At 38.9% G+C, this 71009-nt stretch overlaps 6 protein-coding genes and 3 long non-coding RNA genes across 9 annotated transcripts in view; 6 read left to right on the top strand and 3 right to left on the bottom strand.

Annotated features, from left to right (window-relative positions):
• Positions 1 to 87: 87 nt before the first annotated feature.
• On the bottom strand, positions 88 to 1864 carry LOC133728744 (uncharacterized). Its single transcript, XR_009855981.1, has 2 exons — positions 367 to 1864; positions 88 to 117 (listed from the first exon to the last, which is right to left on the bottom strand). It is a non-coding gene; the product is annotated as an uncharacterized LOC133728744 (long non-coding RNA).
• A 24282-nt stretch (positions 1865 to 26146) lies between these two features.
• LOC133727914 (uncharacterized) lies at positions 26147 to 28846 on the top strand. Its single transcript, XR_009855432.1, has 3 exons — positions 26147 to 26922; positions 27650 to 27724; positions 28627 to 28846. It is a non-coding gene; the product is annotated as an uncharacterized LOC133727914 (long non-coding RNA).
• Positions 28847 to 31688: 2842 nt separating this feature from the next.
• Positions 31689 to 34255, bottom strand: LOC133728740 (uncharacterized). The gene is made up of 4 exons (XM_062156172.1): positions 33457 to 34255; positions 33277 to 33334; positions 32930 to 33149; positions 31689 to 32547 (listed from the first exon to the last, which is right to left on the bottom strand). Exons 1-4 carry the CDS (start codon positions 34124 to 34126, stop codon positions 32251 to 32253), a joined length of 1245 nt encoding a protein of 414 aa, XP_062012156.1. The 5' UTR covers positions 34127 to 34255; the 3' UTR covers positions 31689 to 32250.
• Positions 34256 to 37759: 3504 nt separating this feature from the next.
• Positions 37760 to 39482, top strand: LOC133728104 (uncharacterized). The gene is made up of 2 exons (XR_009855612.1): positions 37760 to 37996; positions 39020 to 39482. It is a non-coding gene; the product is annotated as an uncharacterized LOC133728104 (long non-coding RNA).
• A 1912-nt stretch (positions 39483 to 41394) lies between these two features.
• Positions 41395 to 42370, top strand: LOC133728739 (18.1 kDa class I heat shock protein-like). Its single transcript, XM_062156171.1, has one exon. The coding sequence runs from the start codon at positions 41496 to 41498 to the stop codon at positions 41949 to 41951; it is 456 nt and encodes a 151-aa protein (XP_062012155.1). The 5' UTR covers positions 41395 to 41495; the 3' UTR covers positions 41952 to 42370.
• A 1286-nt stretch (positions 42371 to 43656) lies between these two features.
• LOC133734741 (peroxidase 7-like) lies at positions 43657 to 45301 on the top strand. The gene is made up of 2 exons (XM_062162362.1): positions 43657 to 43939; positions 44245 to 45301. Exons 1-2 carry the CDS (start codon positions 43679 to 43681, stop codon positions 44995 to 44997), a joined length of 1014 nt encoding a protein of 337 aa, XP_062018346.1. The 5' UTR covers positions 43657 to 43678; the 3' UTR covers positions 44998 to 45301.
• A 16992-nt stretch (positions 45302 to 62293) lies between these two features.
• Positions 62294 to 63959, top strand: LOC133733597 (metacaspase-6-like). The gene is made up of 2 exons (XM_062161237.1): positions 62294 to 62701; positions 62973 to 63959. Exons 1-2 carry the CDS (start codon positions 62356 to 62358, stop codon positions 63746 to 63748), a joined length of 1122 nt encoding a protein of 373 aa, XP_062017221.1. The 5' UTR covers positions 62294 to 62355; the 3' UTR covers positions 63749 to 63959.
• A 1264-nt stretch (positions 63960 to 65223) lies between these two features.
• LOC133728738 (metacaspase-4) lies at positions 65224 to 67212 on the top strand. The gene is made up of 2 exons (XM_062156170.1): positions 65224 to 65689; positions 66106 to 67212. The coding sequence occupies exons 1-2, from the start codon at positions 65344 to 65346 to the stop codon at positions 66999 to 67001; spliced, it is 1242 nt and encodes a 413-aa protein (XP_062012154.1). The 5' UTR covers positions 65224 to 65343; the 3' UTR covers positions 67002 to 67212.
• LOC133728736 (protein FORGETTER 1) overlaps positions 67180 to 71009 on the bottom strand; it is a 14866-nt gene continuing 11036 nt past the window's right edge. Inside the window, exons 24-32 of the mRNA XM_062156168.1 lie at positions 70741 to 70846; positions 70538 to 70661; positions 70218 to 70295; positions 70008 to 70126; positions 68839 to 68892; positions 68654 to 68756; positions 68152 to 68280; positions 67842 to 67953; positions 67180 to 67568 (exon numbers count right to left, since the gene is read on the bottom strand). Of these exons, the coding sequence (XP_062012152.1) occupies positions 67531 to 67568; positions 67842 to 67953; positions 68152 to 68280; positions 68654 to 68756; positions 68839 to 68892; positions 70008 to 70126; positions 70218 to 70295; positions 70538 to 70661; positions 70741 to 70846 (863 nt within the window). The 3' untranslated portion in view covers positions 67180 to 67530. The remainder of the gene's footprint in view (positions 67569 to 67841; positions 67954 to 68151; positions 68281 to 68653; positions 68757 to 68838; positions 68893 to 70007; positions 70127 to 70217; positions 70296 to 70537; positions 70662 to 70740; positions 70847 to 71009) is intronic.

Below are 71009 nucleotides of genomic sequence, written 5' to 3'. Positions count from 1 at the left end.
AGTTTAAGCTTAAAGAATCACATAATTTTGCCCAATCGCACCTCTCTCCGATGAAAACTAGCATGAGTTCCCAAGGATAAACCAGGATGAGAGCTAAACTTTCACCTCCGATGAAAACTAGCAAATACAATAAACATATTCGTACATCCGATATAACTGCTATGAGTGATAAATGTTAATTGATAGAGATAAAGGACATGAGGTGTTCTCTGTTAATGGGGTGACGAAGTTCAAAATCTTCCTCTTCCACATTGAAAGAAATTTTAGCTATATATGCATTGAATCCCCAATGTAATGAGCTCTCCTCTGGCCCGTAATGTTACGGGAGCCATCGTCAAGGATGAGACAGAGATAAAAGATGAGTACCTGTACGCATATATGCGTAATCAGAAAATAGCTGGAGGTGCCTATCGAGCTTCATCTACCATGGAACAAAAGGAAGAACAAGCAAACAAGCCCAAAAGAACGATCGAGCTTCATCTACCACGGAACAAAAGGAAGAACAAGCAATGAAGGGAAAGAGAAAGATTAGTTCTTTTGGGCTCGTTTGCTTGTTCCTGACAGACTACCAGCTTCTTTGGTTCCCTGCCTTCTTACTTTGGTCCTGAATATGCATGTATAATATATAATGGATCTGCTAGCTAGCTGGATAACTGCAGAGACTATTTCAATGCCAGCATTTGCACGTCAGATCCTGTTTGCCTATGCCCACGGGTAAGATACGCATTTCTGTTTTGGTCAAACTTCTCTATTAAGTTCACTGAGATCGACCAAACTCATATATATATTTTTCTTCAGACCAACCGGGTCCAAATTAAAGTAATCAATAATCGAAGAGGAGAGGACATTTCCTAGCAATTGGTTTCTGTTGACGAGTTCTTACCAATCGTTTTAAACGTCAGCTGGCAGGTCTAAGAATACAGGACGGTGACCAGTTTCAGATTTAAGACGTCGCTATTATCCAGGAAAGAACACCTGTATTGGATGCTGATGTGGTTGGAAATTGTCGTAAAAGACGGCGTTAAGTTTTCCATGCTTAAGTGACAAATTTGGCCGCTAATAATTGGTGTACGCGCCTTCTTTTCCTTCGAACGGTGTCAATATTCTTGAGTCTTGACCGCGTTAGGTCTAGCTTTTTTGAGAGATTGATTGGGTTGTTGAAATTCCAGCCAACATTAAAGTGCTTGAAATCAGGTCAAATTAATCCCATAAACCTCTTCAACAGTACTTCTGGCAATCTTAGGCAAATATCTTCTTTTTGCTCAGGAACACAAAATGCAAACGGTTTGGTTCCGAATCTAATTGGCCTGCATTCAGATTTGAACACGCTGATTAAATACATTCGTAGATTACTCAAATTATTCAATTTAACTTATCAATCCATATCAAAATCGATTTTGGACTATGTAGCTGAGGGTGGTGCTGCCTGGTTGAGGGTTGCGAATTAATGGTCGAGCTTTGTTGTTCGTCTTGAGCAGTAGTGCTCTCGGGCTAATAAAGTGTTATCACTTGAGTGCTGGGCAATGGGCATAATGGACCGAGAAAACGGTTACTGACCGAACCGACCCGGGAAAAAGGGGTTGGTAAGCGCACTGAGAGTAAAACGACGTCGTTTTGACGGCACACAGCATCGACCCGCTTTATTTTACGGATCGATCTACCAGACCCCATCTTGTTCTCTTCTTGGCCAGAGCCTCATCTCGTGCGGGTTAGATTTTTCCCTTCTTCTCTTCTCTCTAGTCTCTTCTCAGTTCTCACTCATGTATGTTTTGCTGGTTTGGAGCTTCTCTCTTCTCTCTACGGATCAATCTACCAGACCGCATCAATCAATCTACCCCGAAACCGCACCGATAAAAACGGTGAATCCAGAAATCCGTCCCAAATATTATTTACAGCGGTGTGGTTGCTGTTTCAGGCCCAAACCGGCCCGATCCGCATCGAGTCCACCCCTAAATTTTATTAATAATGGTAACTACTAATTAGGATAATCATTTTGGGATAATGACCATTTACACAATTTTGGCCTAAAAATTGCCCACTTACTCCACTAAGAGTTTTTTACTCTCATTTACCCAATCTAACATCTATTGACAGTATTGCCCTCATTTTAATTAATAAATTACACTCATCTCTCTCTCTCTCTCCCCCTCCCCTCTTCAATCTATTCTCTCTCTCCTCCCCCCTTACCGATTTCTTCTCTCACTGGAGACCGAATCCGGCAACGCCGTCGCCTTCTGACTCCTCTCAGACTCTCTCTCTCTCTCCCCTCCCCTCTTCGATTTCTTCTCTCTCTCCTCCCCCCTCACTGATTTCTTCTCTCACCGGAGACCGAATTCGACAACGTCTGTGGGCTTCGTCATTATATGCGAGGAGGTAGGATTCGGGTCGGGCCTGGACGGCGAGGCAGGAGTTGTTAGTGGTGTCAGCGTCGAACTAGAGGATGGGGACTTGTGGCAGAGGTGGCAGTTGGCAGTTGGAAGGATTGGTAGAGAGGAAGTCCCGGCCGGGGGCAGTTTGCTCCAATCTGGTGCCCAGAGCATTTTCTAGGTGGCCAATTTTTATTTTTTTTGGGTAAACTGTGAGCTCCGAGAATGGGGAAGGAAAAAAAAAATAAACATGTAGAATTGAACATATAAATTGATCAATTGTGTCTGTAGTGTATTCATTTTGGTTTTGGGAGTTTATGCAATTCACTGGAGGGCAATAATATGATTATTGGAGGGTAATAATATGATTATTAGGAGGCAATAATATGATTATTGAGAGGCAATAAAAAAGAGTATTGGGGGGCAATAATATGATTATTGGGTATTACTAGAGGGCAATAAAATCGGACGCCGAAATCCAGTTACAGGTTAGATGGCCGGATTCCGGTCACCGGAGTTCGGCAAGGTCTCCGATGACTTTTCTCTCTAAGTGACAAAGAAGGAGAGGGCAAAATTGTCCTAAAAATAAATAAAAAGTAATAAAAAATTACTTAATTGGGTATTAGGGCAAAATATATATAAAATATTGTGTAAGTGGGCAATCTCTTAGAGTATTTGGGTAAGTGGGGTTAATTAACCCCAAAATTGTGTAAATGGTCATTTTCCCAATCATTTTACTGTAAAAAAGTGGAAGAAATCAAATTTTAGGAGTTCCATTCAACCATTCCAAAGCCGGAATATCTCAATTTCTAATTTTCTATAATCGATTTTCAATTACTAGTGTGATTGTTCATATGAAGTATTAATCTCTATTAATAAAGCGATCGAGGTTGGTTTTTTAGTTCATCTTTAGTGTCTTTTTTATACTTTCGAAATTGTCCATGGTCATTGGTTTGACTGAACTGGAAGATTTCAAGAAGGGTTATGAACATGAGTGGTTCTATTCAAACCTCCTATAATAGTATTTGGACCTCCAACCACCATTTTTAACACCAAACTTCCCATTTTGTCCATTATTTTTCTATTTAAACCTCCTATTCTTCAAACCTCTGTAACTCCTGTGCCTTTCTCTAGCAACATTAATTTTCCTCTCTATTGATTATCCATTTGACAAACTGTTCGTTTAAGTGGATCAATTTAGATGTTGCTCCTTGATGGAACGAAGAATATAGAGGAAATAATGAGGTTGAGTTTAATTAATTTATAGATTTGTTAGCAGCCAAAAGTCATGGAGGAATGATAGAAATTGATGGAGTGGTAAAAACTCGCACTTATCTTGTATAGGAGGAATTTAGTATAAACTTGACTGATTAAGAATAAAATAGCAACATATACCGTACATGTCTGCATATATATATATACAACCAAATTGAAGCACTTTTTCATTCAACCAAATACTGATGAAACACGACCATTGGAGGGGTTTAAGAAATTGAGGACTGAAAGTTAGAAAACATGGAAAATTAGAAGAGTTGGAGAGAGGATTATAGAGGAATTAGGGAAGAGAATAAGAAATGGAGGTGAAAAGGAAGAGGAGAGACAGTAAAACGGAACCACAAAGAGGAACTAGGACGATGAGAGCGACATAAAAGCATAAACAAGAATATATTTTTATATATTTTTTTTTCAGTTTAAAAGAGGGCAGTATTGAATTTTAAAATGTTCAAAAATGAGAGGAGGTATACATACCAATATACATACCAATAAAGGAGGTATGAATAGAAGCACTCTATGAACATAAAATGCTGAATGCATGGAGAGAAAAAGAGAGGAGGCGAAGATTTGGCGTGGCGTTGCGTCTTTGCTCCTCGGAAAACCAGAAAGAGTAGAGAGAGCAAAAGGAAATGGGGAATTGGAGAGGAGGAAGGGAGAACGCCATCAAAGCCAATAAAGATAATACTTCTTCTTGCTCTGTGCCTTTTCTCATTTTTGTGTTGCTTGATTCGTGGTTATTTTGTATTAAGTTATTAATAAACCATCTAATAAATTCATGTTTTGCAGATATGCTTAGTGCATGTGTTGTTTGGAATTACCTCAATTCATGTTTTCCCATAGGTTTAGTGTTACATTGGAGTGAATTGCACCATAACTTTGTCTAATTTTAACTCAAATTTACCTCTCTCATTACTTGAGCTAATCCAAAAGACTTTTCCATATCACACTTATATCAATTTGGTTATGTGTTGTTATTGAATACCAGATTTCAAGTTTGTAATGATTTTGAACTGTGATATGATCTAGTTTCGAGGGAAGTGTGTTCGTTTGAAGTCAAGGAGACTATGGTTATCGAGGACAATAATATATGGCAACAAACACAAGACCATGGATAGGGACGTCGGAACATAACACCAGCTCAATGTAGCTGATTGTTATCTTGGTTCTTTAATCTGCAATTTAACGTTAATTTTTTATTTTTGGGGTTCTCGCCCAATTAGAAATTATTTTTTTGAAATGGCCCAATTAGAATATTTAAGCATGACAACGTTGATCAAGTTCAGTATACCTTTCAAATATATGTTGTAATATATTCATGTGTGCTAAACAACTTATGTTCAATCTCTCAAAGAAAAGACAATATTAGTGATAGGGTCCTAAACGTACGGAACGAGGTGTTAGTTACAAGACAAGTTAGTGTAGTGGTGAGTATCTCATACACTCATTTCCAACTATTTGAACAAAAATTTACAAGTATTTGAACCAAAATTACAATATTGAGAACAAAAGTTACCATATTCATTTACACTATTTACATATAGTTAAATATTGCTGATTGTATTCTTTCAACATCAGAGTGCTTCAATCTACTTGATAATAAGTGTTATGGTGGTAATGTGGCCATTAAGGTGGATATACAAAAAGCTTTTGACACTCTCTCTTGGGATTTCTTATTTAAGGTTCTGGAAGCTTTTGGTTTCAGTCAGATTTTTATTGGGTGGGTGAGAGTTCTGCTTAATTCTGCAAGGCTCTCAATTTCAATCAATGGAAAGTCTTGCGGTTTTTTCTCTTGTGGTAGAGGTGTTCGCCAGGGTGATCCGCTTTCACCAATTCTCTTTTGTCTGGCAGAGGAAGCACTTAGTAGAGGTATTTCTGGTATGGTCTCATCTGGTCTTTTGAATCTTATCTCATCCCCAAGAGGCAATTGTGCTCCTTCTCACGTGTTGTTTGTCGATGATGTGATTATTTTTTGTCGTGGAGATAAAAGAAATTTGGCTAGGGTCTTGCATTTTCTTGAGGAGTATGGTCTCAATTCAGGTCAGATGATTAATAAAGCCAAGTCCCAAGTTTTTATTAGCCGTCACCTTGAAAGAAGGAAGCATTCTATTATTTCTACTCTAGGAATTTCTCTGGGTACTGCTCCATTTTCTTACTTGGGTGTGCCCATTTTCCGTGGTAAGCCGCGGGCGGTTTATTTTCGTGCCATCATGGACAGAATTCGAATGAAATTTTCTAGTTGGCAGGGATCTCTATTGTCAATGGCAGGGCGTCTACAATTAATTAAATCAGTCGTATCTAGCATGCTTGTGTATAGCTTTCAAGTTTATGAGTGGCCGGCAAGTTTACTACAAAAATTGGAGACTTGGTTGTAAAACCATAGTTACATGCTCACAACATATGCACAACAATCATAAAAAGATCAAGGCTTACCTTCTGCAATTACTGTCATGGATTCCATCTTATGCAGCTGCTAAACACGATCACTGAATATGGTCTTCTGTTACTTACCAACTTGCTTCTCAATAGACAGAACAATATGCAATAGTCGTGGTAGTAATCAGGGACCAATTCATCTGTATATATATGAGACTTAAACCTCAAGAAGCTTCCCATTAAAGCATTCCTTGTCGGTTTAGGTTTCACTATTAGATTCCTAATGTATCACAACTTATAGCCTTTCTTGTCGACTAAGCAATGGATTACTCTCCTTAATGAATTGATACACTACTTCATTAAGTCACTAGTATTGATTTACTATTTGTATCCATGTTAAACTAGGATTGATATTAAGCTAATCATCAATTACTTTATGATGATATGTGTTATGTCCATATTTGATCTTACAATCTCCCCCTTGGACTCACACATATCATGCTCGATGATTTGCACCAGAGAACATCAAAACCTACTTAACTTACTGAAGTGCGCGCCAGATAACAAACTCAAATCGAAAATCCATTCCAACATGGTCAGATCACAGTTACTTATGTAGAGCAAGAAACAGTATACATTTTAACAAAAATGCAGAGTTTCAAAACCACTAACACAAGCTTCTGAAATCCACATATGTTCAACCAGAAGTGATACAATATATGTTAATGTGTATCAACAAGTAAACATATATTAGGTCCTACTTTATGTTTCTAAAACTAGAAACTCAAGCAAATTTACTGAACACTGATGGCTTAACAATATTGCTTGAACCTTATCATCATGTTTCACATGATTTAAGCCATCTGATAGCAAGTATAACTTTAAACACAAAATCGATAATTTTCAGAACATTCAACAAAAAACTGCAGCAATAACCAAAATCTGAAAATACCTCAAAATTTATTAATAATAAAATCTGTTATTACAAACAAGTTGTGATAAATAAAGTCAAAAGATCACAACTAAAAATACAAGAACTCAAAAACCTTAGAAATTTAAATTGCTCCAACTGGATTAACTCTCTACTGAACCTAAGCATCTAGATTAGCTAAAACTCCAATGTTGGCTGTATGCTTCTGGAATGCTGCTACTGACAATGCCTTGGTGAAGGGGTCTGCTAGCTGCGAATTCGTGTCAATGCTCAAAACAGCTATCTCACCATGCTTAACCCTTTCTCTAACACTGTAATACTTTAAATCAATGTGTTTAGAATTATTTGACCTTTTACTGTTCTTACTGAAGAAAACAGCTGCTTCATTATCACAATAAATCACAAGTGTGCCTGCCACAATGTGACTTAACACTTTGGTCTGCATCAAGAAATTCCTGATCCAAAGTCCTTCACACACAGTTTCATATACTGCAATAAATTCAGCTTGCATGGTGGAGGTTGAAACTAGTGTTTGCTTCATGGTTTTCCAAGCAACTGCACCTCCTGCTAGCATGTACACATATCCACAAGTTGACTTCTTGGAGTCTGGATAGTTCCCTGCGAAATCAGAATCTGAAAATCCAACGAGTTTCAGATCCTCCACTTGCCTATAAACTAGCATGTGATTCTTTGTTTTCTGCAGGTATCTCAACACTTTCTTCCCAGCTACCCAATGTTCATGGCCTGGATTAGACTGAAATCTTGATAAAATCCCTACTGCAAAAGACAAGTCTGGCCTAGTGCAGACTTGTGCATACATGAGACTTCCTACAAGTCTAGCATAAGGCTTTGACTCCATATTTTCTTTCACAACATCACTTTTGGAACTTTGCTTCTTGGTTAGTTTATCTCCTTTGGACATGGGCACTTCTCCAGCTGCGCACTTCTCCATACCAAATCTCTTCAAAACTTTGGTGATATAATTCTGTTGAGACAAACCAAGTAGTCTCTGTGCTCTATCTCTTTTAATCTCAATGCCTAGTACATAGGATGCTTCTCCTAAGTCTTTCATGTCAAAATTCTTTGACAGAAAGCTCTTGGTGTCTTTAAGCAGTTTAAAATTACTGCTAGCCAAAAGTATATCATCGACATAGAGTACTAGGAAAATAAAATTGTTCCCAATTGTCTTCAAGTAAACACACTCATCAACAAGATTCTCTGTAAATCCAAAAGTAGAAATCACAGAATCAAATTTCTTGTACCACTGTCTAGAAGCTTGTTTTAGGCCATAAATTGATTTTCTTAACCTGCATACTAAGTTTTCACTTCCAGCTTGCACAAAACCTTCTGGCTGCCTCATATAAATCACTTCATCTAGTTCACCATTCAAGAAGGCTGTTTTAACATCCATTTGGTGCAGCTCCATATCAAAATGAGCTACTAAAGCCATGATTATCCTAAACGAGTCTTTTGTAGAAACTGGAGAAAAAGTCTCAGTAAAATCAATGCCCTCCTTCTGTGTAAAACCCTTGGCAACTAATCTTGCTTTATGTCTCTCTACATTGCCATTTGCATCTCTTTTGGTTTTGAAAACCCATTTACAACCTATAGGTTTCTGTTTAGGGTCAGGTTCAACTAATTCCCAAACTGCATTTTGGCTCATGGAATCAATTTCTGCTTCCATTGCTAGCTGCCATTGGTGAGATTCATTACTTTCAATAGCCTGGTTAAATGTAGTTGGATCATTGTCTTCTGCACAGTTCATTTCAATTTCTGCTTCTTGCAGATAAACAATGTAGTCACTCTCTTCCCCCCCATAAGTTGGTTTTCTTGCTCTCTGTGATCTTCTAGGCTGAGGGTTGACAGGGACTTGATCAGTTACTGGGTCAGTTACATGACCAGTGACAGTTACTTGGTTAGGTACTTGACCAAAGACATGGTCAGTTACTTGTCCAGCGACAGTTACTTGGTCAGTGACTTGACCAGTTACATGGTCAGTTACAAGACCAGGTACAGTTACTTGGGCAGTTACATGGTCAGTGACATGACCAGTTACTTGATCAGGGACAGTTACGTGGTCAGTTACTCGACCAGTGACTCGATCAGTTACATCTTGTTCTAAAGGCAATACAACACTTATATTCTCATCCGACACAATTTCCTCAAAATCTGAGGTTAAATCCTCAAGGTTTGTATTGTGAACTTTTTCACTTAGAAACTTTACTTGATGTGTTTCAAAAATTCTAGGTGAATGATGAGCAGAATATAATTTATAGCCTTTAGATTTATCTGGATAACCTATAAAATAGCAACTAACTGTCTTAGGATCAAGTTTATTCAAGCTTGGATTATAAATCCTAGCTTCTGAATGACATCCCCAAACATGGCAGTGGTGAAGACTAGGTTTCCTGCCACACCGAAGCTCAAAAGCATTCTTTTCTATAGCTTTGCTAGGTGTTCTGTTGCAAATATAATTTGCAGTTTTTAAAGCCTCACCCCACAAAAATTTTGGCAAACCAGTTGTACACATCATGCATCTAACCATATTCAAAAGAGTCCTATTCTTTCTCTCTGCAACACCATTCTGTTGTGGGTTATAGGGTGTTGTATATTGAGCTTTAATTCCATTGTCTTGCAAAAACAAGGCAAATGGACCCTTTTGTTGGCCGGATTCAGTGTACTTGCCATAGAACTCACCCCCTCTATCTGATCTTACTGTTTTGATTTTCCTTTCTAGTTGATTTTCTACCTCAGACTTAAAGATTTGAAAGGCTTTCAATGCTTGTGCCTTTTCTGAAAGTAGATAAATATAACTGTATCTAGAAAAGTCATCAATGAATGTGATAAAATACACATTCCCACAGATAGTTTGATGCCTAAATGGCCCACATATATCAGTGTGTATGAGTTCTAATAAATTTTGGCTTCTATATGCAGTCTTCTTTCTAGTATTAGTTATTTTTCCCTTAAAGCATTCAACACAGTCTGTTAGATCAGAAAAATCAAGTTCATTTAGGATGTTGTTTTTTTTTACCAAAATTTTCAGTCTCTCTTTTGAAACATGGCCGAGTCTTCTATGCCATAAAAATGCAGACTTTTCATTTAGTTTGGTTCTTTTAACACCTGTTAAAGTGTTAGTACTGTTGGTGTTATTTTCAACAAGTAAAATTTCTTGTTGAGCCATGGAACAATTTAACTGTAAATAATCATTCATAATAACACCAGAACCAATTTGAACAGAATTTTTAGAAATAAGAATTCCATTACTATCCATAACAAGTCTACAACCAGATTTTACTAAAAGAGAAACTGAAACCAAATTCCTTCTCATGGAAGGTACATAAAAAACATTGTCCAGAACTAACAATTTTCCTAATCCTAAATCGAGCTTTAAGGTTCCAATAGCCTTGACTGCCACTCTCATGCCATTGCCTACACACAGGTTCACTTCATCACTTTTTGGGATTCTCCTCCTTATGAATCCCTGCAAAGAATTAGTAATATGAATAGGTGAGCCTGAATCTATCCACCAAGACTGTGGTTCAACATTTATAAGATTAATTTCTAAGGAAAAAACTGTATTAGAAAAAATCTTACCCTTTTTGGCTAACCAGTTCTTATAGCCAGTGCAGTCCTTTTTCATGTGTCCTATTCTTTTGCAAAAGTAGCACTTGAACCTGAATGGCCTGTTTTCCTTGGCCACTGCAGCTGTTGAACTCTTAGTTATGGCTTTGGTAGGCTTGAGCTTATTCTGGGGCTTTTTCCTTTTAGGCTTCTCAATGAGGTTAATGGTTGTAGCAGGTTCCTTTTCTTCCTTGATCCTAGATTCCTCATCCACACAGATGGATATAAGTTCATCTAGAGTCCAGTTTCCCTTTTGAGAGTTGTAACTGGTCCTAAGATGACTAAAACTGTTAGGCAAGGAATGTAGTGCATAATGCACTACCTGCTCATCCCTAACCCCCATCAAGAGCTCTCTGAGTCTGCCATTTATATTGATCATCTTCATAATATGCTCTCTAACTCCCCCTGAACCCATGTACTTCAAATCATGAAACTCCTTAGTCAGCCTAGCTGCTTCTGCTTTTTCACTTTCTTTAAACTTAGCACCTATGAGTTCCAGAAAATCTGATGCTAGCTCAGGCTCTTCTATACTTCCCCTGACAGTCTTAGACATAGATGTTCTGATGAGGTTCTTAGCCATTCTATTGGATCTATGCCACTTCTTGTAAAGGTCAGTATCTTTCTTGGTGCTCTTTTCATTTAACTCTTCAGGCTTATTCTCAGTAAAGCAGTAGTCTATGTTCTCATGCATTCCCATATAATTTTCCACAGAGTCTAGCCAAGCTCTATAGTTGGTTCCAGTTAACATCAAGACACTGTTCAAGTTCATGTAAGAGTTACCTAAGGAGCAAAACAAAAATTCGAGTGAGTTCTCAGTTTGTAAAGAAAATATGTTTAAGTTTTTTGTGTTTTATTTAGCTTTAAGTAACCAAAACAAGAACATACAAAAAACCTAAACAACCATACTTGCATTCATGTCAGTCCATAACAAAAACAATATTAAGCATCACTTTTGAGCAGAAACTTAATATCCTGGAGTTCTTTATCAATATGCCATGTTCAATGAAAACAAGTTATCCAAAGAAATTTATCCACATCTTTAGACAGAAGAAAAATTTCTAAGTATCCGTATTTATTTTCATCAAGCATGCATACTGCTGTTTTGTATTCTAAAACCATACTTAACCACTTCTTTGGAAGATAAAACTGAAGCATAGTTTTAAAACACAAAACACAATTTCAGTTTTGTTACTCGATCAGGTACAGTTACTTGGTCAGTTGCTTGGTCAGTTACTTGACCAGTTACACGTACCTGATCAATGTTTTCTGCCAACATCAATGAAGGATGCTTTGTGCATCATAATCACTTATGCCAACAGAAAACCACAAAACATATGAGCTCTTTTACTTTACATTCTATCCAGATTCATCCTTGTAAGAAAATTAAGCTCTTGTATCTGTCAACTTTAACGTGTAAACAAAATCTGGGAGATTTCTGTTCTTCATACAATTTTACACAATCACAGATACAATACCATATCATCAATAAATTCAACATGCATATTCAAGCATAACCAAAATTGATTCGATTCCAAGAAACCACAGAACAATCAAGAAATTGTAAATTTCATCCAGTCACCATCTACTCTAGCCTAACGCACGCCGGGAATGCAACTAGGGTTCTTGGGCACAATCAAAACTTAATTATCATGCTATGAATCGAAAACAATTTTCACAGAAAAACCTGTTTTTGCTTTTTCCCCAATTTGCTGCTAAAAAATCATAGCGGAAGCGTGAATTTTATAATTAACCAGATGCAGCAGTCGACTTAAGTAACTTACCTTGATCAGGTACCTGACCAGTTATTTGGTTAGTTACCTGGTCAGTTACTTACTTGGTCAGGTACCTGATCAGTTACATGACCAGTGACTCGGTCAGTAACCTGATCAGTTACTTGACCCGTAAAGCAAAAAACCCTTAAAAATTTTATGTTCGTTTTGCAAAACCCTAAAATGATTTTTCATATTTGTGAGCCTATGCTCTGATACCAATTGTAAAACCATAGTTACATGCTCACAACATATGCACAACAATCATAAAAAGATCAAGGCTTACCTTCTGCAATTACTGTCATGGATTCCATCTTATGCAGCTGCTAAACACGATCACTAAATATGGTCTTCTGTTACTTACCAACTTGCTTCTCAATGGACAGAACAATATGCAATAGTCGTGGTAGTAATCAGGGACCAATTCATCTGTATATATATGAGACTTAAACCTCAAGAAGCTTCCCATTAAAGCATTCCTTGTCGGTTTAGGTTTCACTATTAGATTCCTAATGTATCACAACTTATAGCCTTTCTTGTCGACTAAGCAATGGATTACTATTCTTAATGAATTGATACACTACTTCATTAAGTCACTAGTATTGATTTACTGTTTGTATCCATGTTAAACTAGGATTGATATTAAGCTAATCATCAATTACTTTATGATGATATGTGTTATGTCCATATTTGATCTTACATTGGTCACGCAATTTTTTGTGGTCAGGTTCAGTTGATAAGAGGGGTGTGCCTCTAATTGCATGGAAGACTTGTTGCACTTCCTTGGAGGAGGGTGGCTTGGGGCTAAAGCGTTTGACCGTATTGAATCAATCCTTTCTTCTTAAAAAGTGTTGGGAAGTTCTTTCTTCCTCTTCGGAAGGCTGTAAATTTCTTCGTGGACGATTTATTCGGCATGGTAGGCCTCGGAGTTCTTATGCCATCTCATCTATTTGGCCTGGCTTGAAAAAATTTTGGCCTAAAGTTATATCACAAGGTAGGTGGCTCATTGGTTCTGGTTCCCAAATTTCTTTTTGGAATGACAATTTTATTGGTGTTCCTCTAAAGAACTTTTTTGGAGCTTATGAAGGGGTGGTGGAGCAGATGGATGGATTTGTTAATGATTATATTCCTGATGGCCACTGGGATCTCCCTCCTCTTCTCCAATTGCATTTTCCGGATCTTTGTGATATTATTACCAGTATTCCAATTGCATTTAATCCACAGGAAGAAGACAAATTAAATTGGTCAGCCTCTTCTTCTGGCACACTCACGGCAAGAGAGGCTTTTCATTTTGTAAGGCCTTCTTTACCTACGGTGGATTGGGGGCGATTGGTTTGGTGTAAATATGTGGCACCTCGTATGTCAATTTTAGTTTGGAAAGTATTGAGGGGAAGGGTGCTAACTGAGGATTTTTTACAACGACGTGGTGTCTCATTGTGTTCAATGTGTCTATTATGTCGGCAACAGACGGAGTCCAAAGAACATGTATTTCTTCACTGCCCATATGCAAGGTCTATATGGTCTTTTATGTTGGAAAAATTTGAGTTGGGTTTCATTCCTAATTCATTACATGACCTATTTGCATTGGGTTTAATGGTTGGTCGCAGCCCCCAATTGAGAGAATTATGGGTTGCTTGTTTCTGTGCCTCTCTTTGGTTTATTTGGCAAACAAGGAATAAGGTGAGATATGAGGGCATGACTCCAGATGTTGCTATGGCTTGCAGGTTAATTAATGGCCATGTTTATGCTTCTAGTCGCATAGCTACTGGACATATGTTTAACAACATACAGGAGCTTTGTGTCTTGAAGAGGTTTGGTGCTACTTGTAGGCCGCGTTGTGCCCCAAAAATTTACGAGGTGAATTGGCATCCACCCATTATTGGTTGGTTCAAAGTTAACACGGATAGTGCTTGGAAGCGAGGGGAGGATCGTTCAGGTTATGGTGGTGTTTTTCGTGATTATCATGGGGAGGTTGTCGATGCCTTTTCATCATCCCTTGACATTCCTAGTTCCATTGCTGCGGAGGTTATGGCAGTGATCAAGGCAATCGAGCTTGCATGGGTTCGAGATTGGAAGCATATTTGGCTTGAAGTTGACTCGTCCCTAATTCTAAATTTTCTCCAGTCCCCCCAGATGGTACCTTGGCAATTACAGGTAGCATGGAAGAATTGTGTGCATCACATTTCAATGATGCAATTTCGTTGCTCACATATATTTCGTGAAGGTAACCAGGTGGCTGATGCATTGGCCAATTTTGGCGCTTCTGGTACGGGCTTTACTTGGTTTGATTCATCTCCTAGTTTCGTTAATCAATTTTGTTTAAGAGATAAGTTGGGTCTCCCTAATTTTCGTTTTAGATGATTTCTTTTGTTTTGGAAGGCAGGATGATGTCTGTCATTCCTCATCAGTAGTACTTTACTTCTGGATGGTGCAGGATATGTCCTCTCCTCTTACTTGTATTTTCCTTTACTTTTAATAAATATTTTTCCTCGCATTTGCGAGGTTTGATTAAAAAAAAAAAAAAAAAAATTACAACATTGACAATGAATTTGTTCAAAAGCTTGTAAAAATATCGTAAGAGGTGTAATTGTCATTATTAGAACTAAGATTACACAAAATAGGACTCAAATTACAACTTTGACAACAAATTTGTTCTCACTTTTGTAAATGTGGGTATGAGATACCCACCACTACACCAGAATTTTCCGTTAGTTACATAGAGAATGATTGTTTTTGTCGTGATTTTAAACTTGTCTGTCAAACTTCTATGATTACACTTATTCTTAACATTTTTGCCTCGTCTTTCTAGACAACCTATGATATGATTTTCATAACACATTAAAGTCTCGCTCCTCTGGTGCATTGTGACCATGCTCACGACATTCTGAAAAAACCTCGAGAAGATTTCATATTGGTGAGGTATTGTGGACGATCATGATGTGCTTATTAGTTGGGAAGAATATGAGAGGGTGGCGACCGGTGAAGGAGAACAAGAGGGAAATTGAGTATCATTTCCCCGTACTACATATTGGAAGAGAACGATCCATCCCAATATTAACACCAAATGAACATTGAAAGAATTTACCTCCATTATTTTTAGACCTTTTCTATGACATGTCAGTAGTTTCTTAAGGTAAATATAGACTACTCCGATGGCCAAAATCCACCATGACGGGAGTGTCAGTGCATGCACCGAAGACTTTATTCTGTACACCTTTTTTTTTAATCAAGGCAAACTCTGTACACCCCTATTCTAACAAAAGCATCGGAATGCGTAGAGATGCAGCAGGAGCAATCCATCTTGGAAAGCCTCCCGAGATCGCTAATTTGATAGTAGAGGAGAGACAAGCCGATGAGAACTGTGATTTTTGGTTCCAAAGCTTCAAGGTTGCAGATCATAATCAGATTCGAGCAAAGAAAAAAGAAGGAAAGGGAAACACGGACACCACCGCCGAAGAGGCAAGCAAAGCCGATAGGAGGACGGTCGGTGCCACTGACTCTGAACGGTGGCCTCCCCTTCTAGAACTTATCTGAAAGTCTTGAGAGCCATCTTCTTTCAGACTACAATATGTTCAAGGTACTCTCACATACTTTGATCTTCAAAAAGTTGAATTATTTTCTATTACAAAGGAGTGTCATATACTCTTATTACAAGTTGGATGCTGTATTCCCGAAAACACTCAAGTAATTTTCTACGATGTATTTAGTCAAAGTCTAAGATAAATTAAAGGTCAATATTTACTAGCATTTGTCATTTGATATTCAATCGTCGAGGAATTTCATAGTTATGGAATTGTATTTTAAGTGAAGGGGCACTTGTATGGTGGTCGTCCCAATTTTATCAATTTTGAAAGAATAGCATCACTCAATTAAGAAATTTAGTGTTGGATATACATAATCACCCACCCCTCAAGGGCTCGGCAGAAAAAAAACACACCGCCCAAATAATCACACATTTTCTATGCATTAAACTCTGAACATGTAACTGCTAGATTATGAGTTTCCAACTAAAATATCAAAACCTCAAACTCAAAAACCAACTTATTCACTTGCAACGCCACTCTCTACACTTTAAAAATAGGGAAAATGATCATTTACTCAAGTTTGAGGTTAATTAATCCCACTTACCCAAACACTCTAAGAGATTGCCCACTTACCCAAACACTTTAAGAGATCATTTTCCTAATACCCAATTAAGTATTTTTTTTATTCATTTTTATTTATTTTTGGGACAATTTTGCCATCTCCTTCTTTGTCACTTAGAGAGAGAAGTCATCGGAGACCTAGCCGGACTCCGGTAACCAGTGGCCGACCGCGGACTCCTGTGACTGACTCCGGTGACCGGTGACCGGAATCCGGCGACCGGTCACCGGAATCCCTAATCCGGCTACCGGACTAGTGACCGGATTCCGGCGTCTGAATTTATTACCCCCTAATAATACCCAATAACCATATTATTGCCTCCCAATAAATATATTATTGCCCCCCAATAACAAGTTTATTAGGGATCAATAATTAGTGAAAAATGAAGATGTTTTTAATTTTGAAAGGTTTAGTAGGTTTATCCAAATAAATAATCTTATTATTGCCTCTCAATAATCTTATTATTGCCCCGTAATAATCTTATTATTGCCCAATAAATATTATATTGCCCCCCAATAATCTTATTATTATATTTCAATAATCGTTTTATTGCCCACTAATGATCTTATTATTGCCCAATCAAATCATAATAAACAAAATAAAAACTTCTAGCAACATTCCATATTGAAATCGGCCAATTTTTTGGAGAAACAAACCACCGCAACAACATGGACGACGTTAGAGGCCTCATACGCATTTTACCAGAAAGAGGAGGAAAAAAGAAGAAGAAGAAGAAGAGAAGCCTGAACGACGGCGTCAGAGCCCTGACCCGAAGTAAAGCCCGAACCTGAACTCCGACTGGCGCGTGGAGCTTCGGAGGTCTGATGACTACCCTGGCATGGCGGTAGAGCATTGGAGGTTTCTTCTCGTGGTAGGCGTGCTCACAATCGGAGATGCAGTCGAGGTTGACCGTCAACTCTCCTATCTCACAATTCCGGCAAACGTCAGCCTCGCTGAGTTTTCTGTATCGGAACCGTCGACACGAAGCTTGATGAGCTCCGATTCATCGCCGATTCAGTCAGACCCAACCTCGCCGACTCAGTCCGGTCAAATTTCTCCGACAGTCTGATACACATCCGACGACGAAGCCGCATATGATGACGAAGCCCGCAGACGTTGTCAATTTCGGTCTCCGGTGAGAGAAGAAATCGGTGAGGGGGAGGAGAGAAAGAAGAGATCGAAGAGGGGAGGGGAGAGAGAGAGAGAGTCTAAGAGGGAGAGAGAGAGATGAGTGTAATTTATTAATTAAAATAAGGGCAATACTGTTAATAGATGTTAGATTGGGTAAATGAGAGTAAAAAACTCTTAGTGGAGTAAGTGGGCAATTTTTAGGCTAAAATTGGGTAAGTGGTTACAGACCCTTAAAAATAAGGACTACTTGCTCATTGTACTTTGCTCCTTCAAACAAACTGAACAATTATGTCCATCACTTTTTAAATTCAGCAGATTACTTATTGTTCTCTTAATTTCTCATCCAATATATCCAAAATGTCTATTATACCCGTCCCCTCTCTCCCCCCTTCCATAGCGACATTCATCGGCCTCAAGCTCAAGAATTAGTGAATTACTCTCCACCAAGCTCTAGTTGAAGTTTTCGGATATTTCCCCCCAATATTGCCTCCTTCGTAATCAATTACCAACTCCCCTAATTTTCTCTTCCCCAAAACTTAATCCACATTCCTCCCAAACTCTTCACTCTTTTTCTCCCAAAACCCCACTCCCCACAAACTCCTTCTTCCAAAACCTAGCTTTCAAAAACGGCGACTAGCCAGAATACCTCCACCCATACCTCCTTAAATCCGCCTCTGCCTCCACCACCCCAAACCCTACATCATCTCCGCCTTCGATGACCTCAACCTCATCCTCAACTTCCCTTCTTCAAATCTCAGATTTCATCTTGTCCAGGGAAGCCCACAGTGGCGGAACCTAAAACTTCTCTTTAGAGGGCCAAAATTATATATATATATATATATATATATATATATATATATATATATATATATATATATATATATATATATATATATATACAGTCCGGCTACACTAAGGATGTCCTTAGTTTTTCTTAGGTACGAATTTCCGGTTTTCACCCACTTTCCGATCAAATTTTCACATCTTAACCGTTCAGTTTTTAGGTCCTAATGTATAGATCACCTCTGCAAAATTTCAGCCAAATTGGTGATCATTAAGGCATCCAAAACTGCAAATTACAACAATGTAAACGAACGGTTCCGGTTCGACAGATTCGGTTCGTTCGTGTAAATTGCAGTTTTGGACGCCTTAACGATCACCAAATTGGCTGAAATTTTGCAGAGGTGATCCATACAATAGGACCTAAAAACTGAACGGTTAAGATGTGAAAATGTGATCGGAAAGTGGGTGAAAACAGTAAATCCGTTCCATAAGAAAAACTAAGGACATCCTTACCAGAGAAAAATCCTATATATATATATATATATATATATATATATATATATTTAATTGAAATTTACTATAAAATTCAAATACAAACAAATATTGAATAAAAAAAATAAAACTATTTTTTCTTCATTTTCGAAGCCATATATGATGTAATAAACCCTTTTTTTTAAGTGGAGATTTCTTTTAATAGAAATGGTGCGGCATGTTCCGTGTTTTGAGCAACAAAGGGACGGCTGCATTGCTTTGCTTTGCTTCTTTTGTATATTGAATTAGAATTGGTGGAAGGGGTAGGCAGCACGCAGAAAAGAAAGAAAAAAAAAATAAACCTCTCTCTCTCTGCCGAAACTAGCAACCAAAACAGAGCATTCCTTCTCCAAGCTTGTTCTCGCTCCACAGGCCTTCGATCGACCCCAGACCACGTTCCACAGCTTCACCTTGATCTTGCGCAGCTGCAGGAGGCAGCCTTACGCCGCAGAACGGTCCGAAACGGCGGCGGAAGTCCGGTTAGTTTTAAGCCCGTTTTAGTTCCAAGCTCGATAACTCGTGCTTCCGGCCACCGATCCTTGGCAAACTGCATCCTCGTGCTTCCCTCAACCTCCTGAAGCCCCCAGAAGCAGCCTTGCATGGCGGCGCATCCCGTAGCAGCAACTACAAGTCAACCCAGCCAAGAACGAGACCGGAACTATCGATCCAAATATCTTGAGCTACAGGACGTCGTTTTGAGTGATTCTTGAACCAGTGAGTTCTTATTGAGTTTCTTAACAACTCTTCAGAAGGAATCGAAGCCTTAAATTGAAGTTTTGACGTCGAAATCGAGCCTTGCCGGATTCTGCAAAATTCTGGAATTTTTCCGACCACCGAAGCTTTCGATCGGTATATCTCGAGCTACAGACCATATTTTTCTGTGATTCTTGAACCAGTGAGTTCTTCTTGAGTTTCTTAACAACTCTTCAGAAGGAATCGAAGCCTTAAATTGACGTTTTTACGTCGAATTGGAGCTCGCCGTTTTCTGCAGTTTCTCGCCGGATTCTGGAAATTTTCCAGTCACCTCGACTGTTCTAGGTAATTTCCGACCACTTCCTTTCGTTTTAAGACTTCATGCTAGTTATGAAAGTGGATCAGCTCGTCATTTGGAACAAGTTTGTAGTTGACGACTTTTGCATCGGAGGTGGTTGACCGCCGCGTTGACCGCCCACTGACCGCCCCTTGTGGCGGCGCATTCGACCATTTTTTGAATTTTTTTTATCTAGGCTATGTTCTACGCATCCATACGAGCGTTTTGATATATTACAAGGTTATGTTAGAAAAAGTTGATAAATAGTGGATTTACGTTTTTACGTTACTATTTAACGTTTTTACGTTTTATCTTAAGTTTACGATCTGCGAAGATCTGACCATCGGTTTTACTTCAAATTTAGATATGTTGATCGTATGACTGTCCCGATGACTTTGTGTGGTCACGGGCGAAGATCCGACCGTTGGATCTTCGTATAAATGTGAAATAGTGATTTGGAGGGCGATTCGTGAGAATCTGACCGTCGGATTATAGTATAAATTTGTGGAGATGTTTGTAAGGACGATTCAGGAAGATCCGACCGTTGGATCTTCGTGATAATCTTGGAGGATGATCCTAAGGGCAATCCGTGAGGATCTGACCGTTAGATCATCGCGTAATTTCGATCCGACCGTTGGATCATCATTAATTTAGAATCTGACCGTTGGATTGTTGTATATGTGTGGTTTATGAATGATTGCTAAGTTAAGATCGTATCTGACTAGGTGATTGACGGTTTAAGTTGGTGGACGATTGTGGATCGTATTTTGAGCTGTTAAGAAGACGCAGCTGGATTAGAGGTGAGTAAACCTCACATGGTTCATATTACGAACCGAATATAATTAATTGATTTTTTTTGTCGTAATTGTGTGGAAATTGTTTATGAAATAAAGATTTGTTTTGAAATAATATGAACTTGATCAACTACGGTTCATAGGGCTGCGGCTCACAGGTAAGAAAATGAATTTAAGTATAAAATGAATTTATATTTTTAATGCGTGTGAACTATAGTTGGTATTAATAGGCATTCCTGTGCGAATGTCTATGTATATATATTATTTACGTGAAATAATATGTATTGTTGGAGTTGTGAAATATTATGTATTGTTGGAGTTGTGTTGAGTTTATTGTTAAGAAACAATATATTGTGAGGGGTATTGAGTTTATTGTTGAGAAACAATATATTGAGAGAGATGTTGAGTTTTATTGTTGAGGAACAATAAATTGTTGTGATCTGTGGAGATCAATAGGTCACGGGGTGACCATGGCATACTATCAGCGACCCACGCTCTCGCGTCGGGTAGGTGGAACTGATAGTATTAAATCGTGAACCACGCTCTCGCGCCGGGTAGGTGGAAACGATCAGTTAGAGCTCTAGTCTGTCTGCCAATTGTTGAGTGGTGTTGTGAGAGAAATGTTGAGGTTACTTGAGACTGTGAGTGGTCATGTATGAGTGATGTTGAGGTTACTTAAGACTGTGAGGGGTCTTATGTGAGAAGTGTTGAGGATACTTGAGTCTTTTAAGAATGAGTTCTTAAAAGAGAGCCTCAAGAGTATCCTTCCTTTTATGGTGATTGTGTTGAGTTATATTAATTGTAAAGAAATAAATCAACAATTCTTTCTTGTTTACTCATACTGGCTGTAAAAAGCTTACCGGGTTTTGTGTTGTTGCAACTCCCGGTACACTATTCAAATTGTGTAGCGGGTAATCCTACAGGACAGGAGAACCAGGACGGTGATCGTGCGGTTAGAGCAATTGTTAGAGTTTTACAGCAATTGTACGTTGTGAGGTGTGTTATGCTCATTTGAGCTTTACAATATTGCTTGTGAGAGTGAATTGTAATAATGAACTCGAAGTTTCGAGATTTGGATTTTGTAATTGTAATTATTCATGTTTCGGATTTGAATTTATTATTCAAAATTCGGGGCGTGACAGTTTGGTATCAGAGCGTAAGGTACATATTTGGTGATAATCAATACTTCCCGAGTGATGGCCCGTCTGCAGCGGATCCCCATCATATACTCTTCGGTATTGGTATAATCATTGGGTATGTCTTAGTATGGGGTCTAGACAGCGTGTATGTCCGTAGGACGGTAGAGTTGCCTTCTAAGTTCGTATTAGAATAAGTTTAGTTTCCGCGAGTTGTGATCTTCGAGGAATGGAAACCTCCGGATTTAACTCTGATGAGTCAGTGAGGATTGTTTATGGAAATGAGTTTCCGTTTGTATGTAGAAGTGTTTGGTTGAAGGCATGGTGTGAACCTATGCTTGTATCTGATGTGGATACGAGTATTAATTGATAGTAATTTTGCCTTCTTAAGTTGGACATACAGATGCATTTGAATAGATTCTAGACTCATGTGGAGTTGTGAGTAGTGTTGCGGTTAGGGAAGAAATTATTGTGGTTAATTCTTCCATGTGCTTGTAAGTTGTTGAGCAGAGTTTGAGATGCGAGAACGGAGTTTGATCTCGTGTTTGAGTGATTGAGACGAACGACTATATATTTGAGTTATCTCCGAGTACCTACAATCTTAAGGGCTATTTGAAGTGGGACTAGTGGTAGTTTTGGTATTTCTAAATTTAAATCGAGATCCGAGGAACATGTTTTGTATACGTGGTTGATATTGCGAGCATCATTTTTGATTGATATTTTGCGTTTCACAAAGACAACTGGATTGGAAATTCTCCGTTTGGACACCTTGGTCTGTTGACCTGACTATGACTTGTGGACATAGTTTTATTTAAGTGAAGGAAATTGATTTTGTGAACTAGTTTTCTTAAGTTTTGGATCGTAGTATGGAGTTGGACTGAAGTGAATTTGAGGTTGTTGTGTTTTAAGTTTAAGTAGGCGGGACACTTAAAGTTTTGAAATGGAATTTGATCTTGGTCGGTAATTAATGGGGAGATTTAGAGTCAACTCTCTGTAAATGTTATTAGATGAGGGTGTGTTTCTGTGGTGATGGATTTTAGGAGAAATGGTTAAGTGCAATTTTGGGTATTGATTGTAGTGACATTGTTGGGTATCCATAGTGGTTCAAGTGAATTACTATGCGATATGGAGTTTGATTCGGTTTCTAAATCGTAAATTCATAGGGTATGAATTGTGGTAAGTTTAATGGAGAAATTAATAGAGGAAATGGTTGAGATTTTATAAGATTTGTATGAGTAACTCTAAGGATGTGGGTTTTTCCTAGCTAACTCAAGATGTGTTTAGCTTTATTAAACCCTAATTCTAACGACAAAATTGTTGTGTTTGGTTTGACTCTAAGGATGCTAGCAAGACCTCTGTGCAACTTAATTGATTGTTTGTGATAAATCATTATGATTGATGTGTGCAGCAGAGTTGTCAATGGTTTTGAAAATAGTATTAGGTGACCAAGGTTGATCCTTGGTGTTGTTGTTGGTTTAACAAAAAAGAAGAAACGACATGCATGCAATCTTATTGATTTTATATTACAAAAAGGAAAACGAGGACTATGCTATGCTAAGCCTAGTCAGCAGCTCCGGATGGATTGAGGCTGAGCTCAAGAGAAACGTTAGAGCCACTGTTGTAACCGCCTGAGCCACCAGAATAGTAACCAAATGCGCTACCTTCCTCAGAAGTAGTCTTCGGGTTACCAAAGACGTCCTCGCCGTGCACGGGGAACAGAGGAAGAGTTTCAACCTCCTGGTGATCTCCTCCTCGTTGTTGCAGGGATGTTTGTCCTCCTGTTGTGCCAAAAGAGTTGTACTGGTATTAGTGTTGAAGTGTGAGGAAGAATATGAAACAAAATTTAAATCAAGAAATCCTTCATTACCAGTAGAATCGGTGGAACCAAAATTGAGATTAATGGATTTACCATCATCAGTAGAACTAGTGGACCCAAAATTGATGTCAATGGATCCACCAGCTGGCCCAAAATTGATGTCGATGGATCCACCAGCACCAGTAGAACCAGTGGACCCAAAATTGAGATCAATGGATCCACCAGTACCAGGAGAACTAGTTCCCATGGGCACTTGAGCAGCCTGATTGCACCTCTTCATCTGCTTCTCTCGAGCCCTGACATTCTGGAACCAAAAATAAATGTTCTTGCCCTCAACCTGTCCATACTGTTGCAGCTGGAGACAGATCTCGTGAATCTGCTCTGTAGTTGGGGTCTTAACTCCCTTGTCGTAGTAAAGATCCCTGAGGATCCTTATTTGATCTGGAGTAGGAACCCACCTGGCACGGCTTCGCCAGAAATCTGTGTTGGCACTACTCCCGGCTGCTTGGTTGTTTCCTCCATCCTCGATTTGTTGCTGGGTTTGTAGCTCCATTAGTTGCAGAGTTCGTGGTTCCATGGTGATGAGTTGAGAGGAAGTGTAAATTGAAGAACGAAGTTGTTGAGTGTTTGTGGGAGATTGACCTTAGAAGGATTAAGGTCGATGAAGGGGTATTGGAGATCTGAAAGTTCAGAGGAAAGAAGAGATCGAATCTTCAAATGGAAGAAAAGATCTGAGAGAGAAGGATTGAAGATTTGAGAGTGAAAAACTGGGGATTTGAGAAGAGAAAGGCTGAAGAGTTGAGAGAGAAAGGCTTGAGCTCGGAAGAAAATTTCTTTTCCTTTGGAGTGAACAGTCGCGTCTCCAGAATGCACCTATTTATAGAACAAGGTGAGCAGATCTCCACCGTTGGATGAACGATCTCAGAATTTGAATCCACGCGTTGGATTAAAGTCGCCCCGAAACCCGGAAAAGCTGTTGGCGCGTGTTGAGCGTGTAAGGGGACATGCCGAATCTCGAGACGCTGTGGCAGACAGCTTTCGCCGAAAGGGATCTGCTTTCCGTAAATCACGGAAGCGACGTGTCGTGGCACGTGGAGTGTACCGACAGTTTGTTTTATTCTATCGCTTATGATAGAATAAATAAAAGGAGTTGCATGGAGAATAACGAGTGCAGCTGGTGCTCTAGTGGCTGAAGAGCAAAGCTCTTGTACAAGAGGTCAGAGGTTCGAACCTTGCCTCTCGTTTATTTTTATTATGTTCGCTTATGACATAATAAGTATAACATTTGTACACGTTATATTAAGCACAGCTTGTGCTCCAGTGGTTGGGGACAAAACTTTCGTGCAGCAGGTTAAGGTTTCGAACCTTGCCTCCCCCGTTATTTTATTTATGTCGCTTATGACATAATAAATATAACACGTGAGCATATATTAATGAAGGCAGCTCTTGCTTCAGTGGTTGGGAGCAAAACCTTTGTGTTCGAGGTCGGGAGTTCGAACCTTACCTCTTACAAATATTTTTGGATCTCGTATATGCTTGATATACGGACGTATATACGGTATGTACGGTATACATACGTATATATAGTCTGTACGGTATGCATACGTATATACAGTTGTACGATATGCATACGTATATACGGTCTGTACGGTATGCATACATATATACGGTATACCTACGGTATGTACAATTTCATACCGTAGCCGAGCTGGAAGTCGGTGGGCCGATTGGTAGGCCCAAATAGTAAGCCCAAATAGTAAGCCCAATTGTTCGGCCCGAATGGTAGGCCCAAATGTTAAGCCCAATTGTTCGGCCCGAATGGTAGGCCCAAATGTTAAACCCAAATTGGTTCGGGCCGGTTCGAAATGTGAATGGTTCGGTTCCTTCGGCCCAAATGGCCAGCCCTAGTGCTTAGCCCAAGGATTGAGTAAGCCCAAGTCATCATCACTGGGTGACATAATTTATTGGCGTGCTTTTTGGAATGAATTGTTTTGAGTGATGCTAATTGAGTGGCGAAACGCTTTGTGGGAATGTTACTGTGCTTGTATGCCAGTACAGGGTGATGATCTATGAGATGATCTATGTGAAGATCTATGTGAGGATCCATGTGAGGATGTTGTGTGAGTTTACGTTTGTGATGAAAGGATTTAGTGGCCATAGGAATGTATTTTTATACAAAGGGCTGTGGCTTTGTAGATTACTACAGTTTTGGGAAAGACGGAGATTCGATGGTTAGGTTAACCGTAATCGAGAGCAATTAACTTGCGCTTAAATTTCGGGACGAAATTTCTTTAAGGGGGGTAGATTGTAATAACCCCTTTTTTTTAAGTGGAGATTTCTTTTAATAGAAATGGTGCGGCATGTTCCGTGTTTTGAGCAACAAAGGGACGGCTGCATTGCTTTGCTTTGCTTCTTTTGTATATTGAATTAGAATTGGTGGAAGGGGTAGGCAGCACGCAGAAAAGAAAGAAAAAAAAAATAAACCTCTCTCTCTCTGCCGAAACTAGCAACCAAAACAGAGCATTCCTTCTCCAAGCTTGTTCTCGCTCCACAGGCCTTCGATCGACCCCAGACCACGTTCCACAGCTTCACCTTGATCTTGCGCAGCTGCAGGAGGCAGCCTTACGCCGCAGAACGGTCCGAAACGGCGGCGGAAGTCCGGTTAGTTTTAAGCCCGTTTTAGTTCCAAGCTCGATAACTCGTGCTTCCGGCCACCGATCCTTGGCAAACTGCATCCTCGTGCTTCCCTCAACCTCCTGAAGCCCCCAGAAGCAGCCTTGCATGGCGGCGCATCCCGTAGCAGCAACTACAAGTCAACCCAGCCAAGAACGAGACCGGAACTATCGATCCAAATATCTTGAGCTACAGGACGTCGTTTTGAGTGATTCTTGAACCAGTGAGTTCTTATTGAGTTTCTTAACAACTCTTCAGAAGGAATCGAAGCCTTAAATTGAAGTTTTGACGTCGAAATCGAGCCTTGCCGGATTCTGCAAAATTCTGGAATTTTTCCGACCACCGAAGCTTTCGATCGGTATATCTCGAGCTACAGACCATATTTTTCTGTGATTCTTGAACCAGTGAGTTCTTCTTGAGTTTCTTAACAACTCTTCAGAAGGAATCGAAGCCTTAAATTGACGTTTTTACGTCGAATTGGAGCTCGCCGTTTTCTGCAGTTTCTCGCCGGATTCTGGAAATTTTCCAGTCACCTCGACTGTTCTAGGTAATTTCCGACCACTTCCTTTCGTTTTAAGACTTCATGCTAGTTATGAAAGTGGATCAGCTCGTCATTTGGAACAAGTTTGTAGTTGACGACTTTTGCATCGGAGGTGGTTGACCGTCGTTGACCGCCGCGTTGACCGCCCACTGACCGCCCCTTGTGGCGGCGCATTCGACCATTTTTTGAATTTTTTTTATCTAGGCTATGTTCTACGCATCCATACGAGCGTTTTGATATATTACAAGGTTATGTTAGAAAAAGTTGATAAATAGTGGATTTACGTTTTTACGTTACTATTTAACGTTTTTACGTTTTATCTTAAGTTTACGATCTGCGAAGATCTGACCATCGGTTTTACTTCAAATTTAGATATGTTGATCGTATGACTGTCCCGATGACTTTGTGTGGTCACGGGCGAAGATCCGACCGTTGGATCTTCGTATAAATGTGAAATAGTGATTTGGAGGGCGATTCGTGAGAATCTGACCGTCGGATTATAGTATAAATTTGTGGAGATGTTTGTAAGGACGATTCAGGAAGATCCGACCGTTGGATCTTCGTGATAATCTTGGAGGATGATCCTAAGGGCAATCCGTGAGGATCTGACCGTTAGATCATCGCGTAATTTCGATCCGACCGTTGGATCATCATTAATTTAGAATCTGACCGTTGGATTGTTGTATATGTGTGGTTTATGAATGATTGCTAAGTTAAGATCGTATCTGACTAGGTGATTGACGGTTTAAGTTGGTGGACGATTGTGGATCGTATTTTGAGCTGTTAAGAAGACGCAGCTGGATTAGAGGTGAGTAAACCTCACATGGTTCATATTACGAACCGAATATAATTAATTGATTTTTTTTGTCGTAATTGTGTGGAAATTGTTTATGAAATAAAGATTTGTTTTGAAATAATATGAACTTGATCAACTACGGTTCATAGGGCTGCGGCTCACAGGTAAGAAAATGAATTTAAGTATAAAATGAATTTATATTTTTAATGCGTGTGAACTATAGTTGGTATTAATAGGCATTCCTGTGCGAATGTCTATGTATATATATTATTTACGTGAAATAATATGTATTGTTGGAGTTGTGAAATATTATGTATTGTTGGAGTTGTGTTGAGTTTATTGTTAAGAAACAATATATTGTGAGGGGTATTGAGTTTATTGTTGAGAAACAATATATTGAGAGAGATGTTGAGTTTTATTGTTGAGGAACAATAAATTGTTGTGATCTGTGGAGATCAATAGGTCACGGGGTGACCATGGCATACTATCAGCGACCCACGCTCTCGCGTCGGGTAGGTGGAACTGATAGTATTAAATCGTGAACCACGCTCTCGCGCCGGGTAGGTGGAAACGATCAGTTAGAGCTCTAGTCTGTCTGCCAATTGTTGAGTGGTGTTGTGAGAGAAATGTTGAGGTTACTTGAGACTGTGAGTGGTCATGTATGAGTGATGTTGAGGTTACTTAAGACTGTGAGGGGTCTTATGTGAGAAGTGTTGAGGATACTTGAGTCTTTTAAGAATGAGTTCTTAAAAGAGAGCCTCAAGAGTATCCTTCCTTTTATGGTGATTGTGTTGAGTTATATTAATTGTAAAGAAATAAATCAACAATTCTTTCTTGTTTACTCATACTGGCTGTAAAAAGCTTACCGGGTTTTGTGTTGTTGCAACTCCCGGTACACTATTCAAATTGTGTAGCGGGTAATCCTACAGGACAGGAGAACCAGGACGGTGATCGTGCGGTTAGAGCAATTGTTAGAGTTTTACAGCAATTGTACGTTGTGAGGTGTGTTATGCTCATTTGAGCTTTACAATATTGCTTGTGAGAGTGAATTGTAATAATGAACTCGAAGTTTCGAGATTTGGATTTTGTAATTGTAATTATTCATGTTTCGGATTTGAATTTATTATTCAAAATTCGGGGCGTGACATATGAAGCATGCATTAATTTTCTCCTTTAAATGCATTCATTAATTTATATTTTATAGAATTCTATAAGATGCATAAGGCTATTAATTAAGGTAATTATTATAGTTATTTTTTTTACACGGAATAATTAGTGTTAAAAATTCAATTTGAGGGGGTTATAATTGTAAATTTAAGTCTAAATTTTAATTATGATAAAAATACAAGCCAACCAATAAGATAATAGCATTTTTCAAAATCATTGGGGAGGCCAGACCCACTCCGACCCCCAAATAGTTCCGCCATTGGAAGCCCATATCTCACTTGCTCTGTTTCGAACCAGACGTCAATATCATTCTCAACAATTCACGTCGTTCTCTTCGAATCAAGATCAAACCAAGCACAAGATCAAGCTCAATAATGATCAAAATGATTGGTTAACCCATTTTTGTTGATTGATTTGACTAACTACAACTTATCCTTGGTTACTTCTTCTAAGTTTTCTAGCATTGTGAGAGTTGCAGTGCTACTTGATCTAGAAGTCGAGGCTACCCTTGATCCGTTCAACTCTCGCTACCTAGTTTCGGGTGAGACTGTGTTAAGAGATGGGTTTAATTTGAAGTATAAGTGGGGTCATCTCCAACAGTGATAGCTATCTTCATAGCTAAAAGTAGCTAAAATTGAAATATAAGTAGTTACTTTTTGAGTTATGCTTTAGCAGAATACCTAAATCCCAAGTTAAATTCTCTCTCCTGCTTAGCTAAATATAGCTAGGTTTTTTAGCTAAAGTTAAATTTAGCTAGTCTGTCGGAGATTAAACTTAGCCTAAAATTAGTTAAATTTTAATTTTATTTTGAAATAAGTACACTGTTGGAGATGCCATCATTGTTAGGGCCGATGAATGCTGCCATGGAAGGAGGAGGAAGGGGCAGAGAGAGAGAGAGAGAGAGAGAGAGAGAGAGGGGGGGGGGGGGGGGTAAGGAAGAAAAACAAAACAAAAAAGAGAAAAAAATAGGAAGTGAGGGGGGTATAATATATTTTGTGGACCTATTAGATGATAAATTAGGAGAATAATTAGTAATGTGTTGAATTTAGAAAGTGAGGGACTAAAATATTTTAGGGATCATAATACAAGGAGTCAAGGAGTGAAATATTTGCGATATTTTCGATATATCCCTTGGTATCTCCCTTTTTGGAGGGATCGATATATCATAGAGGAAAAATATCTTATCTTCCACTGTTTTTGCCAAATTTCTCTGACATTGTCAAGTATTCTCGATATATTAGATATTTGAGATATATCCCTGATAAAATGAAGAATATCTATAAAATTTGATAGAAAAAAAAAACTCAGTTATTCACAGAGAAACATTCATTATGGAATATGAGAGGTAATATCAGGGTGTAAAATTTTAACAACGGTTTCTAGTCAGGATATGACCTAATAAAGAGGCAAATTAACCTGTTTTGGAAAAATAACTCGAAATGAAATCTATGAAGGCAGTTTTGGGTGAAGTGAAATCCTCTTAAGGCGAATCTAGGTAAGGAGAAATCCCCTCAAGGCGATTCTGGGTGAGAAGTAATTCTCTAAATTCAAATCTGTGTGAAGAGAGATCTCCTCAAGGCGAATATGAGTGAGAAGAAATACCCTTAAGGCGATTTTAGGTGAGAAGTAGTTCTCTAAATGCAAATCTGTGTGAGGAGAGATATTCTCAAGATGAATATGGGTGAGGGGAAATCTCCTCAAAGCGAATTTGGGTGAGGAGTATTTCCTTTAAGGGAAATCCGAGTGAGGAGTGGAATTCAGGTGATGAGAAATTACTTGAAGACTAATTTGAGCAAAGAGAAATTCATGATGAAGCAATTCGTATTATATGGGTTATATGTCTTAGTCTGATTATTGTAATTTAGTAGACCAGCAAGCGACTTTTCAACAAGATGTAGATGAATTTGACATTCATATGTATTTATATGTAATTCCAATAAATTGACTCTTTAAAAAAGATATGTTTTCCCGGATATCCCCGATATTTCCGATATCTTCTTTTTCTAAAATTCTGATAGATATGTAGATACAGATATTTTAATCCTTGGAATAACTAATATTTAGTCCTAAAAGTAATATACCAAATTAAGCCCAACATGAGGGCCCAAACTGCAAGCCCACCAAACAACCCTAAGAAATTAGGGCCCGTGCACAAAAGCCTCTCGGCTTTTGTAGTCGGATCAAACACCATACTAATATATACCAGTTAAACAAGCTCATGAATCAAACAATGAACAATGTTCAAAATTCCTCAATTCTGCAAATTGTGCACTGATATTGAATGACCAACACAATAGTACTATACAAAAGATTGCCAAACTCCACCACACACCAGGAGCCTAAGCTGCTTGCAATTACCATCCTTCTCCTCAATTCATTGCTTCCATTTACCTCTCATCGACTTCCAGACTTCCCATCATAATTAAGTTTCATTGTAGAGGGACTTTGGTAAAGTAATGAACATTAAGCACATTTTAAACAACTCCTTATGGAGAGAATTGTGGGACATAACTAATCCCCATCCCATTAGTCTTTTGTAACAACAATCTCATGTGAGGCCGGAGGCCCTGTACAAGTTCTATCGTCCTCTCAATTATTGCCCTTTAAAACCCTTTGTACATCAAATTAAATCACTTGAAGCATTTATTTATGGAGTTGACATGTGTGAGATGGGAGAGAAAGAAAGTAGTCACATGGAGAAGATGCCCATCTTAGTTGGTTAAGCATTACAAAAGGTAGGTATGTATTGGTTTTTTTGGTCAATTAGGTGTGTATTGGTTAGCCGAACAGTAGGGAAGCACATGCCAAGTGAACCAAACAGCACTCAATTAATCCCACATCCAAATCCAAGATACAATGGGGTATAAATATTCCCCCAAAGCAAACTAACAAAAAACAATTAAAGAGAGAAACTAAGGGTGGCCAAGGGAAGAAGAATGATGATGGTTTTGGTCCTACAATACCTCTTCCACAATCCTACACAGCCTGTTAAAGGGTCTTCATATAATGCAAAGCTTGATGATGGGTCACATGGAATACAAAGCAAACTGACACATCCACACATGCCCTGCCTCCCAAATTCAATTCATTTGCACATGATGTCTGTCTCCTTTGAGCTCCACTCCACCCCAAACCTTTTGATTTCTTGCTTTCCAATTATCAATCCCAACTATCTATTTCAAACCAATTAAAAATCTCACAGCACATCACTAACTTAGTCACAACCCTGTCCTCTAATCTAATATTATACACACAAACAGCAAAACTAGTTAGCAAACTATGCACTCTCTACCATATTAAAATCATGCTTTGAACAGTTTTTTTTTTTTTTGGACGATTAACTTTGTCCATGAATTTTTTCTCTTCTGGGGTCAATAATCCTGTAGAGCTTGTTCCAATGTGGTAGGATGGGCTGCTAGTAAGGTGCACTGAAGGTGCCTGTGGCAGGTGGTCAAATGGTCATTTGTGAGGCCTGAGGCTTGCATGAAGGAATGAACAACTGTTGGACCAACAAACCTAAACCCCCTCCTAACCATGTCTTTGCTTATGCTCTCTGATTTTGATGTCTTCACTGGGATTTTGTAGCCTTGCTTGTATTGAGGGGAAATTGGCTTGTGATTCACAAACCCCCATATGTATTTGTGAAATGACCCAAATTCCTTCTTTACCTGCAATTTAATTAGTAGAAAAAGGCAGGCATTAGTATAATCTAAAATGCTACTATATATATTGTAGACATTATGCAGAAAAGGTGGAGTTCATCATGTGGAAAAGCTTTTCACTAAATAACAAGGAAGAAATCATAATAGATTAATAATAGATTAAGCTTTTAATGATGGTCAAGTCAATACAGTCTAGTCTGTCTTAATCTTGCATTACTTTAAAGGGTTTTCTTAAACTAAAGTGGTTCTTTTGAGTAACAAGTCCAATAGAAAGAAGCCATGATCAGAAAAAAGATGGTTCCTTAAAAAAAAGGGACAAAATTGATGGAAAAGACTGATTGAGTTAGAAGACAAACAAAAAATTGCAGAATTTGATGTTTGGTATTACCTCAAGAATTCTGTTAGAGTTGTCTACTACTCCTCTAACTCTGCTTATATCAATGCCATATTCTGAACAAATCGAAATCATTTGCTTGTCAGTGAGACTGGCCACAGCTTCAGCATCAAACCCAGAAAATGCATCCCTGAAATCTTGGCGTTTCTTTAAAATGGAAGTCCAATCTGATCCAACTTGAGCTCCACTTAGAACAAGTAGTTCAAATAACATCCTGCAGTTTAAATTTTTTTAACAAAATTAGTAAAACTTATGAATAAGATGTTATTCAGTTTTATATTGTATACAGCGGTTGTATGTAAGAATTTTCTCAATATCATGGAGAGGCTAATTGGACTTACTTGTCATCATGAACAGGAACTCCCCATTCTTGATCATGGTAAGCAACATATATGGGATCTGATCATAAACAAAGAATGAAGCAATTAGTGACCATTTCTCATTTCACATCCAAAAAGATAAAAAATACACAACAAATCTCAATATTAAAAGGAGCATATATGTTGGATATATTTCCTTACCTGAATTAGCCGTGATGAAGCTGCATCTTTTGTGATCTTCTTCACCAGCTTTGGCTTCCATAGTATCAACTGGAGCAACCCTTTCAAAATTTGCAGACTTTGATCTTCCATAATGAGCAATCTTCATCTTTCTCTGTGCATGTTGAAGAGCCATCTGCTCCCTCCTCCCAGCTGCAATGGTTCCTGGTGCCTCGGTGATCAGAGAAGAGGAATAGCTCAACGAAGCCTCAATCGAAGCAGAAGAGAGTCTACCATGATCATGAGCATTATCAGCACCAACACCAAGCTTAAAACTCTTTGACTTCTTCCTCTCCAAAACCTTAGCTCTTGTGGTACCTCCTGGTGTCACAACTTTCTCAGAACTGGAGTTCAAGCCATTAGGGTCATTGCCTGATCTCTTTATCGCCGGTGGTCTCGGAGATTTTGACTTTGGAGAAATTGGTGGTGTTGTCAATGAAGCCTTGGTACTAATTCTAGGACTAGTGCTGGTAGAAGAAGAAGTTGATAATGGTAGAGGTGGTGGTGCTGTTGACAGTTTCTTAAGGGAATTGCGCCGGTCTAGACTAGGAACTCGATTGCAGGTAGGCTGAAGCACTGGTCTGCCATTGATTCTAGAAACAAGGGGTGTGATTTCAATCCCCATGGTCACCTTGGCCTTAGAGCTGCACATAATGTCGGATGTATGTGTTTTCTGTCGAGTTAATGTATCAAAGGAAGAAGACTTGGTAAAAGGAAGCAATGCCTCAAAGAGAGAATGAAGGAGATGATGTGGGAGTGAAGGAGAGGGAAAGAGAGGGAATGGGGTTTTTATAAAAGGAGGGAAAGTGAGGACAGGTAAAGGGGAAGTTGTGGAACATGGGGAGGTTGGGGCCTGCCTCACTTACTTGGCCATTTGGGATTGTTTGCTATTAATTATTGTTAGTATTATAATTGTTAATTAGTGTTCTTATTGAATGGAGGGAGAGAGAGAGAGAATCAACGGGAGATTAAAATGGTGATTTGTTGGGTGGGATTATATGGGATATTGTGTTGAAAGCCACCATGTTTTTCACTCGGGACTTCCCCCTCTTCACACTTTACAGACGATATTTGGATATATGCTTCTGATATTCCACACTTAAAGCTAGAGTGGTGGATAAGGAAGGTTACAAGGCAAGTAAAAGACCAATTATTGATACCCTCTTTTTAGCTGGAGGGAATCTCTCATACACTCAATTTCTTTGGGTAATGCAGGAGCTATGGATTGCATGTTTTATAGTCAAATACCTAATGGCCCTTTTTGAGGTTAAGCACAAACTATGGGGCTTTTGAGGTTGAACTTTGGTTAGGATTCAGTTGTTGAACTGATCAAGAAAAAGATATTAGAAGGCCATACAAGACCTTTCTGAAATTAAATACTTATTACTCCTTAATTAATTGACATCTTTATGTCACGAAGCTTCTGATCACACTGACTTTCCAGCTAAACTGGGCTGCATTTGTTCTCCACAAGATGGGTTACAGCTTCCGGTTTTGTTTCTTTTACCTTTTTCTTTTCCTCCTATCTGTAATTATATTTTCTATGCAGGAAGTGCTTTACGGAGAGTTACATCTTACAACCTGGAATATGGGCTTTTGAACATCATGGCATGTAAAAAATATATAAAAAAATTTATATCACATATAACCCTCATTAGTCATTGGGGAATTCTATCCATACAGAAGAGTGGGGTGGAAGAAAGGAATTATTATTGAAACAGGTTCTTACAGGCAAGTGTAAAGTAAACATCACAGAGTACTTGATGAAATGCATAGCTTATAGTTATACCAACTGTACCCAATTAACTTGGAAATCAATTTTGCAACTCATTCATGAAATCGTTCAACCATTTTATGTATACTATTTATTTCCTGAATGTGAAGCCAGTTCAAACAGTTATTGAACCATATACATCATGGTAGTGTTTAAGATATGATGTTGTCATTGGTAGGTGTACATTGTTATCAAATGCATGTTCAAAGGTGCAGATAATTAAACTGTCCCCAGTCCCCTACCTTGGCCTCTTTAAATTTGGTACCTTATATTTGAGACGTAAGAGGATGGCTTTTGTGCCATCTAGTACATATAGTGTTGCATGAAGTCATCAGAAAATGAGAGTCATGCTCATCTACTCAAAGACTTGGAGATTCATGCATTGTAAGTGGACCCTTTACAAAACTCTGCTAGCTAGCTAGCTTCTCAGACATTCAGATTTCAGAAAGTCACATAGGGCCTCAGAGCATTAGAAACCTTGCTTCCAAGTTAGAGTAGCCAGTCATTGGCCAAAGGAAGAAAAAAAAAACAGAGAGAGAGAGAGAAAAAAAAAAGTTTATGGTAGCTAGTCCCAAAAGTCGGGATTCATGAATTGAACTTAGGCCTGCTGCAGAAGCACTTGTTATTGGCCTAGTACAGTTTTTTTTTTTTTTTAATCGAGATCACACAGTTTCTCAAAGGCTTCCTAACCCCATAGACTAATCCGTGCTGAGTGATCATGTCAAAACGCTTTCTCCCCCCTGACCACCAAGAATAGATTGGAGTTTAACTCCAATCAGCGTTAGTGGGATTCGAACCCAGGTGTGGGAGTTCCACACCTATTGTCAAATGTAATCTATACTCTTCGGTATGTTTAATATGATATCAATCATCAAAGCTTTTTTTTTTTTTCAAAAACTTTAATTTAAAGTTTTTTTTTTTTTTTTGATAAAAAGAGGTAAGCCCATTATATAGATTCAGCAAGCAGTACAAAAACGAAACACCCCTGTGGGGTCTACAGAAAGAATCGTTCCTTAGGGAACCCTAAACATCGATTCTATGACAAGAACAAGCCCCAGGCCACCCCGAGTACACCCACATTTTAAGGAAAATAACGCACCTTTATTTCAAACAAAGATTAACAATCTCCGAAGCAAATAGTAAAATGAACCCTCAGAGAATGTGAACTTTGCGACCTATTAAAGAAACTAAATGCTAGGAATAGAAGATGACAAGGGAAGTCCCTTCCAAATTAAACAATCCAAGCAGGCCCACCAAGCCCAGGAATAGGAAATCCAAACAAGGACTCCCAACCAAGACCAGACCCAGGCCCAAGACAACCATTCAACACAAACCCTAGAAGAATTACTTCCAACTTGGTCGCCTCCGCCGCCGCTGCCATCGTGATCACCGCTGCCGCCACCTCGAACGCCATGTGCCAAAAAAGATCCATCCAATCCGGATCCCACCAGTCCCCGTCACCAATGGCAGGCTGCCTACTATCTCCGGACGTCTTCAACCGAACCGTCCCCCTCTTCAACCCTTCCCCAATCCTCCCAATCTGAGGATCACAGATTTTGAAACAATCCAACACCAGATCGGGCTTCCGAAATCCAATCCCGCAATCTCCATCCGCAAGAACAGCCAAGAGAGCAAAAGACCATAGCCTATAAACACGATGGAACGCCGAGCAAGCCGGCTGTCACCCTCGAGGAAATGACGAAAGAGAGGAGAAACCCCCTCCTCTATCGCAGATGCAAGACCGCCGCCAACAAGCCGCCGTCGAGAGAACCCTCTAGCGAGGGACAGAGAGAAAAACATGATTTCTTAACTATAACTTTAATTTAAAGTTTAAACTCTCTCTATTAATTATATCTAAAAATATTTATTATGTAATCTCCACCTATAAATAGAGTGGCCAATTCCTTAGAAATTTAAGTTTCTGAGTCATAAAAATTGTCTAATTCACTATCTACAAACCATTAATTCATCAAAATCACATTAAACAATTCAGTGGTCTAGTTTAGGGCACACAAAAGCATGTCACATGGAGAAAGATGACACCTAACTACATGGGATGCTATACAACCCCCTATTCCTTATCCTTAACTTAGCAACAACCCAACTTTTCCAAACCTATCAATTTACATTCTAATTTGTGTTTGGGGTTGGTGTGGACCATTCCATTCTCTAATGTTTCTATCTATTGTATGTATATAGATGATTCTTACTCACCGCCCACCACACGAATTTTCCACGTAGCTTGATGATCATGATTGAGTTGATGAACTACAAGAGGAAATACTAACAAGTTCTAACCAAAACCCTAAAGATATGTGATCAGAGCGATGAGAATAACAGAGAAGAGAGACATCCCATGTGAAAAAACCGACATCTAAGCAATAATTAGTTTTCTTCTTGAGACAAAGCGAGGCAAAATCATGCAACTGACTACTTCCCCATTATATACAATTACAAACCACTTGGTGTTTTAATTCATCTTTGTATTCTTCCTTTTTCTAAGTCATTTCTTAGAGCCTTCCCTTCTGAATCAGAATCATTCAGTTTGATTAATTTGTACGTTTCTATTATTGGTTTTGAGTTCAGTATTCTAGGGTTTCTATTTTCTTGGTCATTCTTTTTCCCATGTGAAGTTCTAGTGGATATATACTATTGGTTTTGGAGAGACTTGGAAGATGAAATAGCTGAACACAAAATTGAAGTTTGAGCAAGTCTACAAACTTGGACTAGAAAGAAATTTGCATAGCTGTAAGTCATATTTAACCTATTTTCACTCAATTCAGATTTGTCATGTCTTCCGTGAAGCAAATGGTGCAGCTCATATAGCTCACCTTGCTAGTTTAAATTATCTTAATGATATATGGCTAGAAGAGACTCCTGTTATTATTCAGGATGTACTCTGTGAGGACTCTTGTTACTCTACTCGAGGTCAATGCCCTATGTCCCCCTCGATGGCTGGGTTCCAAATCCCGGCCTTCAAAAAAAAAAAAAAAAAATTTGCATAGTAATTATAAATTAATCCTTGAAATCTTTTTCCTATAATCGTTTTGATTTTTGGCAATTGCCGCTAGCCATTGATGTGTGTGGAATCTATAGCTGTTAGACCGTTGCAAAAGGACTAGTGAATGCGTTGAGTAATTAATTTCGTATAATTTTTTTTTTCAGGAAAGTGTGAAAATAAGGTGTTCGACATTCACTTTAGGCAAAAACAAAGCCAAAAACTAAAATAAAATGCTTGCAAACTGTTGTATTTTACCCTGAGAATAAACTGATATTAGACAAGACTAATTATTTTGAAAGAGGAATAAATGGGTGTTGATTAACCTACTCACTCTCTTAGTTGCGTCTTGTATGAATCTTATGTAATTTATGTCAAACTTGGCATGTCCTGAAGGAACTTTATTAGAACAAACGGTACACAGAACAAAAACAAACTGCCTATTTTGTGCACGAATTAAGGAAAAAGAATCTAATTATGAAGCTCATCCTCATGTGTGTGCTAAACTTAAAATGTGTTTCAGGATGTCTACTGTACTGTATGACATTTTTATTTGTTCTATTCACCGACCCAACTGTACGTTCTATATATACGAAGCTTCAAGCACATAGCTTCTAGCTTAGCTATCATCCATTTCCAGAGAATATATACGAAGCACTTTCTGACACACATGCATTCACAGAATCAAACATGAAGCATGCACTTTCATGGCACAGATATAAGAATCGTTTAAGAAAAGAGAAAACTCATTCACAGCCTAATTAAACTTGCAGCAGAGGCAGAGCATTATTGAACGGACAAAAATGGTGGGGAATATTATTTGGTGTTTGCAGTGAAGAGCAGCGCAGGGCAAGTAGTGGACATATGGCCATGCGAACAGGGAGGAAGCATATCTATAATCATCTCCTCGTTGTATTTTTGCTATTGCATGATAAATATCTATCATGAATTCATGATCCAAGGAAATAATCGAAAGGAAGGAGAAGTACAATTCCATTATTCTGTACCTCTGTACGTAAACTCCACACATGTGTTTTCTTGTTTCTGTTGAAGTAATACACCACCATTATTGAATGGTGATGATGTACCAGTACAAAAGATTAGCAAACCTGTCTCTCATGTGTTTCTTTTCTTTTCTTTTGTTATTTTTCTTCTTTTTTAATGTAGAAAATTAAGGTATGAGAGTATGACACTTGGGAACATTTACCCTTCTAAGTCCTTGTTTATGTTTTTGCATTCCTTAGCTTGGGGGCTGGGGCACTAAATGTGCTATTATGTCATTCGATTCTTTCAACATGTTGATAAACCGGGTAGACTATGGCTCCGACCGGCCATGATCTGCGTTTTTCATTTCCATGATTGTATAAAGAAAATCGAGACTCGTACATTAGTTAATGTAATATTAATTGCTCTGTATTTTTCACTTCCATGATTGTATAAAGAAAATCGAAACTCGTACATTGGTTAGTGTTGTAATGATGAAACACTAGGGATCACAATTCACAAAGAAAGACACTGTAATAGGTTTAAGAATATTAAAGAAAACAAAAAATTAAAAAAGAAGCAAAGTCGTAAGAAGAAACGATATTTGTGATAAAGTAATCTGGAGTTCACATCCAAAACCAATTGGTAATGGATGGAGTGGCCCAAATCCTTATAAACTCATAGGCAATGTCCCATTTTTCCCATGTGAGATGTATATATTCTCAACACGCCCCCGCACGTGTGGCGAATTTTCAAGCCATACACGTGGACAACTTGGGTGACGTGGAGCCCGTGTGGCCGTTAGGCATGCACACGTGGGTAATCCACTCTGATACCATGATAAAGTAATCTGAGGTTCACATCCAAAACCAATTGGCAATGGATGGAGTGGCCCAAACCCTTATAAACTCATAGACAAAGTCTCATTTTTCCCATGTGAGATGTAGATATTGGTAATCTGGGGTTCACATCCAAAACCAATTGGCAATGGATGGAGTGACCCAAACCCTTATAAACCCATAGGCAAAGTTCCATTTTTCCCATGTGAGATGTATATATTCTCAACAATTTGGACAGGCTTAGTCTTCAAATTTGTCGTTAAAAGTTTGGTTTGACCACAAATTAAAAGGGTGCAAAACCTGATATTATAATGGTGGGAGTTTGCTCCTAAACCCCAAACCCAAAAGAAGAGAGAAAAGATCTTTGGGCCTTAGAAAAACCAATTATTAATTAGCCTCAATAACGAGAAATAAAAATGGAGCCAGGCCCCATGGCCCAAAATCTAAACAGATGGCACATCGGACATACGGTACATTTCATGAGCCTAAGTGACAAGGCTAAACAAAATCAATTGAAGGAAGTCACGCCGAAAGTCCATACCATCGGTAACCCCATCAGCGTTTCCCCGATTACGATCAGGTGGGAGGAATTTCCCTGCCCCAGCCGTACTTGTAGACCTGATCGGAGATAAAGAGAAGCTCCCTTCCGCTGCCGACCCAAGTCTCTCAACTCTCAAGCGAGAGTAGCAGAAGAAAAAACTATAGAGAAAAAGTCATTCCCTCATGTGATTTTGTTCTTTATATTTGTAACATGAGATAAACTTCAATGAGTATCTTATAATAAGAATTTATTGAGTACTTTTAAATTAACAACAGTTAAATAAATTAGTTGATCTTTTAAAATATGAATATTTTAATCATCTAATCATTAATATTTTAGGAAAAATTTCACAAATAGTCACTCAACTATGACTCATTCGACACTTTGGTCACTGAAGTTTCAAATATATCACTTTGGTCACTCAACTATGTCGAATGAGTCATAGTTGAGTTACAATTTGTGAAATTCTCCCTAATACTTTATAATAAAATGCTCAAAAGAGAAAAATTACAAAACCCGATGTCACATTACTCTCGCAACAATCAAGTCAGAAACGAAGACTTCCAAGACGGCAAGACCTCTCAAGCTCCTACCAGAAAGTTCTCCAACATCCTCTTCCACCAATGTTTCTTATCTTAAAGACTCAAAAGTCATAATGGCACGATACAGTACAGTGAAATGGACCCAAAAAAAAAATCGATCAAACTCTATCCAAATCTAGAAATTTCAAGAAATCACTGTCCCCTCTTGCCCTCCAATATAAATATACCCATTCACCAGCAAACTGATCCAGACCAAAACAATCCAATTAAACAACACCTAAGAAGAAGCTCAGTTTCTCAAACCCTATTAACAGAGTCCCAGAAAGGCAGAAAATTAACAACAATGTCCCTCTTGCAATCTCTCTTGGATCCTTTCAGAGTTTTCAACTCAGATTTGGACGATACTCAAATGGACTGGAAGGAGACCTCGAACTCCCACGTTTTCGAAATTGATCTTCCTGGCCTTACAAAAGAGGACGTGAAGCTTGAACTGCATGAAGACAGAGTGCTTCATGTTAGTGCAGAGAGAAAGGATGAAGAGCCTCCCGAAGGGGATCAGAAGATTAAGGAGACGTGGCACTGCAGGGAGAGATCAAGTGGCAGCTTCTCGAAGCATTTCCGGTTGCCTGAGAATGCCAAGGTTGATGAGATTAAGGCTTCAATGCGTGATGGGGTGTTAGTCATTACGGTGCCAAAGGAGGACTTGAAGAAAAAGCCTAAACACAAAGAAGTTGAAATCTCGGGGGATGAAGAGCACGTTTCTAAAGGACTTGGTCGTTTTGTGTGCTGCAAAGCTTAAGAAGAATTACACTATCCCACCCTTTCAAGCAATATGAATTAAAATCTGTGTCCTTTTTTTTTTTTTTTGGTGTGATTTGGGTAGAATGTGATTTTCTTTTGTGATTATTTGTCTGTTGTGAATGTGTGCTGCTTGTCTTGTATTTTTTTTCCAGTTCGAATCAATTGTTGTAAATTGTTGTTGGTCGTGGTCAATTCAGCTCCCCTTTGCCCCAAAACTTGTGACAGTTGTATTTGATCCACAAAATTCCGAAGTTGGGGATGAGGTATCTCTGATTGCGTAGGGCGAAATGATCTTGGGCATTAGTCCAGCTACTTCGCCAGAAGTTCAAGACCCCCTATTGGAGAGCTTCTACCATATCCCAGTTATTGTATAGTACTCTATGTTTCTTCATCAATGAATCTTGTTTTTCCAGCTGATCCATAGAGAAAAAAACTTGGAGTCTGTGTGTTGTAAAACCGTTTATGATAGAATTCCTCGTGCCTAATAATAGATGAACTTCTCACATGAGAACAACGCCACTGGTGACATTTTGCCACGGCACTAGCTAGCTCATCAAGTGACCCAGGGGTCACTGAAAAATAGAAATTCCAGTTTCCACCCGTCCAGGGAAGCCAATTGTCAGACTTACCCAGCTCACAGCCCAGGCCATTGAATTGGCGCGTGAAGGCCTTGTTTACTACAACAACACGTGTTTAGTTGCCGTTGGGTTATTCAAAATTGATGCGGTGTGTGGGCCATTGAATGACAGCACCTCACTTTAGTTATTTCAATGCATTTTTTTATTTTGGTTGAAGTTATTTTCATGTATGATTAGTATTTTATTTTTGTAAACTTTTTTATGATCCAATGAAAAAAAATGAATTTCATCTGCATTATATTTTTATGAATTACAATTCTAAACTATATTTTTCTAGCTAAAAAAGGAAAAAAATGTGGTACCTTTTTTCGTTCACCTAAAATATTTAATGACTTTGTTAGTAGGTTTTATCAAGTTAATGTTCATTAATACTATTTATTTACATTATATATTTCTCATTCACAATAAATAAATTAATAGAATATTGAATGAACAATGTCCTGCTCTAATGACACAGTCCAACAGGTGGAAACAATCATAAAAAAGCAGTGAATAGTATTCTGATCCATAGACCTAGTAATCCAACGGGTGAACTTGCTATGATATTTCCTCCCTGTTGTAAAAATAAATTTTAGAGAATGTGTCTTGGACTTATCATTGATTGATTTTTTCAACACGCTTCAGCAATTAAGCAATAGTAATCAGATTAGCTATTAATTTTGCAAATGGAATATGAGAAACTTCAAATATTATTAGATGTTGGTGTTACAAAGAAAATGGAAACAATAGTTGAAGACTGATAAAAACTTATTTAATTTGGTCCAGGGAGTAGCTTGTGTTGTGCCAGAGGTCTCTCACTTCATGGTGGATTAATTCTTCCTCAGTAGGACCTAGCCTCAATCTAAAATTTGTGGGGTGGACTCAGATATGCACCATGAATTAAGAATAGTATCAGCCTCTGAAAAGAGACCAGCAAAGCTACATGTTGGCATGTTCACTATTTGTGTTGAAAGTGCTTCTCACGTATTTTGAAACCCCACATGCAACAGATCATCTCCTTTCTGGAGCTATATATAAACACAAAGGTTAGTTGAGAAAATTAATCATATACCAGAAACTGAACTAGTTTTAGTTACAGAAATTAAACATGAAGATGGGAGTTTCTACATTATTTGCTCTCCTTGTTCTCACATTGGAGTTGTTCATGAGTATTAATGTATCCGCTGCTAAACCAGTCAAAGCAACTGCACAGGTGCCTGCTGAGGCTCTTTTGTCTTTCAGTCACTACATGAAAACTTGTCCACAAGCAGAGGGCATCATTCAGCAAAAAGTCGTAGACTGGCTCGAGAAGGATTTCACTTTGGCTGCTAGCATCATCCGCTTACACTTCCATGATTGTGTTGTGAGGGTAAGCAAGTATTGAACATTCATTACCTAAATTAATGAGTTCCAAGCAATTTATGATTCTGTGTAGTTATATTATCGAAATATAAAAGGTCTAGGAAATGTTCTTTTCAAATTATATGGACGTTATTTTTTTCATTGTCAATCTGAACTATCGATCATGTCTTTCTTGTTTGAATGTATGGTCCTGTTAATGATATCGAAACACTACACTATACATCCTTTTCATTTCTTATTTATAATGGGAAGATGAATTGAATGTAAAGTTATGTACGTTCTTAGATTATCAATACTCTATATGCATTGTAGGGTTGCGATGCATCAATTTTGCTTAACCATCGGGGGAGTGAGAGGAGAGCTTATGCAAGCTATACACTCAGAGGTTTCCAAGTAATCGATGACATCAAGGCGGAGCTTGAGAGGCAGTGCCCTAAAACTGTGTCTTGCGCGGACATTCTCACTGCTGCAACAAGAGATGCCACCATCATGGCCGGAGGTCCGTTTTGGGAAGTCCCATTCGGGCGTAGAGATGGGAAGATTTCGATTGCCAGAGAAGCGGATGAGACGGTTCCTCAGGGCCATGAGAATATCACTGCATTGATCCAACTATTTCACGAAAAAGGCTTGAACATGCTTGATTTGGTTGCTCTGTCAGGAGCACACACCATTGGTAGAAGTACTTGCCTTGCCTTCAAGCAAAGGCTTGCAAACTTCAATGGAACCAGAAAGCCTGACCCTTCACTAAATTCTATGTACTTGAACAACTTCTTGAAGAAGAAATGCCAAAAAGACTCGGACTTGGTTTTTCTTGATGCCATAACTCCGAAGACATTTGACATGCAATACTACACGAATCTTCACAAGAAGTTGGGGTTGTTATCCACAGATCAGTTGCTCAAGTCGGATATGAGAACCGGTCCGTTTGTTGATGCATTAGGTTCCCAGCCTTCTCTTTTCGAGAGCCAGTTTGCAGCATCCATGGTGAAGCTTGGAAATGTACAAGTTCTTACAAGACCCAATGAAGGCGAGATCCGAGTGAACTGCAATTTTGTCAATGCTTAAAAAGTTGTCAAGCCTATGGCATGGTGTTTGGAATTCCATTTTCCTTTTATCTGTTTGAGAAGATAATTGGATTTTAATAAGTCGAAGCTTGGATTTTGTCTCATGATCCTAAAGAGACTAGGATATTCAATTCTGCTGAAGGACTCATATGTATTTTAATCAATTTGAACTGAATCGATCAGCGATATTTTCTCAAATGAATTTCCGCTCATCTCACATATTTCGAGAAGGTAATCAAGTTGCTTATGCATTAGCGAATTTTGGTACTGCTTCTACAAGCTTGATTTGGTGGGACTCTGCTCCACCCTTTATACTTGCACATTGTAAATTTGTAACAGAGACCACTTGGGTCTTCCGAACTTTCATTTTCGTTAGTTTCATGTTTCATTTTTATGATTTATTTGGGAGGTTTTGGTTTTGGTCCCCCTCCTTTGTACTCTTGTTTTCATTTTCTTAATTTAAGAGGATAGGAAGGATCTCTTCCTCACCTTTTTTTTTTTTTTGAATCAAACCCAAAACGGGCATTAGTATCATTCATCGCATGCCAGAATGACCATTACATACCCTTCTGCTACCGTCAACTAGACAGATCAAGAAGGTGTGGTAGTACCCACGGTGGTACATAGAAATATGTCCACTCATTATACATTAAATTCGTAGAGACTAGCGTAAATCCTCCTTCAGTACTGCTCCAGAGGCACTATAGACACATAAAGTGTATAGATCCCTAAACACTCAAGGAATTATTGAAAGTAAAAACTACTAACATAGTATCTGTAAAACAAGGAGAAATTTTATGGGCCTAGGGTAAAAGCTCTAGCCCAAAGCTTGTACAGTCCAAGGTAGCCCAAAAGAAGGCCCATTCAAGGACGAGCAGGCCCAGCTTGGCTCTGATGCAGCCTCCACCTCCAGAACACCAAATTAACCATCCCAGCACCGCCCTGATTTTGCCACCCCAAGCCAAGACCTCCATGACCCAATCACGACGGAACCCCGCCGCCACGACCAAAATCACGACGAACCTCGCTATCACAGCAACGCCACCACAACCTGCCCCGTTTTCGACGACCCCGATCCACACCACCCTCAATTTCGAGCCGCGCCATCAATCCAAGCCACCATCAAAACGAGAAAACTGCCACCTCCCAGAGATGTCGCACCCAACCCGAAGCCAAACACCTCCTGCCAGAACCTTGAGCGACACCAAACACAAGGGAACCCTTGAACGATCGCAAATCAGACCCCGTTCGGCAGCAAAACTGCATGACGTCGGCGAGGCCAAGGCCAGCCGAGTTGCCACGGCCGCCGCCGGACGATCGAGAATGGTTTCTCAATTTGGTCGCCGCCGCGTTAGGGTTTCTAGACCTAATAACGAATACACTCCCTTATCTCTTCCTCACCTATCCAAGCCTTTAAAAAAAAAAAAAATCAACGATATTTTGTTACCATATTGAAAAAATTTAGAAGCAATGATGATATAAATTTTCAATTTCAATAAATGGTTCATCCCAAAGAGATCGATCACTATGTAACAGACGTGTCTACTAGGGCTGGGCTCGGGTCGGCCCGGCTCGGTTTTGGGCCGAACCCGACTTCGACCCGGAGTCCTCGGTTGGGCCTAAATTTGGACCGACAACTGTTTCTAAATGGGCTGGGCCGGAATATTCGGTGACCCGAATTTTCAGTTCGGCCCGGGTCGGGTTCGGTTCTAAATGGGCTTTTTTTTATTTATTCAGTATTCACGGCCCAATTACAAATCCATGCAAAACAAGCATAAACACAACCTGCCCATGAAATGCTCAATACAATTACAACAAGCATAAAGAGGAAAAAATGCAGTTCAATACACAGTTTCATAAAGTCCTAGAAGGAAAAAAGGCAGAAAAATCTGACAAACTTAAAAGTCATAAACCATAGAGCAAAGTTCATAACAACCAGTTAACCACAAGTCCAGAAACAGATACCCAGTCCATTAGTTATTACATACCCAAATTTAACTAACAAAGGAGTTTCAAACTTAAAAACAGTTCATGAAAACATAAAAACTAAAAGGCAGATATGCAAATCTGCAGCCAACACCAAAACAGCAGCATAACATGCATCTCTCTACATTAAAGCATGATTCATTCTTCTGCAGAAACATCCACCTGAGTTATGACACTCCCTACCAATCAAAACAGCAACAAATTGTCAAATTCCTATTAGTTTGACACTTGAAATTCAACAACACAGAAAATAACAAACGGATTTTATAACAAATTTACCTGATTCAAGCTTTTCAAGTTCACCATAAAGCTCCAGCTCCGACCTAGTAGGCTCCTTGTATTCATTAAAAGCTCCACCCCTTAACCAATCGTTGAGGCAAACCAGGCCCTCAACCATGTTTGGAGTTAATGATGCTCTAAATGGATCCACAACCCTTTTCCCTAAGCTGAATGCAGACTCTGAAGCCACTGTCGAGGCTGGAACAGCAAAGACATCCTTTGCAATCTTGGACAGAATTGGATACCTAACAGCACTCTCCTTCCACCAATCTAAAAGCTGAAAATTTTTGTTAGCAGGGTCTTCCGCAGCTTCAAGCAAATACTTGTCGACTTCATTCCTGATCTCCACCACATGTTTCTCCTTCCTAAGCTTCATAAACTTATTTAGTGATGCAGCATGTGAGTCATCATCTCCTTGTGCAGAAGCACTATCAGAAACAGGAGGCTGTGCTAGATCATTTGAGGCTTGTGCAGCCACAGGATCAGATTGGTGATACTCGTTGTATAGCTGCATGAGGGACCTCTTCACTTCATCTACCATAAATTCAACCATGCTGCTGTCCGGATGCAGTTTTGGAAAAAAGTATTCAAGATACAATATTTTGTATCTTGGATCCAATACAACAGCAAGCAACAAAACTGTGTTAATGTCCTCTAACCTCAACCAGTACTTGTCGAATTTCTTCTTCATTGAGGACCCTATGCTAACCATCAAAGGATCATCACTAGCTGCACATTCTTCTAATTCATCGACTATGGTACAAATCCATTGAATAGGTTGGTTTGAAGTTACTACCTTAGTCCCACTAAAATTCAAGGTTGCATCATAAAAGATTTTAAGGAACTTCACTAATCTCGCAGCTTTCTCCCAATCCTCATTCTTAGGCGGCCCAACCCTTTTACTTCCTCCAACTCTCTCCAGAAAATAGTTCTCATACTGCTGATCCTCATCTTCAAGCCTAGAGAAGGCCTGCCGATACTTAACAGCAATGTCCAGCATGAAATAGGTGGAGTTCCACCTTGTGCAGACATCCAAAGGCACTATACCCCCCTTATGTTCAACCTTCTCTCTTGAAGCACACTTCCTAAACTTGTCAAGTCTAGCAGGTGAACTTCTAATGAACTTAACAGCATTCCTAATTGCATCGATGGAGGAATCAAGCTCCTCCATCCCATCCCTCACAATCAAATTCAACACATGGCAGCAGCATCTAACATGCAGAAAACTCCCACCCAACACTAAACATTTCCAATTTCCAATCTTCTCCTTCATGTAATCAAGTGCAACTTGATTACTCGAAGCATTATCAACTACAATGCTAAAAACCCTCTCGATACCCCAATTAATCAAGGAAGACTCTATCAATTTACCTATGGTCTTTCCTCTATGGTTTGGAATAACACAGAAATTGATAATTCTTTTGTGCAGCACCCACATTTCATCTATGAAATGGGCAGTGAGGACAAGATAATTGATATTCTGGACCGAAGTCCAAGTATCAGTGGTAAGTGATACCCTCAGATTATTCCTAGCTACAAACTCCCTTATCTTCTCCTTCTCAAACTGATAGAGATCCCATATATCTCTACAGATTGTCCTACGGCTAGGTACTGTGAATTTTGGTTGAGCAATTTTCATGAAATCCTTAAATCCCTCCCCATCTACATGACTAAATGGCAAATCGTCCCTAACAATCATCCTAGCACATGCTCGTCTACACTTCATGGGATCATAAGCTAAAGCAACTAAATTACCACCTGAGGAAGCAGACTCGAAAGAAAGGAACTTCTGCCTTTTTGCTGGCATGTAAGCCGGGCACTTCTTGCATTGGTACTGCATGTGAGTCCTCATCGATGTTGTCCCGTTGGCTTTGGAATCGCAGGCATAGGTCTGGGGGCAGTATTTGCACTTAGCTCTCGGTTTCGCCATCGTCGAACCATCTGGATTCTTCTGCTTCACAAAATGATCCCAGACTTCTGACTGGTTCTTCCTCTTCCCAAGTTCTTGAGCTTCACCGGTTGCTGCAGAAGTTGGTGTTGCTGCAGATGTTGGTGTTGCTGCAGAAGTTGGTGTTGCAGCGACAGAAGGAGACATGAGGAGTTGTCCGGCTTCAGCCGAAGCTGGTGTAGTTCCGATGCTAGACTGAGTCGGAGTCTGTGACGTCCCATCACCAATCTACAAAATAAAAACAAACAGATAGACAAAGTCCCAATAAACAAGTTAACAATAAACTCCAAGTTAACAATAAACTCAAACTCCAAGTTAACAATAAACTCCAATAAACAAGTTAACAGTTAACAATAAACTCCAAGTTAAAAACAGACTCCCATGAACAAGTTAACAATAAACTCCAAGTTAACAATAAAATCAAACTCCAAGTTAACAATAAACTCCAATAAACAAGTTAACACTTAACAATAAACTCCAAGTTAAAAACAGACTCCCATGAACAAGTTAACAACAGACTCCAAGCTAACAACAAGTTAACGAGAAACCCTAATTTGATTTCCAGAAACCCCAAATTAAAACCCTAATTTGATTTGCCGAAACCCTAATTTGATTTGCATCAAAATTGAACAGAATGAGAGAGTCCAGAGACTCGAGAGAGTGAAAATATCTGAAAGTTTAAAAAAATTCAAGAACAATGAAGATTTTAACCCGAACCCTAAAATCCAAAGTCTCACAAGTTCAATCCGAATCCTCACAAGTTTTACAGAAAACCTATCACAATAGAGAGTCCATGAATATCGAAGTGAAAACAGAAAAGTGAATTACCGAGTCCATGTCAGAGAGGCGACAAAACTGCAGATCGATGTGAAGATCGGCGTGGTCGGGCTCGGCGTAAAGATCGGCGGGCAGCAAACAACTTTCTGCAGCTAGATCGGGCTCGACGTGAAGATCAACGGGCAGCCAGCAGTGTTCTGCAGCAAGATCGGGCTCGGCGTGAACATCGGCGGGCAGCCAGCAGCGTCTGCAGCAAGATCGAGCTCGGCGTGAACATCGGCGGGCGGTCGTTGCGGCGGTGTGCAGTCGGGCTCGGAGTGAAGCGTTGTGGCGGTCGTTGCGGCGGTGTGCAGTCGGGCTCGGTGTGGAGTCAAGAGAGAGAGAGAGAATGAGATGGGAGGCCGAGTGTGAGAGACTGAGAGTGGAGACTGAATGAGATCGCACTCGGTTTAGGTTTAGGTTACTTAGGTTTAGGAGTGATCGGGTGCGGGTGTTCTACATGCAACCAAATGTCCACCAATCATAAATTGACACATAAGAAAACTAATAAAAATATATATAAATATAATAAATATACCGGTTCGGTTTTTTGCGGTCGGTTCTGATAATTAACCCGGTTCCGACCCGGTTCAATCCGGTCCGGTTCGAAATCTGAATATTTTTGCACTGCTTTTTCCGGTTCGGTAACCGCCACCATTTTTCCGGCCCGGTTCGGCCGGTTTTGCTCCCCCGGTTCGGTTTCTGCCCTCCCCTAGTGTCTACATCCTACACTACAATAGCAGCAGAACCAAAGTCTTGTACTAGTCAATCATTGATCAATTTTGGAAGCGAAATTATTCCTATCGATAAAAAATTAGAAACAACCAGTTGGTTTAATAGGCATGTAGATGATAGAACAACAATCCAAGGAACCACTCCATCAACCACGAAAATGATTAATGATATACATCACATCGAACAGGAGAAGAAAATGTTCTCTTGAACGCATGTGCAATGAAATGTTTGCAGGAACCATAGGAAAAATAACTTTGGAATATTGATGGAGCTTGCATATTGATTTCTACATAGTATAGAAAAAAAAAAAAAAGATCTTTTGTTCGAATAAGCTTTTAGTTTCCTCCAGTATAAGTTAACAATATATTAAAGTAAATGTTGCTCCATCTAATACATAGTATTTACATACATTTTGTACCGAGTTACTAATGCATTGACACATACGGTATTTCTATATAGCACGACATCATATTAATATTCGATCATATTAATTGTTGTAGAGTTAATGAATATGATTGTCAGATTGGATTATATTTCATGTCGATATAATGAGTCTCAGTAAATTTTCCTCTTCAACTGATCAGTACCAACAGATCCGAGCATGCTTCAATGGCCACACAACACAAGCAGCAAACTTGTGATCAATGACATAATCGATGAGTTTTGGATGGGGTAAGCTAGATTTCCTTTTTTTTTTTTTTGAATAAAGGGTTGGTATTGAGAGCCTCTCAAGTCTTAATTAATGAAATTGTCAAATTTTTTAATTATTAGTCATTAGAAATGTAATTGGCGAGTTTTTCTATTGGAACCTCCAAATTTACTCACTTGACCTCTATGCTTTTTACACCTCTTATCAAATTTTCAAACACTAAATTTACTCACTAAACTTCACTAAACTTCCTCAAATAACCTCACTCATATAATTTGCAAACAAATTATTATCTTTAAAATAAAAAATTTAGTCATTTCAATGATTTAATCACTCTATAAATCTTAACTAAATATACATTTCTTAATCAAACGAGTTTTAAAAATTAATGTCCAATCAATAAGAAAATGCCATGAATTATTCTTTTTTATTTATTTATTTATTTTCTATTTTAGCTGTGCAAAAAAAAAAAAAATCATTTGTTTTTATTCTCAAAAAAAAAATCACTTGTTTTTTAATGTTTTTTTTTTCTGTATTTTTTGTACCACATGATTAATTATTTAAATATTTTTAGTTTTTTTTTTTAAATGCTAGTTTTTTTTTTTTTTCAAATATAATGGATTGACTTAGATTTAGGTCATAAATCATAAGAGGATTCATTTTGTTTTCCCTCACCAATATGCGTTCAACATATATACCATACATTTTCGCTCAAAAAAAAAAAACATATATATCATACATTTTTATGTCACATGATCTTAATCATATTTTTAATTCTTATTAAATATATATGAATGCTTTAATGAGTATGTAGTGAAATTGGAAAATGAAAATAGATAAGGAAAATAATAAAAAATACAATCTAATATTATTGAATTGGAAAGTCTATATAAAATATTTTAGTATAATTATTGTCCTTAATAGTCATTTTATAGTAGGTTATATATGTAATTTAATAATTCATAATAGAGTGAGGTCAAGTAAGCAGATTTAGAGGTCTCAATAGAAACTCTCGAAATGTAATATGTTAATTAGGTTCATGTGACTGGACTAATTATTCAAGTGAAACAAGATAAACTAAGACTTCACTGTGAACCAGCTCGCCGAGCCGGGCGGGGTGATATTGAAAATACTAGATGGAACAGGTATTGATAAAATATTTTATCTCAAAGAAATTAACCAAAGAAAATACGATACTCGACACAAAGATTTGCTAACGCAGTGTAAACCTCTCCACTGAGGAAACTTCACTGCGTGGCTTTTAACGTAGCCAACACGAAAAAACAATCCAATATTAATCAAAGGAGTTTACAATATACAAGTAGTGTTGTTCATAACAATCACTTTCACTTAGCAACAAATGCTAACTTGATTTATAATTGTTCTAACTCTTAATTCAACATTCTCGGCAATCAATCTTCAACCTTCCTTTCTCTCAAATGAATCACTGATCTTGAGAGTGAATATGAATGATTATGCAATATCACACATGAAACAAGTAAAGAGGGTTTTTAGAAAACGATTTGAACAAACCAAGTAGTTCAATAGAAATTAATAAAACAATTTATGCCATCAAAAAACCCACACAAACTTTAGTTTTGAAACCTTTTTATAAGGGAGAAGAACTCCCCCTCAATCAAATCTTTTCTTAATAATTAATTAAGATAAACATGGAAAGGTTTAAAACAGTTTTTGAATATGCAATCGACATTTTCCTAAACAAGATCTCAAATTGATATGCATGTTAAAAAGCACTTTAATGCAAAGAGATTATTGACTCAAAACAACCGATATGCATATCAATTTATACCAACTAATATGGAATGAATACACATTAAACTCAAGATCAGTGACTCGATTTGGCTTGATCTTTTCTTTAAGATCCGATCTTGTAATCTTTCTCTTTTCTTGAAGCTCCGGTTTCCTTGTCGTAATGGGAAATCATTTGTTGAATGGCAATGGGCCAATATACTTACAATCTCCCCCTTTGGGCATTCCCATTCAACACATGATTTTTCCATCCTTTTGTCCTGCATGTCAGTTTTCACAGATAAACACAGATTACTAAACAAAGGGTGCTACTTGGATTAAGGAATCAGTTTCCATCCTTTTCCAGATCCAAGTTGCCAAAATAAAACAATATTATCTAATAATAGCAAGCATCCAACAACAAATAGTCTGTGCTTATGCACTTACAATCCAACATGAAAATAATAAACATTGTTTGATAGAAATTAAACTGCAGAAAACATAAATAGCAGAAAAATTAAAAGAGTTGGTTGTTTTGTTACTTCTCCCCCTTTGAATGGGAAGGCACGTCAAATTCCTCACAAAGCCTGGTGACGTTGTCTAGAAACTCCTCTTCATCAATGGAATCCGAGCTCTCCTCCAGTGCAACAGGCTCCTGCATGGCGTTGGAAGGACGGGGAGCGTCAAACCCGGGAGGGTGGCGCTGCATGTTCCGGATCTCCTGTGTGAGGGTGGTCAGAGCATGACGAGTACGAACCAGAAGAGAATGCATGTCGTCCATGTCCGTCGTGAGACAAGCAAGTCGCCAATCAGCCACCAAGATCTGGTCACGGAGAGTCTCCAGAGAGACAGGAGGAGGAGCAGCAGAAGATGTATTTGAAGAGGATGGGCAAGGAGGAGGACTCCGACTACGTACACGGTGCATGCCGGGATGGAGAATCCCGGCTCTGACAGCGGCCTGACGGCCTTCTTCTGGAGGAGGCAGGCGGCGATGTCCTCCAAGTCGAGTGGTTTGTTTTGTGCGAACCATGGTAAGAGAAACCAGGTAGTGAATGAACCTGCACACAGAGACAACCAAGAATAAAATCCGAGGGAGACAAGAGAGGCTATATATTGAAGAGGTAGGTTTAGGGAAAACCAAGGAACACACCGATTGGGATAGCGTCTCAATTGAAGAGAGAAGTTATGACAATTTATTTTTCCTAGATATACGCATGCAGAGAACGTCTCCCCCTCAACTTAGGCATAATCATTATGGAAATTAAGAACAGCCAGAGGGCAAGCAAGGAAAGGAAACGAAGAGGCAAAAATATTCCCATAATCAGCAATTATATCACATGATCGTTTCCTTTGCTAAGTATCAAGGCAATGAATGCATTAGTCATATTGAAGAGAGAAAATATAGCATAGTTCAATCATAGAAAGCACAAATCACGTAGTGAAAGGAACCTAGTTCAGAGCACGAAGCATGATGTATTCTATCAACAAAAAGAATTGGGACTCATATTCAGACCATAGGGAATAACACTGTGATAAAAGTGAGTATAACCAGTATGTGGGGCTTAGAAATAAGTTTAATGACAGAGAGAAGGAGTGAAGTAGGAAAACTAACCATGTACACCAAGCTCATGATATTTCCTTGAGAAGGAGTAGGAAACATTGTTCCCAAGCACGGATTTGATTTGAGTCATTGATTGCTTTTATTTTGTGACAATTTGAACTCATGTAACAAGAATCTTCTCAGCAACTCCCAGAACAGATGTTCTTAGGGTACTAAACATAACAAGGATGCTCCATGGAGAGAGTCTCGAGTAGTTGTCAGCAATATTTTATTTTACGTGCAAAGATCACTCACCAACTCGTTTCTTGCAAACCTTAGAAAGTTCACCACAACTAAGGCCTGATTACTCGGAGAGATAGGATATAGTTATCCATTCTCGTTTCTTACAAACCCTAGAAAGTTCACCACAACTAGGACCTGATTACTTTGAGAAGAGGGAATGAATCATTTGAGCATTTTAAGCAGTTCCTCTACTTCACCGAATCTCTTTTGACAGGAAACACAAAGCATGCCCCCACATAGGCTATAAGTGAAGGTGCATAGTAAGGTTACGTGATTCAGTGACTGAACATGAGTACACAATTTTATTTGTCCAGAATAAGGCATGACAACAAAGTATAGCTGAAAATATGTACAATTCACTAGTGATTGTGGTCAAGGGATACTAGGATCAAAATTTTCTCAATCAATAGTGGACAGTCATTCTTGTGCATCAATGTTTAGAACATACCCCTAGGGCATTTCTCAACATCTCAAACCTAACCGTGTCAAGAGGCTTAGTAAACAAATCAGCAAGTTGATTCTCAGTGGGTACAAAGCTTAACTCAAGTATGTTTTGTTCAACCAAATCCCTAATAAAATGATATCGAAGATCAATGTGCTTTGTTCGAGAGTGTTGAACAGGATTCTTGGTGATGTTGATAGCACTAGTGTTGTCACAAAAGATAGACAACTTACCTTGAGGGATGCCATAATCATGAAGCATTTGCTTCATCCAAAGCATTTGCGTGCAACAACTCCCAGCTGCAACATACTCAGCTTCTGCAGTAGAAAGAGAGATGCAATTTTGTTTCTTGCTGTGCCAGGCAACCAGATTGTTGCCTATGAAGAAACATCCCCCTGAAGTGCTTTTTCTGTCCTTTAAGTTTCCTCCCCAGTCAGCGTCAGAATATCCTGCAATTTCTACGTTAGTGTCAAAGGTATAGAAAATGCCACAGTCAATTGTACCTGAGATATATCTGATGATTCTTTTGACAGCTTCCATGTGTGATTCTTTAGGGTTAGCTTGAAAGCGAGCACACACTCCCACACTGTAAGAGATGTCAGGTCTGCTGGCAGTGAGATAGAGCAAACTCCCAATCATACTTCGATAGAGAGTAGGATCAACTGATTTTCCTTCATGATCTTCGCTCAACTTGGCAGTTGTACTCATGGGATTGGTCACTGTCTTCTTGGAAGCAAGACCGAATTTCTTGATCAGGTTCTCAGCGTATTTTGATTGAGAGAGAAACAAACCTGTGTCTATCTGCTTTACTTGCAATCCAAGAAAAAATGTTAGTTCACCACACATGCTCATTTCAAATTCACTTTCCATGACAGATTGAAATTCTTTGACAAGATATTTAGAGGTGGAACCAAATACAATGTCATCAACATACACTTGGGCAATAATAATGTCATTTTTGGTTCGTTTCACAAACAATGTTTTATCTATGGATCCTCTAGTATACCTTTTTCCCACAAGATGAGTGGATAGCCTCTCATACCAGGCTCAAGGAGCCTGCTTTAGCCCATACAAGGCTTTCTTGAGCCGGTAGACATGATATAAGTTGTGTGGATCTTGGAAACCGGGGGGCTGTTCTACATAAACTTCCTCTTGAAGAAATCCATTCAGAAAAGCAGTTTTGACATCCATTTGAAACAATTTGAACCGGAGATGACAAGCAATGGATAGGAGTAATCTAACAGATTCCAACCTAGCTACAGGAGCAAATGTCTCGTCAAAGTCAAGTCCTTCAACCTATGAATATCCCTGAGCAACTAGTCTGGCTTTATTCCTAATCACGTTTCCTTTTTCATCACTTTTATTTCTGAAAATCCACTTAGTTCCTATGACATTGCACTTACTAGGTCGTGGTACTAGGTACCATACATCATTCCTAGTAAACTGATTCAGTTCATCCTGCATAGCGCTAATCCAGTTATCATCCAACAAAGCTGCTTTAATATTTTTTGGTTCAACGATGGACACAAAACCAAAATGAGATATAATGTTCATGCTTACCAAATTTTCGGTAATAAAACACAGTAATACATTTTCTTCACTTACCTCGGAGGAACTTACCTGAACTGCAGCCTTTCTCCTTGTTATCGGACCATCTGTTAGATTGCCGATGATATCTTGAGTGGAGTGGTCTTTTTGAACTTGCTTGAACCCTCTTCTTTGGGTGGGAGCTGGTTCAAAAATGTTGTCATGGATTTCCTCTTCCTCTTCCTCAGATGATGTTTCAGTATTCTGTGATGGTGTGACCGAGAAGGGTGAGGTATCTGCAAATGTTACGTCCTGTTTCACACATTGATCATCAATAGAAACATTAATGGATTCCATCACAACACGAGTTCTTTTATTGTAAACCCTATACGCTCTACTGTTCAGAGAATACCCCAAGAACACCCCATCATCACTTCTAGCATCAAACTTACCGAGGTGCTCTCTATCTCGTAGAATGTAGCAAGGACTGCCAAACACATGAAAGTGTCCAACATTTGGCTTCTTACCTTTCCACAGCTCGTAGGCAGTTTGATCAGTACTTGGTCTGAGGAATACTCTATTTATTGTATAGCAAGCAGTGCTAATCGCCTCAGCCCAAAAGTTTGTGCTTAAACCTGCAGCATGTAGCATTACTCGAGCCATGTCTAGCAATACCCTATTTTTCCTTTCCACTATCCCATTTTGTTGAGGAGTGATTGGAGCTGAGAACTCATGTGACACACCAAGCTCATGACAGTAGTTAGAAAAAGAGGCATTTTTAAATTCAGTTCCATTATCTGATCTTATTCTCACTAAGCAGTTGTTAGATGACTGTTTCTCAATGATTAATTTTTGACTCAAATTCTTAAAGGACTCAAACGTTTCAGTTTTGTCTTTTAAGAAGTTTACCCAGATGTATCTTGAGAAATCATCCACAACCACTAGTATGTAGCTCTTACCTCCAAGACTTTCAGATTGAGCTGGTCCCATGAGATCCATGTGTAATAGCTCCAATACTTGTGTGGTTGTTGCAGAATTTATCACTCTGTGAGGTGCCTTAGTTTGCTTTCCCACCTTGCAGTCTCCACACATCTTGTCAGTTTTACCTTTTAAATTTGGCAAGCCTCGGACACATTGTTTGGAAGATAATTTCAGCAAGTCCTGATAGTTGACATGTCCCATCTTTCTGTGCCAAAGTTCAAAGGTTTCCTCTGTGGATTTAACAGACAAACAAGACTGCAAACTAGAAGATTCATTAGCTTGAATGTGGTAACAGTTATCGACAGATCTCTTACCTCCCATGACACTTTCTCCTTTCTGATTTAGGACCAAACATCTCTGTTTGTTAAACCAGACATCTTCATAGTCGTCCGCCAAATGGCTGATGCTAATCAGATTTGCAGTTAATCCTTCAACGAATAACACATTTTTAAGGTTAGGTATACCTGGAGTGTTTACTGTACCTCGAGCTAGAATGTTAGCTTTCCTCCCATCTCCAAACGTGACTGATCCAGTGGTATTTTCATCCTCAAATGAAGTAAACCAGGTTTTGTCTCCAGTCATGTGTCTTGAGCAACCACTGTCTACATACCAAAAATCTCGTCGCTTGTCTGCCAATGCAGTTAAAGCTACTAAACAAGTTGCCTCAATGTGAGAGCGTTGATGAGTTTGGCTAGCACAAATAAAAAGACATGTATCATCAGTTTCATTAACAAGGGACCTATGATTTTTGCTTTCAATTTTTCTGGTCCAGACATCTTTTCTTCTTTCAGCTTGAGGATTCTTCTTAGAAACAATTTCAGTTAATTTGTTAATAAGTTCCTTTTGTTCTTTAAGCTCAACCTGTAAGGTTTCAACAGTACATTTTTCTTGAGAGAATTTTAAGTTTGAAAACCGTTCATTACATCTAGGTCTGATATGGCCAATCTTACCACAGTGATGACAAGTAGGAATAAAGGTTCTAGGGTTTGCGTACCTGGGTTGACCAATGGGGGATTCTTGGTCAAGTTTTACCTGAAGGTGTTGGTTTGAATTACCTTCCTTTATATTATTGACATGATCATCAATGGAGACATCTTTCTGCTCTACAGATGGTTTTGAGGCTCGTACGAACTTGGTGCTTTTGGAATTTTCTCCAGTGTATCCTAGCCCACATGTATCATGAGGAGCTTTTCCTGATCCGAGCAACTTGGACATGGAAGTGGAACTGATATCGAACTTGATGTATCTTTCTTGAGTTAATTTTAACTCGTGTTGAAGAGACTCATTTTTCGCCAACAATTCCAAGTTCAAGGCTCTTTGTCCTTTAACATCCAGCTCTAGTAGTTTGATCCTGTTGAGAAACTCATTCTTTTCAGTCTTCCACGTCAGTATCTCTTGGTCATTTTGTGGATCTGCTGATTCACTCAAGAATTTGCTTTTCTCCAACTTCCATGCAGATTGTGAGGATTCAAATAGATGCTCCACCTTTTCTTTTTCAGTTCTCAGGAAGTCTACTTCTTTTTCCAAGCTCAAGTTTCTAATCAGAGTAGCCTTTGAAGCTTTGTAGAGTTGTTTGCAGCGGACATTTGTTTCATCATCATCAGAGAAATACTCGTCACTTTCAGAATCAGGCAACAGTGATGATACAAGGGCCACATTTTCAATTTCTTGAGATTCATCATCACTCCAAGTTGAAAGAAGAGACTTGTTGTTGCTGTTTCCAAGCTTCCTATTTCCACAGTCAGTAGATATATGACCAAAACCACCACATTCATAGCACTTTGGTTTTCCTGATTGATTTCCTTTGAAGCTTCCTCTTCCACTCTTACCATTGTAGTCATTGTTGCTACCACTGCCAGTATAGTTATTCCTTCTGGGAGCATTTGCGTTTTTAGAGGAGTTCTTGCTTTTGAGAAATTTTTTGAATTCCTTTGTCAGTAGAGCTAGGTCCAGCGATCCTTCTTCCTCTTCAATTTCTTTCACAGCTTTGAAAGCTACACCCTTGTTTTTCTTCTCAGGTTTTAATCTCATCTCATAGGTTTTCAAATTTCCGATGAGCTCATCAAGTGGATAATCATCTATATCAAAAGAGTCCTCTATGCTAGTGACTTTTGAGTGAAATTTTTCTGGCAGAGCCCTGAGTATCTTTTTGACTATTTTATCTTCATCAAAAGGTGCTCCTAGACTGCGACACTGACCAGAAATCTTAAGAATTCTACCATGGAAGTCGTCCACGGTTTCATCATCTGCCATGGTCATGGTTTCGAATTCAAAAATCAGTGCTTGCAGTTTCTGTGCACGTACCTTTTTATTTCCTTCGTAGGTAGTCTGTAGGAGATCCCATGCCTGTTTGGCAGTATCACAATGACTTATCCTCAGTTTTTCTCGCTCCGATAGGGCTGTGAAGATGCTGTTCTTAGCCTTGAAATCTGCTTGCAAGTCACGAACTTCTTCCTCAGTCCAGTCCTTCCTTGGTTTGGGAGTGGCAGTGGAAGAGCCTTCTTCTTTTGCTTTTGCCATAGGTACATTCCAGCCATTTTCTACGATGTTCCACACGTGTTCATCTTGAGCATAGAGGTATGACTTCATGTAAATCTTCCATTGAGTATATTTTTCACATCCACCTTCGAACCATGGAGGACTATTTATAGATCCCCCAGCAGCCCTATCACGTGAATGTTCCATCTTTCCTGGGATCTCTAGAGAGTTCTAGAACCCGCTCTGATGCCAAGTGAAAATACTAGATGGAACAGGTATTGATAAAATATTTTATCTCAAAGAAATTAACCAAAGAAAATACGATACTCGACACAAAGATTTGCTAACGCAGTGTAAACCTCTCCACTGAGGAAACTTCACTGCGTGGCTTTTAACGTAGCCAACACGAAAAAACAATCCAATATTAATCAAAGGAGTTTACAATATACAAGTAGTGTTGTTCATAACAATCACTTTCACTTAGCAACAAATGCTAACTTGATTTATAATTGTTCTAACTCTTAATTCAACATTCTCGGCAATCAATCTTCAACCTTCCTTTCTCTCAAATGAATCACTGATCTTGAGAGTGAATATGAATGATTATGCAATATCACACATGAAACAAGTAAAGAGGGTTTTTAGAAAACGATTTGAACAAACCAAGTAGTTCAATAGAAAACAATTTATGCCATAAAAAAACTCACACAAACTTTAGTTTTAAAACCTTTTTATAAGGGAGAAGAACTCCCCCTCAATCAAATCTTTTCTTAATAATTAATTAAGATAAACATGGAAAGGTTTAAAACAGTTTTTGAATATGCAATCGACATTTTCCTAAACAAGATCTCAAATTGATATGCATGTTAAAAACCACTTTAATGCAAAGAGATTATTGAGTCAAAACAACCGATATGCATATCAATTTATACCAACTAATATGGAATGAATACACATTAAACTCAAGATCAGTGACTCGATTTGGCTTGATCTTTTCTTTAAGATCCGATCTTGTAATCTTTCTCTTTTCTTGAAGCTCCGGTTTCCTTGTCGTAATGGGAAATCATTTGTTGAATGGCAATGGGCCAATATACTTACAGATATCTTAATAACCAGCTCACAATTTCAGTGACTACAACTTCCACAAAGACCAATGATGCCAAAAGGAGAGAAACCTCATCCCACTATTTAGAGAAGGTTGCTCAAATGCTTGCCCTTTGACATTCAAATCAAGATCAGACTAACACTCTTTCCTTTCTTCAAACACTAGACTTTGTTCTTGTCAATGACATGAATCCAATGTGTGAAATTCAAAGTATAACGATCAACAGTTTGGTCCCATAGCCAAAAAAAACTTTCAAGGCTGCAGGTGAAGCGTTGAAGGGTTTAATTAGAATGGATCTGAACTAGGTAGGAGGGGTAAATGAGCATGTTCACCTTAAGGAAACCTAAGAATTATCCTAGATTAATCAGCTTGATTTCCATTTTGTAATGAATGATCTCTGTCGTTTGGTCGAGCGGATCTGGAACCATGGGGAGCTTGATCAAATCTGTGATTGGAAGGTGCCCTAGTGAAACTTAATGACGTCTGAGTTCGTCTGGTGATAGAAATTGCGAAGAAAAGATTAAAAAGGCCATTAATTATTTAAATAATTACAAAAATTAGATGATAGACCACTTTTTGATGCGTCAACTTTGACGTATTGGTCATCAATTGTCATCCACCGTGACTCTGGTACATGGACGGGAGAAAATTTTGGTAGTCATTTGTTACCGATGCCTCCATGATCTCACCACCAGCCAATTATAGGAGTACGTACTCGCTATATTTATATACCAAAGAGGCAAAGTCATAACCATACAAGCAAATTATTACATCACAGATCGAAGAGAGAGATAGTGTTCGAGTAAGAAGCTAGAATAACAATGTCGAAGAAGGCAGTGCTGATCGGCTGCAACTACGAAGGCACCGAAGGCGAGCTCAAGGGCTGCGTTAACGACGTCAAACGCATGTACGCGTGCCTCACCGAGCGCTTGGGCTTCGAAGAAGACAATATCGAGGTTCTGATAGACGCCGACGATTCCTACCCTGATCCCACCGGAGAAACCATCCGCAGGGCTATTACCAATCTGATCCAAAATGCCGAGCCCGACGACGTGCTTTATATTCATTACAGTGGACATGGGACTCGCCTTCCCGCTGAGACCGGCGACGATGATGACACTGGATATGACGAGTGCATCGTCCCTACTGACATGAACCTCATCACTGGTCATTTCTTCAATTCTTTCTCTTAACTTTGGAGTTTTCAGATTTGGCTATGATCAGTTTTTTTCTGTTGTTGTGTGTTGATTGATGGACCTTGATCCAAAATCTTTGGACAAACTGATCTAGATTTAGTCTACTGATATGAAAACGTTTCGAATGCTACCTATCAAATATATGCTAATGACGTTGTTTGGAATTTCTCAAGTACTATGCTTTTGATCATGTATAAATGTTGAGTTGGTTCACAATTGTGATACACTGTATTTGTTCACAGATGATGACTTCAGGGATTTTGTGGATGAGCTGCCGGAAGGTTGCAAGCTGACTATTGTGTCCGATTCATGCCACAGCGGAGGCCTCATTGATGAATCTATAGAGCAGATAGGCGAGAGCCACGTAGAGAACCAGATCGAAGGAGAGGAGCAAGAGGACCAGCAAGAGTCTGAGGACAGAGACATCAGGAACAGAGACCTGCCAGTCGAAGTTCTGGTAGAGATACTCAAGCAGAAAACAGGAAGGGATGACCTTGATGTTGGGAAGCTGAGGCCAACAATTTTTGATGTTTTCGGTGAGGAAGCTAGTCCCAAGATGAAGAAGTTCATTAAGGGCATGATAACCAAACTCGAGAACTATGACAATGAAGAGCATGACGAGGAAGAGGAAATGGAGATGTGCATGGCCTTAGCGTTTCTTAAAGAGAAGATCGAAGAGGACGAAGAGTGGGCAAGGCTAGTTATGGAAATAGAATATGAGAACGATCAAGAGATTTATGCCGGACAATACCGTGGTATCATTCCCGATGGCGGCATTCTCATCAGTGGCTGCCAGAGCCACCAAACTTCTGCTGATGCAAATCCTACAGGAGATCCGAACGAAGCTTATGGAGCTCTTACTAATGCAATGCTGACCATACTTGAGGAAACAGATGGTGAAATTTCATACCAAGACCTTGTTTACAGGACAAGGCAGATTCTGTCAGAAACGGGATACTCCCAGCGACCTGGGCTTTATTGCAGTGACCAATACGCCGATGCTCAGTTTTTGGGCTGACCTCAAGTCTAATCTGTATGTATATTATTTGAATAATGTTGAGCGAGGTGTGCTTCTGCTGCTTTTAGTCTGGAAGTTGGATGACAACTTATTTTCTGTTAGGTGTGGCTATTGACGCTCTACAAATTTTTCTTTTTTCACCCTATAACATTACGACATTAGCGTAAAATATTTTAACATTAAATTATAATAAAAGATAACATTTTGTTGTTTATTACATCGTATGAAACACTTATATCTGTATTTAAATTAGTTTTAAGTCCAAAAACCATGACCTGTTTTGATTGTACATAATCATTTTGTCTTTGAAAATGTGTAAACAAAAGTAGTTTGTTAGATAAAATTGGAACAAATATGGTCCTAGTAAATTGTTAAACACTTGAACGTTTTTCGATTTGGCTAATTTTTTATAGTATTCATCTGTGCGTGTGTGTGTGTCTAGAAAATGAGTGGTTTAGATTACTATATTACATGCTTAAAATATGATGGTCCTCAAACTTGAAGTTTGTGGAGGCCCTCATTAGAACCTCTCTATATAGAGCATTATTCATGAAATGTTTGTTCACAAGAGGCATGTCTTTTATTTTTTATTTAATTTTCATTCCAATCACTAAATAGTAAAAGAAAAATTGACGCGGTTTTTCCAGTTTGTCAATCCTCTATTATAAATTCTTTTTTATCATGGCCTATAGGAACCAGGCTATCTACCGCGGTCTTTATAGTTCTTGAAAATGAAGATTGTGGAATCTAAAGGGACTGATTCTTCAAGTCATGGTTTTTTTTTTTTTTGGGAGAAGTCGAGTCATGGTTCATTGTTGAAAGTTGGACGGCTTATTGACACATATTTGGTTGAAATTGTTCTTGAGCCTTACATGAGCTCACAAAAGTTCGCGCAAATTCCATAGCTTTGGTCTGCTATCCCGATCATGATTTTCATACCCCCAAAGGGAAATGTCATTCCCTTTTTGGTCGGTTGTGAACGAGGAAGGATTCAAACCCTCAATAACCGTGGTTCATAGGTCACGTGCTCTAATCCTCTGAGTTAGAAGTCTCACTCTTCAATAAGTCATGATATCTCACTTTTGTCCAATCACATAAAATATAATAAGCATGACAAATACAACTGCAGAATTTTTAAATGAAGACTTTCAAATCAACAACGAAGTAAATGTTATAAATTTTAATTAATTTTTTCTTTATATAAAATATTTAACTGTTAATTTAGAAATCCTCGTTAAATGTTGATAAAATCGTGACTGAGACGACATGGGGCAAGTGATGGTAATGCAATCATAGCCAAGACGTGCTTTCACATCTCTTTTTATCATCGTTATCCGATTTTCTTCTTCTGTTTGCCGACAATCCAGCCAAAAAGAAGAAAGATAAAATAATAACAATAATAATAATAATAAAAGTAATAAAATAAAAGTCTTGGAATGTTATTGGGATTGGCAAGAAGGCCCCCCCCCCAGAGTATACATGACCTCACCACCACCAGCCAGTCAGTCACTAGTCCTACCCATACAGCCAGATCATATATATTACATTACACTAAGAAAAGGAGAATCATCGTGGCCCTGTAAGAACCGATAACAATGGCGAAGAAGGCAGTGCTGATTGGCTGCAACTACCAAGGCACCAAGGCCGAGCTCAAGGGCTGCATTAACGACGTCAACCGCATGTACACCTGCCTCATCGATCGCTACGGCTTTTCCCAGGAGGACATCAATGTTCTGATCGACACAGACGACTCCTGCACTCAGCCAACCGGCAAAAACATCCGCAGGGCTATCACCCATCTTATCCGATCTGCCGATTCCGGGGATGTTTTGTTTGTTCACTACAGCGGACATGGGACCCGCCTTCCCGCCGAGACCGGCGATGACGATGACACGGGTTACGACGAGTGCATCGTCCCCACTGACATGAACCTCATCACTGGTCATTTCTTCTATACCTAGCCCCCCTCTCTCTCTCTCTCTCTAAAGTCTTGAGTTTTTTTTTTCTGTTTTGGTTATGATCGGTTTTCATGTTTTTGTGTGTTGATTGATTGATCATCGAAATTGAAATCTTGGGTTCTGTTGATGATGATCCGGAATCTTTGGAACAAACGAATCTAGAATTGTTGTTGGTTTTTGGGATCTTGATCATTCCCTCCCTTTATCTTGATGTTGTGATTTTGTCGATTTAATTTCATCAAAATCTCTAAAATCCTGCAAGATAGATAAAATATAAGCTAATGATCTTGTTTGGCGTTTCTCAGTGTGCTATGCTTTTGATCATGTATGAATGTTCAGTTCGTTATCGTGATCGATAGTTATAAGTTCACAACAGTGATGTGTTGTGTCTGTTAACAGATGATGACTTCAGGGATTTTGTGAACGAGCTGCCGGAGGGTTGCCGGCTGACTATTGTGTCGGATTCGTGCCACAGCGGGGGGCTCATTGATCAATCTATAGAGCAGATAGGCGAAAGCCACAAGGGGCAACAGAGTGAATCTAGCTTCGGTCATGGGATCAAGAACTTTCTGAAGGAGCGCACAGGAGATGCACTCGAGTCTCGTGGAATCCACCTTCCTTCTTCATTTCGCCGCCATGGACGCGATGAGGAAGAGTCTGAGGACAGAGAGATTGACCTTGGAGATGGCGAGTGGGGAAATATCAAGAGCAGAGAGCTGCCACTCTCAACTCTCATAGAGGTGCTCAAGCAGAAGACAGGTAAGACTGATATTGATGTTGGGAAGCTGAGGCCAACACTGTTTGATGTCTTCGGAGATGATGCTAGTCCCAAGGTGAAGAAGTTCATGAAGGTCATCTTGAACAAACTCCAGAACCACGAGGGTGCAGGCAGTGGTGGGTTGATGGGGAAGATAGGAGGCCTGGCTCAAGAGTTTCTTAGACAAAAGCTCGAAGAGAACGAGGAGTATGCAAAGCCGGCTTTAGACACAGAAATGGGTGGCAAGGAAGAGGTTTATGCCGGAGCATCTCGTCGTGCTAGTCCTGACGGCGGGATTCTCATCAGTGGCTGTCAGACGGACCAGACTTCTGCTGATGCCACTCCTTCAGGAGATCCGTCCCAAGCTTATGGAGCTCTTAGTAATGCAATTCAGACCATACTCGCTGAAGAAGGTGGTGAAATATCAAACCAAAGGCTTGTTCACAGGGCAAGGGAGATTCTGAAGGGACAGGGTTACAAGCAGCGACCTGGGCTTTATTGCAGCGACCATCACACCGATGCGCCTTTTGTGTGCTGATCTAAAGTCTTTATCTTTGTATTATTTGAATAATGTGGAGTCAAGTGTGCTTCTGCTGCTTTTAGTTTGAAGTTCGATGAGAACTGAACTTCAAACTTGGATATAGAGGAAATTCTGTTTTATTAATTATTCGAATGCTCTTGGACAAGAAGGTTTTCTAATTGATCTGGTGTTTGAATGAAACTCGAACAAATAGGATTTTTCTATTTCATCTAACGTTTGAATAACAACTATATTATGATCGGGATACAAATCAGAGAGCCTAGTAACCTAACCTAGATCATTGCCTTCAATTACAATGTTGTTGATATACAAATTACAAGGCAAAAAATGGAGATGAGGGGAAGTTGAGAAAAACAAAAAATCAAATTGAATGAAGTGCACCGTTCGATAAAAGGTGCAGAAAAATCCCTCTGTTCTTCTATTTCAAAGGTATGTGGCTTCTGCCATCCTTCCGGAAGTACATTCTTCTGCTTCCAAGATTATCACAGCATATAGGGGACCAACTCAGGCAAAATTTACAACCAGGCTACTGTGAATCTTCAATTTCTTGAACCCATGCAAAATCTGTAACATTATCAGAGCAGACTGTCAGGGCAACTTTTAAAATGAACAAAACTATGAATGAATTTGTATCAGGATGCATCAATCAGATGAAATAGAGACTAGGTTCAGTTTAGCTGACAACTGAAAATTATCTAAATAGAAGCTCATCTCAGAGATAATCTTCAAACGGTTCGGATTGAAATCCCCTTAATTTGTCTTGTTTTACTGGTGGAGTGCCTATTAGCAGAACAAAAGGAAAAACAAAAACCAAGACAAATGGAAAGACATAGAGACCTTGAAGTACGGCTTCAACAGCTGCATTGGGGACAAACAGACCAACGATTCTCTGGTTATCTGTTGTGGTTTCTATACGCACAACACGTAGCCGCCTGTGGCTTTGCCGGGACTGTGGAGATTGTCATGAAGGTTTATGAGCTATAATATTGGAATTAAGGGTACATGTACAAGAGCAATTGTAATGGAAAACTAGAAAAATAGTTCATTGCAATCAAAATTGTGTGAAACAAGCACAGCTCTGAAAAAAGAACCAGTGACTCCATCAGGTCCAAAATGAAGTCAGATCGTAAAGTAGCAGATAGAATACCTGCTTAGAAAGAGCTTTCTCAATAGTGCCCCATACAGGAAGAATGAGACCACCTAATACATTTACTTCCTGCAGTCTTCTGCCAACAGTACAGAAGTTGCCAACCTTACACTTGGGACCATGCATGCACTGCGAGTACAGGTGAAAGTAAGCTATGGCAACAAGAATTAAATAGAAAAGAAATAAGTGATGTATGCACTGAGGAAGACCATTCTAGTATATCCATATATGGGATTAGCACATTTGTGCTTCTCAACTGATGCCAGAAACAAAATGAGAAGTTCAAGAGAGAGGCATTCAGAGCTGCAATGAATGTAGGATTTCCCAAAGATACAAAACTACAGTTTGAACAAAATTTGGTCCAACAACAATCATTATGCAACAGTTTGTTTTCTTCTATCCTTGATATATGATGATATGTAAACCAACTGTTTTGAACCCAAAATGAAGAAAACAACAATAACTACTTCCACATCAAATAATATTCATCCAGGATCTACACCTGTTTGGATGAAACTTCATATTCATCATTCCAACCGCTGCGAGCCTTCTCCAACGATGATGTTCTTCTGTATTTGCTTTTTAGCTCAGACAGAGACATTTCTCTGGATAAGGGAATAAGAAATTAGTGAAAGTGAAAGGTATATTAACAAGATTAATGAAGCATGGCATTTAGAAACTCATTACCTCACCGACTCTCCAACTGCCGGACGGACTATCTTATAGGACCCAGAAGTAGAACTGAAACACAATGGGGGTAAAACAGTGAAAACAGTAAACCAAGCAGGTTTCACCAATTGAAGTAGAACCCCTTGAAGATTTAAATGTTCCTTGTTAAAGTACAAAGCAATACTAGGCCAGCATATCAATAGCAAAGCATTTCAGAGAAGTTTGACAAAAAAATAATAAAGTATTTTTGAGCAGAGTTAATCATAGCACACATCAGGTTTCAAATGACATTACGTTTCAATTGTATCTGAGTATGTTCATTATTCATAAGGTTTCCATCGATTATAGACAAAGTTCTTAAAGGGTGTCCTTAGCAACAAGGGTTTAGTGGAATGTCTTTGCACCCATTCTAACCCTCTCAAGGTACCTACTTAGCTGTTTTCTAGAGTTTCCTGAGCACAAAAATGATTATGGGCTTGCCTAGAGGCCTCGGTTCTGAAAACTAGGTTAAAGGGGTATCCAGAAGGAATAGGGAAAGAAAAAAAAAAGATAATAAAGAAAAATATATTTGGGACCTTGTGTTTTAAAATAGATGTATTTTTCACCTCTTCTGTTGCAATTTGATTTACAACCAATAAAAACCAAGTCGTGTCCTGTTCCTAGAATTTCATAGAAAATAGAAGTAAACTGGACTGGTGATGTAACAATGATGAAGAAAAACTAGAGGGAAAATAAAATTCCAGAAACTGATGATTAAGCAAAAAAGGGTTAAGGATAAATTTTCAGAAACCCAGATATTAACCTTGATTGATTATAAACAACTACTGTATTTTCCGGAACATATATTTAAAGAAATGATAATGACAAGAAAAATACAATGTTTGGAGGATAACCAACCCAATCCAAAATATCAAAGGCAGTTAGAAAAAAAAAATTGAGAAATCTACCAGAAAAAAAATATAATGTATAGAACAAGAAATAAACTTTATAATCAACTTAATTGATTAAAGAAACTATTCTGATAAAATAAATTTCTAAATACCACAATACAAGTAAAAAGCCAATTGACACATGCGTAAGCGTGTGTTAAGAGGCTAGTAATATATAAAGCAGTTGATTAACTGCTCCAGAGTATTATAGGCAGAACCATCGAATTTCAAAAATACAAAAGACTCCAATTTTAATACCTTTCAAAGGCTAATATGGTATGGCGCCTCCCCATCCACTCCCTTCTAGATTCATAGAAGCCATCATGAGCACAACTAAGCCCCTCCTCTTGTTTACCTTCAAGCATGGCACTTGCAGACTAGAACATATAATATTAATTACATTGTACGATGAATAATTTCAGAGAAAGAAAACCCCCGCAGAACTAGTCATGAGAAAATGAAAGGTACCTCCCATGTGATGCCACGATCCAGGGTAAAAGTGAAGAGCACAGTTGAAGCTCCAGACATTTCGTCAACATGGACAGTCTGCATCAGATTGGAAGTCAACATAATATAACATGTAACAGTGAAGTTCACTTGGTCACCAAGGACTTTGTGGTCAATCATCCTTGGAGTTAATATCAAGGGTACAGATTAAAAGAATGGACAAGTGTTTTAATCTCAACCCTTGAAATAAAATCCAAGGTACCACAAAATCCTTGGTCACTTGGTGACCAGGTGAACACTACTCTGATAAGCAAACATAAGAAGATTATATGAAGCCTGACCTTTGGAGTTCCTTGTAGCTCTATAACATTAGCTTTCATATCAACAATCCCAGAGTCAAGATTTCCTTCAATGCGTGCATTATGGACAAGAAGATCCAAAATACTAACAAATAACTCGAACAGCCTGTGCTTTGCCAGTGTCAGAATATTGAGCCCGACTAACTGCAATAAGGAAAGCACTGTTTAACTTGCATATTACTGACCTATTTTGTACTTTAGGTGGCAATCCTAAAATCCGATTGAGGAAACGTCCGACGTCATGCATGTCTGAATCAGCTACACGGCCAGAGAGCTTGCCAGAATCTTTAGCTACATCACATACAGGGATATCATCAACAGAAGCACAGAATATAGTTAAAAGGAACAGCATGCTGGCAATCAGCATAGATAATCCAAATCTAACTTTAATGAAGTACTATATAGTTGCCTTAATAGTCAAAATAGCCCCATTGCACTAGTGAACTTAACAATT

The sequence above is a fragment of the Rosa rugosa genome, chromosome 2 (genome assembly GCF_958449725.1).
Source record: "Rosa rugosa chromosome 2, drRosRugo1.1, whole genome shotgun sequence".
NCBI classification, from domain to species: Eukaryota; Viridiplantae; Streptophyta; class Magnoliopsida; order Rosales; family Rosaceae; genus Rosa; species Rosa rugosa.
The sequence above is the reverse complement of the archived record's forward strand: the minus strand, read 5'-3'. Positions and strand labels throughout refer to the sequence as shown.

Bases quoted from the DNA above. Each gene is read 5' to 3' on its own strand.
- LOC133728740 (XM_062156172.1), bottom strand. From the start codon at position 34,126: ATGTGCAGCTCTAAGGCCAAGGTGACCATGGGGATTGAAATCACACCC. The intron at 33,150-33,276 runs GTAAGTCCAATT...TTTAAACTGCAG, and splicing joins GTTCCTGTTCATGATGACAA to GATGTTATTTGAACTACTTG. The intron at 32,548-32,929 runs GTAATACCAAAC...ATTAAATTGCAG, and splicing joins ACTCTAACAGAATTCTTGAG to GTAAAGAAGGAATTTGGGTC.
- LOC133728739 (XM_062156171.1), top strand. From the start codon at position 41,496: ATGTCCCTCTTGCAATCTCTCTTGGATCCTTTCAGAGTTTTCAACTCA.
- LOC133734741 (XM_062162362.1), top strand. From the start codon at position 43,679: ATGAAGATGGGAGTTTCTACATTATTTGCTCTCCTTGTTCTCACATTG. The intron at 43,940-44,244 runs GTAAGCAAGTAT...TATGCATTGTAG, and splicing joins TCCATGATTGTGTTGTGAGG to GGTTGCGATGCATCAATTTT.
- LOC133733597 (XM_062161237.1), top strand. From the start codon at position 62,356: ATGTCGAAGAAGGCAGTGCTGATCGGCTGCAACTACGAAGGCACCGAA. The intron at 62,702-62,972 runs GTCATTTCTTCA...ATTTGTTCACAG, and splicing joins TGACATGAACCTCATCACTG to ATGATGACTTCAGGGATTTT.
- LOC133728738 (XM_062156170.1), top strand. From the start codon at position 65,344: ATGGCGAAGAAGGCAGTGCTGATTGGCTGCAACTACCAAGGCACCAAG. The intron at 65,690-66,105 runs GTCATTTCTTCT...GTCTGTTAACAG, and splicing joins TGACATGAACCTCATCACTG to ATGATGACTTCAGGGATTTT.